The sequence below is a fragment of the Leptonychotes weddellii genome, chromosome 9 (genome assembly GCF_054177405.1).
Source record: "Leptonychotes weddellii isolate Sample4059 chromosome 9, ASM5417740v2, whole genome shotgun sequence".
NCBI classification, from domain to species: Eukaryota; Metazoa; Chordata; class Mammalia; order Carnivora; family Phocidae; genus Leptonychotes; species Leptonychotes weddellii.
This window is the reverse complement of record NC_138377.1, coordinates 85248632-85317148: the sequence shown is the minus strand read 5'-3', so window position 1 is coordinate 85317148 and position 68517 is coordinate 85248632. Positions and strand designations below refer to the sequence as shown.

The following is a 68517-nucleotide window of genomic DNA, read 5'->3' as shown; positions in this document are numbered from 1 at the left end:
TTTTTTTTTTTTTTTGCCATTTGAAAAAATTACTGTGCCAATAAGATGTTCTTAAATGAGGCCCTAGTTTCTTCATGTACTTTTCATTTTGAGAAGTACAAAGTATATCCTTTGGTTTCTTTTTTAAAATGGCACACGTCATCTGATGCATATGCTGACTGTGAGGAGATTCATTACTGTCCGGAATATTTTCATATCTAAGTAGCCTGCCATTGAGAGCTCCTCCCTTATTTCCATAGGACATGTGTTTGGAATTCTCTAGACATGGGGTTAAGATACATGTGATAACTAGGGATTTGTTCTCTGTAAAGTCTCTTAGGCAATCTCATTTGTAGTTTGGCTAAATTCTCAACGTGCAGTAAGTTTGTCTATTTCTAACCTTTTATATTTTGGCTTTTGCTTTCATGGTTCTTTATTTAAAAAAAAATCAAAGTCAGGTACACATTATTTTTGGATAATCCTTATCGCTAGACTCCCTCCATTAGCCTTGACTATCAGGATTTACTCTTTATGTATGGTACTTGTATATAAAAACATACTCAGAAAACATATTATGTTAGAGAAAGAATTCTAACATCTTGTTGTATATTTGATTAACATAGTTTTGCTGTACAAGTTTCTCACTTGAAGAATATTTTTATAAAATCTTTCTGTACAAAAAAAATCTTTCTGTACATTGTTCTACTGATACCTAAATCTTGCAGAAGTGCTGCTGTAAATTTGCCATCATTAACTGGCAAGTGAATTGTTATGTTAGTGTGACAATCAGGCAGACCTGAAAGAGAACATGTAAATTTTAAAATTATAATTTCCACATAAATTTGAAGTAATCAACAGTAATAAATAATAGTACTTTGTAAATATTAAGGTTTTTATTAAGTGTAAAAAATAATTTTCTATAAGCAAATACTGGGACAAAAAGAAAGAAGTTTCCTAAAATCATAAAAGTTTGCAGCAGTGAGTTTGAGGTAAAAATCTAACACTCAGTTTCTGAAGATACTTGAGAAATAAGCATTGAAGAACTCCACTGTTTGTAAACTCATCATTATAGGCTACATTTGGTACATTCGTCCAGATCTCCTATGAAATTGGAAGATTTCCTTTTCTTGCGATATTTCAGGAAATCATCTGCTTCCAAGACGGCACAGAATGGAACTCCACAGTTACCTCGCACTAGTACCTCCCTAGCCGGTGGGAGTGAAGCTGGAAAGAACCTGGGAGGAGCTGGAGAAAATGAAGAATCCTTAATGCCAATGATAATGCCAAACAGCTTCATCGATGCAAAGGTACCCTGAGCTGAGATACTGATTTGCTGTGTAATCCTTCTGTCCGTTCATCTTCCCTTGATGTGTGAAATTGGCTTACTAAAAAATCCTATGTTGGAAGTATTATGTCCATATTCTACTTGATGAAATAGAAAACAGTTTCATCCAGATCCTTCCTTATGTAAAATACATGGGGAGAATATAAGGATGGATAAAAGATAAAGGAATAAAAGATTAAAGAGAGTAAAAAATGAGAAAACAGCATAAATTCAATTAGATGGGGTTATGTGGAGCTAACGTGTTTTAGATAAGGACACAAGGGTCATCAGTCTATATTTACTATAATTTGGATTGCCCTGTATTTACTCTGTGGGCAATTTTTTTATTAATCCATTTTTATACTTAGTTTGGTTGATTTTTTTTTAACTGCCTTGGACATTAGAACATTCCAGGTGTCAACTACAGTTTTAAAAATATGGAGTATCTAAATAGATGTCTCAAGATCCTTCCCTTATGGCTTGAGGAAGTTGGTTATAATAAAGAAGTGTCATTGGAAGATTTTACTTCATGTCCTTTCCACTATATGTAATAATAGTACAGTGATAAGCATTAGGAAGACCAACTGAAAATTATTTTTAGTCACATTGCAACATTAGATAGTGTGCATTATCATAATAGCTCTCATAACCAATGCGGTGTAAATCAGGTATCCATAAACTATAGCCCAGCCCAGACTAGCCCACAGCCTGTTTTTGTATGAGCTAAGAATGTTTTTCACATTTTTAAAGGGTAGTTTGAAAAAAAAAAAAAAGCAGAAAATGAGACAGAGGCCATATGAGGCCTGCAAAATCTAAAATACTTACTATCTGGCCCTTTACAGAGAAGGCTTAACAAATCCTGGTCTAAATTCTTCCCCAACCCTTTTCTAAAATTTAGAATAATAACAGAAATATAACAAAATTTCAGGCAGTTTTGATATTAATTTTTTTTTGAAGACTTTATTTATTTGTCAGAGAGAGAGAGAGCACAAGCAGGGGGAGTGGGAGGCAGAGGGAGAAGCAGGCTCCCTGCTAAGCAGGGAGCCTGATGCGAGATTTGATCCCAGGACCCTGGTATCATGATGTGAGCCGAAGGCAGATGCTTAACTAACTGAGCCACCCAGGCGCCCCTGGTATTAAATTTAATATAATTATATTTAACAGATGCAATCTACTTGAATCTAGTATAGCGCTATATATTATATATATTATGAGTAAATAATAATGACTTGATTTTTGTTACTCCTGTTGTCTTTTTTGTTTGCAGCTTAATTTAGCTTTTATTTTCTGATACAAATGTAAGCCATTCAACTTATTAATCTAGAACACTGGAACCTAAAACTTCTAAATAAGCATAAAAAGTACTAAAGCACATTGAGGTTCTCTTATTACTAACTTGGAGCTAGGCATGAGAAAAGATTAGGAGAAGCGGCATGGGGAAGAGGACATGGAAAAAAAAGAGAGAATCTTAAGTGAAAAGAGGCCTTTTCAGAGTGGGGGTCTGTATGAAGCAGAGAAGCCTGATATCTATGTTCCCTCGGCTTAGGCTAAGAGCTGATCCTCCATTTATTGCCATTTTGTTGAGCACATGCGGGCCCATGGTTTTTTTCTTCCCAACTGCTTTTTAAGTTTCTCAGATATGTGGAAAGGTTGAAAGAGTAATATAATGAATGCACAAATAATTGTCAATATCTTGTCTATACTTCTATATGTATATGTTTTAAAGATTTTATTTATTTGACAGAGAGAGACACAGCGAGATAGGGAACACAAGCAGGGGGAGTAGGAGAGGGAGAAGCAGGCTTCCCACAGAGCAGGGAGCCCGATGCAGGGCTCCATCCCAGGACCCTGGGATCATGACCTGAGCCGACGGCAGACGCTTAACGACTGAGCCACCCAGGCGCCCCATACTTCTATGTTTCTATGTATTTTTGTTTGCTGTAACATTTGGAAATAATTTTTAGAATTATTACACTTCACCCCAAATACTTCAGCATATCTCTCTCTCAAGAATAAACCTATTATATCTTTTTGATCACTAACAAATTTTGCCTTGTATTTGTGGGGTACTGTTTATGTAAAAGAAGAAATAGTGATGTCCCTGACGGTTTTTTCTTTTAACATTTAAAAATTTTGTGTACTACTTGTAATAAACTGAAATCTGTAGTATTTACATTTTCTCCTTTTATATCTCCAGGGAGGAACTGACCTGATAATTAATAGCTATGGCCCTATAATTAAAAACAACTCTAAGAAAAAATGGCTTTTTTTCCAAGATTCTAAGAAGATAAAAGTTGAGCAGGTAACCCACCTAAATGAGAAAAATTTTTGGCAACCCATGGTATCATGAAATGATAATTAAAAAGAGAGGAAAATGTAAATGAAGGCCTTAATTTTCATATTCTGTCTGGATATGATTTTATTAATTTGGGACATAACTCTATGGAAATCCATGGCGCGTGATCATTGAAGTGACAGTTGGAATAGTAACCAGAGCTGTAGTTTTCAGCAGGGAATGGGGGGCAGTGGAGGAAGGGATGTGGCAGGAGTAAGCATCAAAAATCACTGAAGAAGACTTTAGACACTTCACTTGCCCCTGTAATCCTTATGTGTTGCCACTTGGGTGGGGGACTACTGACCTAGATCATCTCTTCATGATGATAGCCTTCCACCCATATCCTTGAACAGATGACTATTTCAGAACATACAGACTACGTAAAGCCATATTTATTATTTTTCAAGAGCACTGTATCATCACTGATGGTGTTTTATGTATTTTTAGCCTCAAAGAAGATTTGCTCAAGCGGTGTGCTTTTACCAGCCAGGCACTACTGTGTTGATCAGTGATGAAGACTCTCCCAGCTCCCCGGGTCAGAGAGCCAGCTTCCCAAGACCCTTTGGTGGTGTTGCAGCTGATACTGAGCACTCAGCCAATAGTGAAGGCAGCCACGAGACGGGGGATTCTGGAAGGTTCTCCCATGAGTCCAATGACGAGATACACCTGTCCTCAGTCATAAGCACCACACCCCCAACTTCCAGTTCCTTCACTGGCAGTGAGTCAGGTGGGGATCCCTCCTTGAGGAAGCGTGAGGACCCAGCAGTGCCGCTGGATGCCGAGCAAACTTCCTCCTCAGTTTTGCAGCCGCCGTCCGCCATGCTGCTCTTTGATAAAAATGATTTTCCAATCTAGAGAGCCATGTTCAGGTATTGCCACCTTTAAGTCTGTTCGAAGGACAATGAACAGGGAGCCAAAGCCTTTTGTGAAAATCTTGGTGTCTTATTGGGTATTTCAGCTTTTTTTTTTTTTTTTGGAATGTATTTTGTTTTTTTATGTTTAAACTCATGTATTTTGAATGTGTCATTGTCAGCAATGTGAAGAGACAGTCAAGATATTTGACTGGATTATAAAATATATCACTGGAGCAAAGGGAAGACTTTGGAAAGCCCCTTTGCTGACTATCTACCTCAGTTTGCCAGGTGGCGAACTCAGAAGAGACAACTTTGTTACCTCATTTATTGTGGTAGTTTATCTCCGCTCCATAACCAATGATACTTCCTAGTAGCATTTTGTTTTCATTGCTGTATGTGTAGTGCGTGTGATCAAGGGAGTCATATAGGTATATGAGTAAGAAGGTTTATCTGAAGCTCTGATTTTTTTTTTTAAAGAAAATTCTGACATCTGCATGGTTTGGAAAATGTCATACCTCCACTGTGAGGACTGTCGAACCACTGAGAAGAGAAGAAGTGGGACTGTTGATTTTAACGAATGACCAAAACAAAAAAAAAAGTGTCTCTCTTTTGAGAACAGAACTGTTCAGTAGCATATGGGAAATCCTGTGGCTTCAAGGGCCTTTCTGATTTGGGCATTAGCGTCCGAGTGCTTTACCTGCTGTACCCTAAACCTCAGCTGCCTAGAGCCGTGCCTTTTCTACCTTCCCCTTTGCCTGATGGTCGGCCAAAGGCCACACTGTCTAGTTTGCAAAGCATCCTCACCGTTTCCAGAGTTAGTTGCAAAACTCCATGCAGAAAACAGATTTTTAAAGAGAATCAATTAGAGTTTTTGTTTTTTAATCCCACCTTGACTTAAAAAGGGTAAAGAAATTTCATAAAATATTAAGAATAAAGATAAATGCAACAGTAGACCATAAAATGAACTAGAGGTCATCATGGTAACAGTGCCTTCCATTATATATTATGAAATTCTTTGCCTTATACCTTTTTAATATTCATGAAGTTGTTCAGGACAGGAGTACAGAAAGTTGCCTTAAGAGTTTCTTGGATTTTATCAATAACTATTTTGATGTATAGTATCTTATCAAAGCATTTTAGTTTGTCTTCATGCAGGTTTGGTTTAGGGATAAGTATTCAGAGCTCTACCACCTTGCTTGTATTTTCTTGAATTCTTAAGAGAATTTGGTACTCTATTTATAATCTTCTTTCCATGTCAATGCTGTGAATGAGGAATGCTAACTCCAGGAGTGAGTTAATCCTCTTGCTGGTTTGAAATCAGCAAACTGTTTACTCAGCCACATAGAATAGGCCTTCTTTCAGTCATGAGACAGTTACCTACTAGGTACCCAGCAGTGTAAGAGGAAAAAGAATTAAACACATGGTGTAGAGAGGGGACCCCATTTTTTTTGGTAAGTATTTCTTCACATTATCTGGAAATGACTTCTGAGCCTCATTTTTTAAAAGGCATCTTAATGGATTTCCCCTTGAAACCTTTGGTTTACGGGGTGGGGGTGGGGAAATGATGCTAAATGGTGTTCTAAAATCAAAAGAATATTACTGGGTGTAACAGTCCCACCTCCATCATCTCCTATCCCAGTGTCTGATGATGCATCTCTTATTGTTTCTTAATCTGCAGTTTTGTGCCAAACTGGATGTGTTCAGAAGCAGACCAACATTAAGTGCCAGCAACCACTTGTGAATAAAGTCAAAGTCCCCATTTAGTTATCTAAGTAGGGGCTTCATGGCAAAACAAAAAAAGCAGAGCTTTAGGTGAACAATCTGAGGCAAGGAAAAATGCTCCTCCTGCCTTTATAGCTCCTGTTTTATACTACCTCCTTTTAAAGTTATTCTAGTGTTATTTTTTTCCTGTACTCAGGGAACATTTTGTTACTTTTAAGCTGCCTCATGCAAGCATGGGCAGATTGACAGGGTATGGTGTCTTTTGGTTCGTAAGTAGTTTTGTGGGGCCAACTTTTATCAGCATCCAAAATTAAGGAATATAAGGAGTTTGCTTTATGTTTTAAACTTTCATTAAAAGGCAGATAAAATCTAAAGTTGAAACATCATCCATCATGGTTATGGAAGATGTGTCCAGGGCTGCATGAATTTGAATCATTTTAAAAGTCTAAAAAGATGATCTGACAGTCCTTGAGGAAAGTATTTTTGTTTGTTTTTTTTTTTTTTTTTTTTTGATGAATAGGCCCATAGTTATTGTAGATCTTTAGGCTATAACTGTTTGCTAATTATTTACCAGTACATTTTTACTTTTTCACCTTTTCATTGTGTTCTTATACAGATTTTTTCATAATAATTCTGTTACCAAAGAATTTTCAGTAGAAAGTAAAAATTTGACTATAATTTCCCCCCAAAATTGAATTAACTAGAAACATCTATAGGTATGAAGCTTATATAAGTTACTAACCCAAAATAATAGGGTTTATATTGATTGTTGTAGTTAAATAGACTAGTAATTTCAACCTACCTTATTGTTACCAGAGCATACTAACCCAAAATAATAGGGTTTATATTGATTGTTGTAGTTAAATAGACTAGTAATTTCAACCTACCTTATTGTTACCAGAGCATTTAAAATAAGTTCTTTACCAGCATATAGTTCCAAAGAATTTCAAGTGTAATTTTTTTTTTCTTCAGCAAGTAAATCTTCATAGACAGTATTAGAGTAAAGTATTTTTAAATTGTTGAAACTACTTGTTGGAGAGAAAAAAAATCTTTTCACCAAAGATAAATATTTTGGTCTCATTGAATAAGATGTTTAGTATACACCAAAGACTTCTTTTTACTTGGCCAAAGCTAGCTTCTTTGAAGTCTTAAGTATAAAATTGTAACTAAAATGTGAAGGTTCTCATTCGTCTCTCATAGTGGTGTTACTTCATGGCATTTCATTCCAACGGGGTTAATATGCAAATGGTAACTATTTTCTTTTCCAAAGACTTATTTGCTGTAAGTACTGATACACGCATGCCATTTTTATGCCAAATATTACAAGATACTGCTCATCAGTATTTTCATACCAAAGACCATTAAAGTATATAGATTAGCCTGTAAGTAAGTAAAGATGAGCAGATTTGAGATAAATTTATTTAGAGGCTGATAGGAATCTAGCTTTAGTAGCAAAAGATATCAAAGGGCTAAGTTTACATAATTAAAAGCAATACAATTATGTTGGTATTTATCAGTGTTTTTATTCAAGTACTTTTTATCAGCAAATTATAAAAAACCAAAGATATTTAAGGTTACCTCCGCATATAGACAAATTTAGTTGTACATTAAACTGTTGTTTCTTGTTTTTATGTCAACCGAACTTGTCTCTCCAGAACCCAGTCTGTATCCAAATAGCATACATAGGGACTTTCCATCAAATCTGCTGATTCAGCCACAGGATGTTTTTGCCAAATGATATGATTACTCTCCTAAGCACCTTGAGTGTGAGATGTCAACAGAAATCTCAGCAAGTTTTCCATTCCAGAGCATATGGCAAACCCTGAATTAGCCTGTGCAGTCTTCTTCCTGCTTAAAGCATTACCTGGTTGACTCAGAAGACTTGAGGCAGTCCCAAAATAATAGGGACATTCTCGTCTCTGGGGAGCAGTGGCATGTAGTGGGCAAAGAAATCATATCACTGTTTAAGGGGGCTATCCTTCGATTGATGTGCTCTTTAAAGTTGTCCATAAGTCGAAATATTTTAATTGCATCAAGGGACCCTAGTGTTTCAAACTTTAGGGGGAACCTTGGGTGAAACCATAATCTTTTTTATGAAATCTGGGGTTTTATATTTTGATTAGCCTAAAAGGAAAGACACAGCTTTATCCACTAAGTAGCATTTAAAAAATCGGCTTTAGCACACCAGGGAAATTCGATCCTCGGTGAAATGCCTTTTATTTGCCTTTGCTTCAAATAAGAGCACTGCCAACATTGGGGACAATGACAGTGATTTGCATTAGTTTGTCTTGACTTTGTTAAGGACTTCTGCCAGAAACTTGCTCATGTTGACTACTCAGGATCACTGGTCAAGTCCATATGGAGACAACTTTGAAGAGTGTCCCGAAAAGATGAAATTGAAAGTATCTTTTTATTTTAATTCAAGAATATCCAGATGTGGTTCCATTTCACTGGTGGTGTAGTGATTCACATATGTTTCTGTTTCATTGAATGTAAATTTTTAATACTGAAGGTAAAAAAAAAAGTTTCAACTATATGGAAAGAGTCATGATCTTTCTAAGACTAAACATGTATTTTGTAAACTCTGTTCTTGACAAGTTGCCACATGGATCTCTGGTAAAATTGCTTCGGTTTAATAGAATAATTTGTGGGCTGTGAGCAGAGTAGAGGGTTCTGGAGATTTCCGTATACAACCAGTTGTCTACTTGTGACTTTTATTGGTGTTTAGAAGAACATATACATAGAATTCTGTGTTAAGTTGATTTATGCTCAGGACATAAGATCACAGGCTAATGCAATGTGTATGTTTGCAGGCTTTAATCTTCTCAGGCAGTTTCCCTTTTTAAGCCTTTCAAAGTGTTTAGGATTATGACAGTCTTGCATTTTTATCAGACAGATGCTGTATTTTCTTAATGCTGCTGTAACAAATTATCACAAACTTGATGGCCTTAGAACAACACAGATTTATTACCTTCCACTGCTGTAGGTCACAAGTCTGATACAGGTCTCACTGGGGTAAAATCAACGTCTGTTTCCTTGGGGGTTTTTTTTCTGGCTTTTAGAGGCTGTGGACTCTTCCCTCCATCTTCACTCTGACCCTGCTTCCATCATTATATCTCTTTTTCTGACCCTAATCAGGAAAGGTTCTCCAGTTTTAAGGACGCATGTGATTACAGTGGGTCCACCTGGATAATCCAGGATAATCTCCCCATCTCAGAATCCTTAACTTAATCACATCTGCAAAGTCCCTTTGCCACGTATGGTAACATATATAGAGTCCAAGGATTTGGGCATGCACTTCTGTGGAGGGCCATTATTTTGCCAACCGTAGATACATTATTACTGTAGAACTGTATAATTCTGATCCCTACAAAATGTCTGTTGCATTACAGAGATTGGAAGTCTGAAGTCATGTGCCCCTTAGGGATCTTCAAAATCTCAAAGCTATGAAAACCTTGGCTTGTAGTTTATCAAGTGTACACATTAAACTTCCTTTCTAGATCACTTGCAAAAACAATTCAGCTTTAAACTTTTTGAATATTTGCTTCATAAATTAACATCTCAGTTCTATGCATTTAACAAAGTTTCCTTGGCTCTAATTTATGGAAGTTCCTCAGAAATTTTTGATAACTGTTCTTATTATAGTTGAACTTTCTGCCTTTCTCTTAAGTAATTGTGTTGCTGGGGAGGGTTAGGGGGAAAAAAACCTCAAACATAGGGACTCAGTAGGTGAACAGAATCATGCTCATACCCATTCTTCATCTTCTAACAGGATATTTGCAACATGCCACCTTTCTACTAAATCAGGTTTATTTCTTCAGCTTCACCAGCTGTTTTATTTTCAGTGTGGTAACCGCTCGATTTCCCATCAACCTCAGCAGGAGCCTCCACTCACCTCATCAGAATGTGCACATCCTAAGCAGTGTTATCTTCCTTGTTATGCTCTTTCTTTGATTTCAGTTGTCCCTCTTCCTGGAAAGTTTAGATTCCACAGCTCAGGTTCGTTCTAATTCCTGGATGGTTCAAGTCAATCCTTCTTTCAGTTTTGAAGGATAGTGTCTAGTTCTAACCCTGATTTTCAGTATGTCTTAACTAAGGAGATAAAGCTATCTCCATTATGGGGTAGAGACCATGGTGATATTCTGAGTAGGGATAATGTGCTGGTTATTTTTCAGCTGCTTTTGACCCCAGTCTCTAGGAAGAGATAATGCGATTTACTGAGCATATGCAGTGTGCCAAACACATGCTTCATTCCTGCAAACTACTACATTCTGCAAAGCAAATATTTCCCCCATTTTAGAGATCAGGAAACCGAGGTTTAAAATGTCTAACTTGGCCAAAGATCACTGCTGGTTAAGTGGCTTAGCCAAGATACAAACCCAAGTTGGTTTAATTCCAAAGTTGATAGGATTTTTACTAGGATACATTTTCTCAGCTAAGAAATTATATTTAATTACTCTGGCTCGTGGTGCCTTCTGCTGTGTCAACACAGCCTGTCCACATAGTAATAGCCGATCAACAGAAGTCTTAGTTGTGTCCATTTATTCACAGGAGGAATTTAGGAGGCTGAGCTGTAACTCACCTCTTGTAATCTCCTAACCTCCTCCTTTTCTCTGTTAAAACCTTCCATTTCTCTTAGCCAATATTGCCTGAAAACTGCTGCTTGTGCCTAGGGTTGCATTAGAAATAAGGTAGTTTTGGTTTCCGGAGTCGTTCAGGCATTTGCCTAATAGATTAGGTGTTCAGAATTGGATTTTATCTTACGTGATTTTTCTATAGTCCCCATATCCAAATAGGAATTTATTAACTGGAAAAAGCCAGGTGTGTAACCGGTCATCCTTCCTTGCTAGATCTGGAGTCAATAGTTTTTACATGAATTACTACCTAACTAATTCTTCACACTAATTTAGGAGGGAGCAAAGTTGAGGGAGAGTCGTATAATAGAACCAAGTATAAGTTTAGTTATTGGAGCACCTAAATTCTAGTCATTTACCATTTTGAGAATTGTGTGGTAGGAAAGTTCTTAACCTATTTCTGTTCCTTCTCTAACCATGAAATGAGGGGATTTCTTGTGCAGAATGAAGCAATAGTACTATGAAGACTTAAAAGGGAAACAAAGTGTAAATAATTATAATCTGCAAGTCATTTCTATGAGGCTGTGAAACATTTCTTAACGGATTTTTTTTTCTTTACAGGTCAGCCTTTTCAATTACGTTTTGCCTGTGCTAAAATGAAAAATGTTTGCATTTCCTGTATATGCACCAAAAACTAACAGAAGAAAGTGGTTGTTAAAAGATAAAGACTAGTATTTAAACGCTAATCTGTAAGGTAGGAAAATCTACAAAAGGATATGGAAATTTGCCTCAATTTAAATCTTTCATTTTTTTAAAGATAATTATTGTTCTACATTTTATTATGGTGCTATTCACATGAGTGTATACAATTACCAAATTTTCTCAAATTTACCCTTTAAACTGATATATTTTGTAATTTAAACTATATATCAAGAAAGCTGGAAAAAAGTATTAAGTATTATCCTACATGATTTTTCATAGTAAAAATAAATTTCATCACAGAGATTATCAAGATTTGTTTAAATGTGCCCCATACCCTCACAGCTACTAAACTTTAAGATCTTTCAAGACTTGCCCAAAATGAAATTTCTTATGAAAAGCATTCTATAAATAGCTAACTAGGGTAACTTGGATAGCCTTTCTAATTATGCAACATCTTGCTTTTTTAAATATCAGTTTAATACGACTTTTAAAAATGTATATTTACATTTTATATTTATATTTGTGTCTAATGCCTATCTATTCCTTTTGGTTTTTAAAGTCCATGAGAACAGGAGTCATGAATTTTTAATTTTAACTTTAGATGCCTAACATCTTTCCTGGAATCTTGGTTATTCAAACAATAGTCAAAACTCAAACCTAAAGCAAGGACCTCCAGGCTTCTCCTTCCTTATAGTTTCCATTTATGGTGGAGGCTTTTTTGGTTAAAAGTTAGACAATATAATAGGGAACTTACTTCAAGACTGCTACACTGAAGGTAGAATACTATGAGATAAGATGTCAATAAGGATCCTACAGCTTCCAAATCTTGACTGCAGAGGAGTCACCATAGAAACAAATCTGGTGTTGACGGGGGGAATGTCATCTAAGAACCTTAGTTCCTATCCACTGTGCTTAACCATGGGGTCTCTCCTGATAGGCTGGTTCAGGCTTCCCCACAGCACAGTGACTGGGTCCCATCGCCATGCATCCTTTAAAAAGACGTGAAGTTTACTTGTGGAGTGGGTGTCAGAAAAGTTGTTACTGTGTTACTGTGAGTTGGCCTTCAGCACCAAAGAGCAGCTTGAGGGCAGCTGTCCTCGGGATCCTCCTTCCCGGGGTCCTCGGCCTCAGGGACTTCCTGGGGTGACCCTGCCCTCCCGGTGGCGTTTTGAGGGGACCCGATGCCTGGAGCCGGGCGGGGGCGACGCGCATGGCCCTTCCTTCGCCAGTCTGGGTGGGGCCCACGAGGACGCCGCGGGTGGCGGGGAGGGCACAGAGCAGGGAGCGGCTGCGGGCCGAGCGCAGTGTGCTGGCTTTGGGACGCTCCGTGGCCCAGCCCTCTCTCCTCTCTCCTGGATCTTCCCTAGATCTTCCCCTACCCCCTTTGTTCCCCTGTTCTTTCTTTTTTTAATATATCTATTTTTGCTTCTAAAGATTTTTAAAGAGTCAAATTTCTTGGGAGGGGTGAGGAGAAAAGTGCATTTTTAGGGTTCTTCTCTACTTATCTACAGTTCTACTTTTTCAAGGTTATGGAACGTCTTAACATTTCTCTAAACTATTTGGAATGAGTTTTATATAGGGCAACACCTACTGGCACCTAATTCTAGCTTACTCAAGTATGCCTTTAAAGCTTCTTGGGAAGCGTTAATGATTATCATGAATCTGAACATCTTTGCAGATTTACTCAAGTTTATGTCTTGTAAGTAGTTCACGGTATATAGACACGGTTCTTTTAAACCATCTTTAAGAATTTGTTACAGAGGGGCGCCTGGGTGGCTCAGACAGTGAAGCGTCTGCCTTCGGCTCGGGTCGTGGTCCCAGGATCCTGGGATCGAGCCCTGCATGGGGCTCCCTGCTCAGCGGGGAGCCTGCTTCTCCCTCTCCCTCTGCCTCTCTCCCTGCTCACGTTCTCTCTCTCTCTGTGTCTCAAATGAATAAATAAAATCTTTAAAAAAAATTTGTTACAGAAGTATATTTCTCTACAGAACTGTCTTAAAAAACAACAAAAATATTTTAAATTTTTACCTAAAACCTTCTTCCTGTTACCACATTCTCTATATTTATTCTGTTTGCAAATGAAAATGGTAACTAATGATTTAGCAGCTTGAGCCTGTTATAAGAATTTGCAAAGCCTGGAATACACACACATTGTCTTAGGCTATCAGTAGAATAGAGGACATATATTACCTAAGTTTGTCTGTTTGTTGCTGTTGTTGGACAAAATTTTATGTCTGTATATGCGTAATTTTTTTTCTATTTTCTTCAAAGATGTGAATTAAATGAAAGTGTGGGAGCCAGCTATATTATTTCATATTATGGGTGTTCTGGATCCTTTCACTCTGTATACCATTTTCTTGTAAGGGCAGCATTTGCAGACTAGCTAATGGACTCTAGGGCTGAGCTATTTTAGTTTTATACTTGACTCAGGGGATCAGCTCTGTGAACTCCATTGCATGAAGAAAGCAAATGTTTGCCTTGATTTTGAATGTACCTTTTTAATGTCTTCTTAAAACATATTTTGTTTAATAATGTGGGTTTTTTTCTTTTTCTAGCATCATAGTAAATATTGCCTAGTATTTCCCCCCTCCCCAGGGTAGTTTACATGCTATCCTACAGGTCATGCCAAAAATGAATAAAAGTTTAAATGCCAAAATGTTTATGAAACTGCTGTCTAAATACTGATTGATTGCACAGTTTAAATAAAACTTTTCCTTAGTTAAAAAAGAAAAAAAAGTGTTTTCTTTTACTCTTGTTTTCTTTCGGGGAATGGAGAATAAAACTTTCACTTTATAGAATGATGACTTTCATATCCTGTATGGGATGGTTATAGAGTCCACTGCAAGCAACAGGAATAGAGCCTATTTAAGGGATCTAAGAATTGTTTTCATCTGGCATTTACTGCATAGCAGCAAGGAAATAACAATTTCCCCTTTCCAGTAGATGGCTGATCACCTCAGGAACTAAATAGTAGGTAGCCTAAAAGCTAAGGGCGCATCCAAATAGACACAGTTCTAATTCAGGTTAAAGTTTTTGTTTTTTAAAAGTAAAACATCTGTACAGTAAAAGACACTGTAAACAAAAGGCAAGTGAGACACAGAAGAAAATAGCATTAATATACAAAAAGCCCCTGTAAATCAATAAGGAAAAGGCCAAAGGAAGATGAAATTTGGCAGTGGATTAGAAATTCACAGAGAAAGAACTAAATTAGCTAATAAACATATGGAAGAAGATGTTCTATCTTGCTAGCAATCAGGGAAATGAAAATGACACAATACCATGTTTGCCCATCAGACTGGGAAAAACTAAAATGATTGATAACAACCAGTGCTGGCAAGGATGTGGGAAATGAGCATGCATAAACCATTGGAGGGAGGGAGAATTGACTGAACCTTTGGGAGAGTGGTTTGGCAGTATTAAATAATGTTTTAAACCCACACACCCTACAACCTAGTAATCCCACTTCTAGGAACTTCTACAGAAATGATAGCACAGGCACTCATAAATATTCAAGGATTCTTACAACAACATTGTTGGTAAGAGTAAAAAAGAAATTGGCCTAAGTGTTTATCAATAATGGAATGTTCCAAATAAAATATAGCACATCCAAAGTATGAAATACTCTGCAGCCATTCAATAGGAGGCACATCTATATATAACAAGATAAAAGATATCAAGCCATACAATGTTATTTCAGAAGGAGCCCATTTTTTTTTTAAGATTTTATTTATTTGAGAGAGAGAATGAAAGAGAGCACAAGAGAGGGGAGGGCAGAGGGAGAAGCAGACCCCCTGCCGAGCAGGGAGCCTGATACAGGACTCGATCCTGGGACTCCAAGATCATGACCTGAGCTGAAGGCAGTCGCTTAACCAACTGAACCACCCAGGCGCCCAGAAGGAGCCCATTTTTATAAACGTTTGTTGGTATATGCCCCAAAAAGCTGGAGGAAAATACCCAGATGTTACAGTCATCGCCTACTAGTAGGAGCATGAGGGAGCTTTCATGATCTCTATTACTCACAAACGTGTTGTTGGATTTTTCTTCTGTAATTAGAAAAAATCAGTGAAGACACGGTGCCTGGGTGGCTCAGTTGGTTAAGTGTCTGCCTTCTGCTCAGGTCATGATCTAGGGGTCCTGGGATCGAGCCCCGTGTTGGGCTCCCTGCTCTGTGGGGAATCTGCTTCTCCCTCTCCCTTGGGCTCCTCTCTCTCTCTCTCTCTTTCTCTCTCTCTCTAATAGATAAAATCTTTAAAAAAAAAGTCAATGAAGAGTTAATGTTTTTTAAATTGTTTTTGTTTTTTAATATTTTAAAAGTGATGAAATACTGAAAACGTTCCCACTAGAAAATCTAGAAATAACACAGAAAATGTGACCTAACAAGCTTTTTTTAAGATAGCTGAATTCTTATTTTGTAAAAAAATTTCCTGATTTGGGAAATAAAAGGGAAACTGAAAAATAGAACAGTAATGTCTTGAAATGATATTGTGCTGACTGTGGAGAACATAAAGAATTAAAGCATAAGAGAACAAGAAACTATTTTTTTAAAAAGTACATTAGAAAAATGAATAGAATTCCTAGAAATAAAAAGGTAGAGTCATCGAACTTTTGAAAATCTGTTAAGTAGCATACCAAATACACTGAAAGAATATTCTAAAATTGAAGATAGATGTAAGGAAATTATCCAGGATGCAGCACAGAGAAATAAACAAAATACAAAACAGAGGTAAACAGAGAAGATTTGACATACTTCTGATAGCCACTCTTAAAATGAAAGATTAAAGAGAATGAAGGATAAGCAATATGCAAAGAGAAAATGACTAATTTATGAAATCATCAGACTCAAGAAGTACAAATCTCAATCTAGAAATATAAAAATAAGTCTGCACCAAGACGTTTTAGTGAAATCACAGAACATTGAAGACAAAGTGAAGAACTTAAAGGCAGGAGGGGGAAAAAGATGATATAGATTGCCATGGGAGGATATCTCGGTGACAATAAAAGAAGCAAGAAGATGGTGCTATAGTATCTTCAAAACATCACAAAGAAAAATAACTATAAGATGGAATTCTATACCCAGAAAAACTATCATTTAAATGTTAGTTAAATAAACATAATTCTAGATTAAGATTGAGAGAATTTACCACTCATACACCCCTGCTAAGTGAACAATAAAGGATGTACTTCAGAAAAAAAGAAATACAACCCACAGGAAGATATTAGAAGAAAGAAGCAATGATGAGCTGAAAATACAAATAAAAAAGGCAATGAGATATCACCCCATATCCACTAAGATGGCTATAATCAAAAAGATAATAACTGTTGGCAAGGATGTGGAGAAATTAGAATATTTATACATTGCTGGTGGGTATGTAAAATGATGCAGCCATCACAGAAAATAGTTTAGCAGTTAAACGCAGAATTATCATTTGACCCAGCAATCTCATTCCTAATTATAAACCCAAGAGAAATGGAAACATAGGTTCACACAAGAGCTTGTGCAGACATTCATAGCAGCATTTTTCGTAACAGCCAAAAAGTGGAAACAACCTAAATGTCTACCAACTGATGAATGGATAAATGGATCATGGTATATCAATTCAATGGAATGTTCCTCAGCAATAAAAAGGAATGAAGTACTGATATATGCTACAACAAGGATGAATTTTGAAAACATGCTAAGTGAAAGAAGCCAGTCAAAACACCCCACATATTGTATGATTCCATTTGTATGGAATGTTCAGAATAGGCAAATCTATAGAGACAAAAAATAGATTAGTGGTTGCATAGGACTGGAAGGTGGCAGGGAATGGGACATACTGATGGTGGGTATAGGGTTTCTTGTTGGGGTGACAAAAATGTTCTAAAATTGATTGTGATGGTGTTTGCACCACTCTGTGAATATACTAAAGACCATTGAATTGTACCCTTCAAATGGGTATATTATATGGTATATGAATTATATCTCAATAAAGCTGTTTTTACCAAAAAGCCATGTTGAGCAAAGACATAGAGAAATGTGGGTAAATCTAAATCAGCACTGACTACATAAGACAAAAATATAAAGACCTTCTAAAATACAACAGGAAAGAGTCCAACAACCCAACTTAAACATGGGCAAAGTAGTTGAATTGACATTTCTCCAAAGGAGTAGGCAAATGGCCGGTGAGCACATGAAAAGATGCTCAACATCCTTAGTCACTGGGGAAATGCAAATCAAAACCACAATAAGAAACTACTTCACACCTACTAAGATGGCTATAATAAAAATTTTAATTTTTTTAAAGGAAAATAAATACTGGCAAGGATGTGGAGAAACTGGCACACTCATACATTGCTAATTAGAACATAAAATGGTGCAGCCACTTTGAAAAATGACTCAGCTTCCTCAGAAAAGCTAACCATAGAATTACCATATGGGCTAGCAATTTCACTGCTAGGTATATGCCCAAAAGAATGAAAACAGGGACTGAGAAGACAGATACTTGTACACCAATTTTTATTGACAGCATTGTTCAATAACTAAAAGTTGGAAACACCTGTGTCCATCCACAGATAAATGGATAAACACAATGTGGTGTATCTATACATCTTATACAATGGAATGTTACTCAGTCATAAAAAAAGGAACGAAGTTCTGGTACATGCTACAACATCGACAAACCTTGAAAACATTACCTCTCCTATTCAACAATGTGCTAGAGGAGCTAGACAGTATCACATAGGTTGGTAGGTAGGATTGCAAAGGAAGAAAGAAAACTTTCATTATGTGCATATGATGTGATCATCTACATAGGAAATCCAAGAAAAATCTATAGACAAACTACTAGTCTAAATAGAGGAATTAAGTAAGACTGATAGGTTGTGAGACCAAAATACAAAGTGCAATCGAGTTTCTAAATATCAACAACAAACCCCCAGAACATGTAGTTTTAAAGAAAAGTATATTTACCATATCAACAAAAACTAAGGATTAAGAATATATCATAGGAGCACCTGGGTGGCTCAGTCGTTAAGCGTCTGCCTTTGGCTCAGGTCATGATCCCAGGGTCCTGGGATCGAGCCCCGCATCGGGCTCCCTGCTCAGTGGGGAGCCTGCTTCTCCCTCTCTCACTCCCCCTGCTTGTGTTCCCTCTCTTGCTCTCTCTCTCTCTGTCAAATAAATAAATAAAATATTTTAAAAAAAAGAATATATCATACCAAATAGGTGTAAAATATAAAACTCTACTGAAGGATATGTTTGAAGACCTATTTAAAGAAGGAGGTAGGACATGTTTATGGAAGAAATATTCACTATCTTAAAAATGTCAATACCCCCAATCCATATATTCAAGGCAACTCAAATGAAAATCCTAATATGGGTTCTCAAAGAAATTTCCATATGAAAAAGATAATACTGGAAGCCTACCTCATGCCATAAATAAATGAAGAAAACATTAAAGACCAGATTGTGGAAAATACAGCTAAATTGTTAAACTCTAGAAGAAGATGATATTTTTATGATATCAAGATAGGCAAAGATATTTTAAAACGTGTAACTAAAAGCAAAAACTACAACTAAGAGATGGACAATACAATTACATTAAAATGTATACCCTCTCCATGACTGAAGAATAACCTAAATGAAATTAAAAGCAAACCACATACTCAAAGGGTTGGTATCCAGACATTATAAAGGATTTCAAAAAAGCAATAAGAAAACTTCAAGCCACACAATAGAAAGATGGGCACGGATTTATATATAGGCAATTCACAGAAAAGGAAATCCGAATGGCTTACAAACCATTTGGTTATCAGAGAAATGCATCTAAAACAAGGAAATAACTCTTCATACCCATGATATTGACACACATGAGAAAAGCCTGACAATAATAACTATTTGCAAAGATTGGAAGTTCTAAGATCCCTTACATTCTCCTAAGAGGGATACAAACTCATGCAATTACTTTGAATAGCAATTCAGCAACTTCTCCCAATAGCATTTCTAGGTACCTATTCTAGAGAAAAACTGTTTCACATGTGCATAAGGAAACCCATACAAAATTGTCCCCGACAGAACTATTTATCATGGTAAAAATGTAAAGATAATCTGTCTCTTAGGAGGACAAGTTAAATAAACTACTGTTTAGTTAAATTGTGGAGTATTATATAGCAGGTAAAAAACAACTACTTATGCCACCATAAACCAAGATTTACTATAAAACCATAATCAGGGGCTCCTGGGTGGCTCAGTCGTTAAGCGTCTGCCTTCGGCTCAGGTCATGATCCCAGGGTCCTGGGATCGAGCCCCACATCGGGCTCCCTGCTCAGCAGGGAGCCTGCTTCTCCTTCTCCCTCTGTCTGCCACTCTGCCTACTTGTGCTCTCTCTCTATCTCTCTCTGTCAAATAAATAAAATCTTAAAAAAAAATCTCTAAAAAAAATAAACCCACAATCAAGACAGTATATTATCCGTACAAAGATACTCAGGCCATAACGGTACAGAACTATACTCATATATATATATAGACACCCAATTTATGCCAGAAGCGCCTAATAAGTTCAATAAAATTTAAAATTTAAGTATATTAAATTTAGTAGCTTCTGATTTTATTAAAAATTATTGATTACGGCAAGAATGTGCTTAAATATATAATGTTTTAATGTTCCAGTTCACAGGGGCAGCAAACAAATATTAAAAACAGACTTTTAAAATGTCCAAAAAAATATGCAAGACCTATGTCAGTGATTTTTGTCTGGAGGCTTTTTCAAATTATCAACCACCTTCTCCTCACAACCCTCAACCCCAAGATTCTCATATAAGCCTTTATTAGGATTCAGTTTCACCAGAAGAAGCCGATAAACTGAAAATAGTGATGACTTGAACAAAATAGAAGTTTATGTCTCTCTTCGTCAGAAGACTGGCAGGGTTCAGTGCAAGGCTGGTCAGGGACGCAACAGTGTCAGGCTCGCAGGCTCTCTTGATCTCTTCACTCCACCTATGCATGGATTCCTTTTTGAGTTAATTTACAATCATATATGGCTGCTGGAGCACCATTATTATATTCACATCCTATTCCAGCTGACATAAAGGAAAGAAGGGAATGGCTTCTACTTTTAAGGACACTTGCATCTCATTGCTCAGAACTTAGTCTCCTGTTCCACCTTTTTGCAAGAAAGCCTAGAAAATATAGTCTTCATTCTAGGCAGACACTTTCCCAGCTAAGCACAGAGTTCTGTTAATCTAGGAAGGAAGGAAGGAGGGAAGAGAGGGAGGGAGGGAGGAAGGAAGGAAGCAAGCAAGGAAGGAAGGGAGAGAGGGAAAGACAGAGGGAGGAAGGCCACTGAGAGACAACTTGCAGTCTCTGCTGTACCATCGAACCACTGTGAATCATTTAGTGCGAGATACTGTGGATTGCAGGACATGCTCTTTGTGGATGTGGATGGGAGGGAAGCAGAAAAAATCATTGAAAAGCACTGACCTCGGGGCGCCTGGGTGGCTCAGTCGTTAAGTGTCTGCCTTCGGCTCAGGTCGTGATCCCGGGGTCCTGGGATCGAGCCCCGCGTCGGGCTCCCTGCTCCGTGGGAAGCCTGCTTCTCCCTCTCACACTCCCCTTGCTTGTGTTCCCTCTCTCGCTGCCTCTCTCTCTGTGAAATAAATAAATAAAATCTTTAAAAAAAAAAAAGAAAAGCACTGACCTCTAAGAGGAAGGAAATTACAACACATTACTGAAGGACATACAAATTAACTCAACTTTTTACAGGGCACTTTGGCAAGAAAATAAAATAATCAAAGTGCACAAATGAGATTTATATACAAGAATGTTTAGCACAGTTTATAATAGGAAAGATGGAAACACCCTGTCTCATCAGCAGGGGTTAAAAATTAAATTAGAGTGCACCCCTATAAATGACTCTTATGATACCATGATAGAATATTAAGGCAGATCTTTTTTTATTGATGGGGAAATAAACATATGGAATATAATCGAGTTAACATAACAGGTATGTATAATTTGCTTCTATCTTCGTAAGAAAATAGAGACTAAATACAATAATAACAGCAAGCATTTACATAGCACTTACTGTGTATCAGGCACTATTCTAAGCATGTTATGTACATTAGCTCATTTTAATCCTCACACCAACCTTATGAAGTATGTATTCTTACTGTCCCTATTTTGCAGATGAGGACAGTGGGGCACAGAAAGGCCAAGTACTTACCCAAGATTACACAGGTAATATACATTGAGTCAGGATTTGAAGTCAGGCAGTCTGGATCCCAGAAAATGAGTGCTTGACCACTATACATACACTGACTCAATATCACTATACGTACCAACTACATACATTTATGCAAATATTCATGCTGAGATCAATACATACATAAAGGAAAATTGATAATTAGAAAATTTTAACTTTGTGTACTATTTGACCCTCCCCTGACTTCCTTCAATCCTTACTTCTCTCTGTCTCCAACTTCTTCACCTCCAAGTCCCTCCAACTCAACCTTACAAGAGCTATCTACTAATTTCTGTGTAAGGTGTTAACTAATTATAAAGCTGTAATTTACATTTTAATAGATAACTCTTCAAAATCAAAGCAACTTTACAATCCAAAAGAATGAAGCTATAATAGTAGAGTGATAAGTGGTGAGGTTTGCATTTTGGGGAAAGAGGACCTGACTAAAATTCATTAAAATGAATGACCATATACTCTCAAATTGTCTGTATATGTATACATGAGTGTATACATGAGTGTTTGTAATTTGTGCGTGTTGTTAATATGATTTTGAAATTAGAAATGAAAACTGTGCTTTCACATTTTGTTTATTTAGTAACAAAAGCCCTAATAAAAATGGGAACTTGGGGAACCAGGGTCCTCACTGTAGGGGAAGAAAGATACAAAAAGGGAAGGGGTAAAGGCAAAGAAGAACCATGTGAAATTGGCTCAGAATTAGAGATATCCCTATGTATTGATATGAATTCGTGATTTAATATATATAATTGAACTATAAGAATTGCATCCCCTCCCTCTCCCCCCCCCAAAAAAAAGCCTATAAGCAGTGACACTTTAGTGGCAATAGCAAACCAAGCACTCAGAATTTGTTTTCTAAATGTCATTGCTCCCACTGGGGCACCTGGGTGGCTCAGTTGTTAAGCGTCTGCCTTTGGCTCAGGTCATGATCCCAGGGTCCTGGGATGGAGCCCCGCATCGGGCTCCCTGCTCAGCAGGGAGTCTGCTTCTCCCTCTCCCTCTGCTGCTCCCCCCTGCTCTATCAAATGAATAAATAAAAATCATTAAAAAAAATCTCATTCCCCACTAAAAAGGAACTGAGGCTCATTGGGGGAAATTGCTAATTCTAAGGCTGGAGCAGAGACAGTACTGGATCCTGGAATATCTTGTTATGTCAGAAAGTAAGGAAGAGCTCAAGGAATTGATATGGGATATGTTCAAAAGATCACAGCCCTCACCGGAGGGGCTTTTCATAGCCAAATCTGGGACAAACTGAGTATAAAAAATGAAAAATGAATAATATTATAACCTATTGAATAAAATAAATTTATTCTGATAGGAAAGAAGGAAGGAAGGAAGGAAGGAAGGGAGGGAGGGAGGGAAAGGAAAAAGAAGTTAGGCATGATCTTTTTTACAGTAGAATGCCAAGTAAATATAGAATGAATGACAGTTAGAAATGACTGTTTTTGCAACTAGGATGGTAATAGCTGATTCAGTTAGGAATCATCAATGGATGCAAAAACTCGGGAATGAAAGTTTCATGAGGAAAAGAACACAATCTCAAAGTATTTTCCCAGAGAGTACTTATTAAATTTACGGCAATGATGACTTTATAGTCGAGAAATGTAGTGGAAACCATGTTAACCAAGTGATCAAAGTTAACAACACCAGTAATAAAGCATTGGTATCATGTGCCTCTCTATCAGCGTGATGCACTGAGGAGGACACAGCCTCACCGATCCATTATTTCTGCCAGGAAAGCAAAAATCTTAATCCAATCCTGAGAAAACACCAGACAAGTCCAAACTGAGCATCATTCCATAGAACAACTGGCCATACTCTAAAAATGTCAGCATCATGAACGGTGAGGGAAGACTGAGGCACTGTCCCAGATAAAGGAAGACCAGAGGGACATACGTGATGGTTAAATGCAGTATGGATCTTTGATCACAAAGACTGGTATGAAGGACATTACTGGGAATATTGGTGATGTTTAAATATGGACAGTGTATTAGATACAAGTATTTTACCAGTGTTAAAGTTCCTTAATTTAGGGTGCCTGGGTGGCTCAGTTGGTTAAGCAACTGCCTTCGGCTCAGGTCATGATCCTGGAGTCCCTGGATAGAGTCCCGCATTGGGCTCGCTGCTCAGCGGGGAGTCTACTTCTCCCTCTGCCCCTCCCCCCTCTCATGTGCTCTCTCTCATTCTCTCTCTCAAATAAATAAATAAAATCTTTAAAAAAAAAAGTTCCTTAATTTAATCATTGTTCTGTGATTGTAAGAGGCTATCTCATTCTTAGGAAATACACACCAAATGTACAAGGGTAGAGGGGCATGATGGTTTAGAAAATAAGGAGAGTAACAAGGATAGTAATGTGTGTGTACAGAGAGAAAAAAAGCCTGAAACAAAGCAAATAAGCAAATGAGGCTAAATGTTAGTTTATTTACCCAGGTGAAGGATATATGAGTACTCTTTGGATTTTTCTTTTACCTCTTCTGTAATTTTGAAGATAATTCAAATTTTAAAAATTTAAGAAGGGAATGTTCTGTATAACCTTACAGCGGAATATTGTTTAGCCATAAGAAGGAACGAAATACTGATACATAGGCTGAATGAACCTTGAAAACATTACGCAAAGGGAAGGAAGCCCATCACAAAAGGCAATATATTGTATGATTCCAGTTCTATAAAATGAAATGTCCAGAGAGGACAAATGCACAGAGACAGAAAGTAGATTAGTAGTGTCCAGGGTCAGGGGGTGGGGAGAGGGGGAAAAAGGGAAGTTCATGATACAGAGTGGCTGCTAACCACTATAGGGTTTCTCTTTGGGGTGATAAAAATGTTCTGGATTTAGATATGGTGATGGTTGCACAACTCTGAATATATGAAAATATACTAAAAATTGAATAAAATACTATACACTGAATTGTACACATTATAACGGTGAATTTTGGGATATGTAAGTTGTATCTCCATAAGAAAATGTGGATGTACAAAGAAATGGGGGGACTAAAAGGAAGGTTAATGCACAAAGTTGTCATTCCCTTGCCTTCCTTTTCCCTGCTCTTTCCCTCCCAATACATATACAAACCGAAAAGGCTTAAAATTGGCACACTTTCTGTCTCTTAAAAGAGATTTCATAAAATGCCAATTGTTCCATATTTACAGTTTGTTGTTTTAACACCAAGATTTGTCATGTTTCTTAGGTAGTCCTGCTTTGCTGTGTTTCATTCACGAGTATGCACATATCTTGCTCATTCCCACATGCTCTTAAAAAATTTCTCAGGCGCCCACAGTGTTGCAGTCGGCCTATGTTGGCAGTACTTACATCCTGAAAAAAATCTGCCTCTTTTCCCATTGCTGTAAGAAACAGAGCAAAACAAGGCAAAACTCCCACATTACTTTGCCATGTTGGTTTCATCAGCTGTCACACAAGAAGCATGTGATTCACCATCTTTAAAATCAAAGATCAGGGGCGCCTGGGTGGCTCAGTTGTTAAACGTCGGCCTTCCTCTGAGGTCATGATCCCGGGGTCCTGTGATTGAGCCCCATGTGGGGGTCCTGCTATTGAGCCCCAGGTGGGGCTCCTTGCTCAGCGGGAAGCCTGCTTCTCCCTCTCCAGCTCCCCTGCTTGTGTTCCCTCTCTCGCTGTCAATAAATAAATAAATAAATAAATAAATAATAAAATCAAAGCCCAAAAACAGGTGCCTCGCTGGAGGTACCTCTACTTAACTTGAACGTTTTTAACCACACTGCCCCAGGAAAGGTAGCATGGACCTTCTTAATGACGGTTATATTAAACTAAAGTCTTGGAGTGTTGATTGCAAAAGATTTGTCAGGTTCATAGGACAATGATCAAGCCAGAGAGCTCCCTGGATGTTAGTTCCTTTCTTGGTTTCCAAGCCTCCTTAATACTTTCAAAGAATTACAAATGCCCTTTTAATCCTTTTCTTATTTATTTATTTGTTCATTTATTTATTTATTTTAAAGATTAACTGGTTGATTGAGAGCGAGCACAGAGGCAGAGGGAGAAGCAGACTCTCTGCCAAGCAGAGCCCGACACGGGGCTTGATCCCAGGACCCAGGACCTGAGCAGAAGGCAGACGCTCAACCAACTAAGCCACCCAGGCACCCCTCCTTTTTATTTTTCAATAATATTCCTCTGATAGAAATATTTAGAAAATAAATCTTAGCTGAAATAATATATATTTCAGAATGTACTAATGTAAATTATGTATGGATCTGAGATTCGGCTAAAAGAATCTATTGCTTAGCAGACTACCCTGAACAAGAGTAGCTAATTATCTCTTTTTTTTCACCAGCTTTAGAGTAGTTAATACATCTTAAATAAATAATGGACAAACACAATTACGGAATGTTAAGGCTTTGACGTTGAATTCTTTGCAAGTAGGTAATTCATTCATTCGCTCAAAAATTAGTTTTTTTGGTTTGTTTTTAGATTTATTTATTTATTTTGAGAGAGGGAGAGATAGTGGGGTGGGGGAGCAGAGGGAGAGGGAGAGAGAATCTCAAGCACACTCCCAGCTGAGCGCAGAGCCTGATCTCGTGACCCTGAGATCAGGACCTGAGCTGAAACCAAGAGTTGAGCACTTAACTGACTGCGCCACACAGACGCCCCACCAAAAAATAGTGTTTATTGAGCACCTGATATATGCTAGACAAAAACAAGCAAAAATCAACACAACCCTTGCTCGGAATTTTAGAGTCTGGAGGTGAAGGCAAAATTTGACCAGATATTCACAGAAATTAATATGTAATTTCAAACTGAGAGAAGGAAAGGAACATGAAAACATGGAGCCTGAGGCAGACTAGAAGGAGGCTTCCCTGAGGAGATGCATACTTGAGATAAATACTTCAAGAAAAAAAAGTAGAATTTGAATTAATTGGACTAGGACCAGAGAGAAGAGCACTCCCCAAAGAGGAAACATTTGCAAATCCCCCATGGCAGGAAAGTGTTGGAGGAAATTTTTAAAAGGCTAGTGAGCTTCAAGAGCAAGGGAAGTGGTAGAGGATGAGGCTGGAGAAGTCAGTGGAAATCATATTACATAAGCTTTATAGTCTATCTTAAAAAAAAAAATCTAGTCTTAATTATAATAGCAGTGGGAAGCCATTGAGGAGTTTAATGTAAAGTGATGACAGGATGATTTCTGTGTTTTAAAAAGAGCACTCCACACTCTGGAAAATAGTTTGGCAGTTACTTTCAAACTAAAAATGGACTTACCATACGACCCAGCAATTGCATTCTTGGGCATTTATCCCAGAAAATGAAGACTTATTTTCACACAGGAATTTGTACATTAATGTTCATAAGGGTTCTATTCATACTAGCCAAAAATTAGAAACTACCATGTAGTCTTTCAGTGAGTGAATGCTTTAACTGTGGTACATCCATACCATGGAATATCACTAAGTAGTTAAAAGGAACAACACATTGACACACACAGTAACTTGGATGAAATGCAAGGGAATTATGTTGTGTGGAGAAAAAAAAAAACCTCAAAAGAATACATACTGCATGATTTCATGTGTGTAACCTTCATGAAATAACATAATTATAAAAATGCAGAAGAGATTAGTGGCTGCCCCTGATGGGTTAGGGATGAAGGAGCAGGTGGATGTGGCCATGAAAAGACAATACAAGAGAGTCTTGCTATCAGGGAGTCTTGTGGGGATGATACAGTTGTGTTATCTTGATTGTGGTGGTGGTTATACAAGGTGACACGTGTGATAAAATTACATAAAGCTCTATACACGCACACAAACGTACATACACACACCAGTGCCTGCATAACTGGTAAATATGAATAAGCTCCATGGATTGTACCAATGTCAGTTTCTGGGTTTTGATATTATACTGTAGTTGTACATGATGTTGACATTGGGGGAGGCCAAGGTAAGAACGCACAGGCCTTCCCTGTTCCTCTTGTGCATCTAAAATTATTTCAAAATAAAAAGGAGCATTCTGGCTACCGAGTGGAAAATGGATTTGAATGGAGGTTAGGGTGAATGCGGGGGGGAAACTATTGTGTGATTAGTGTATTAGTCTAGAAAAGAGAGAAATGATTGTGGCTGGAATTGGGTGGTAGCCGCAAGAATAGAGAATGAACACATCTGAGAAATATTTAGGATTTTGGAATTTATAAATTTTTGGAACTTATAAATTTATGGAATTTATAAAATTAATGGATGGGATGTAAGAGGTTAAAGAGAATGACTTCAAGGGTATTTTGAAGTTAAACTTTGCCCCGTATTTCATTGCCTTGAAAATAAATATACATTTAGGACAAGATAGCAAAAATTTGGAAAACACCTTTTTTTTTTTTTTTTTTTTTTTAATAGAGCCTATTCCAGAACCAGAGGTGCTGTTGATAGGAGGTCACTTAGGGAGCTTTCCTAGGTTAAAGTGCACGCGAGCATTGTGTGAATAATCAGTCTGTTGCCTCTCAACCCCGCTTTAGCCTTCACTGCCTGCTCTGCAAAAATTAAGATAGACCCCTTAAATATTCTTCCTTTGTCAGCTAGCATGATGTTATACTTTGTCATAGTGGGTGCAGGAGGAAGGGGTTTTCCTTCCTGTTACAGTTGCTCCTCTTGGTGCCCTCCTGCAGCACCCACATCTTCTCCAGCGTCCAGCTTCTGTAGTGCTGGCAACTCATTCAGGGCCAGGCTCCTGCAGTACACGCAGGACCCGAGTCCACAGCTTCCTCTGGCACTCTCCGCTAAGGTCAGAATCTCAGCCTGGAGAGGGAGGGCCCTCTTCTTTGGGTGCTCCATCTCAGCCTTAAGGGGAGTGGCTCCTCCTCAGACCTGCTTTTCCCACTTTTTTTTTAAATTATGTATTTATTTAAGTAATCTCTGCACCCAACGTGAGGCTCGAACTCAGCACCCCGAGATCAAGAGTCACATGCTCTCCCGTTGGAGCCAGCCAGGTGCCCCTGCTTTTCCCAGATTCTTTAGCCTTCTTTTGACTTCTTACTCTCCAATCCCTCCCTACGGTAGTCTCCTGCTGTAGTTAATAGTTCTTTATATTAAACTTAACCCTATTCAAATTACTGTGTGGTTTTGTGTCTGGATTGAATCCTGACTCATTAAGACATCCCCCAAATTTTGCTGTTGTGATTCTCTCAATTTTGAGCTTTTAATGGCCCATCCATATTTGTCAACAAAGGGCTCCTGGTGGTTGACCAATGTATAGAGGTTGCTAAACTGACCACGTTTGTAACTATATCGTGGAAGGATTCAAACCAATGTTGCAAAACTCCCAAACACCTAGAATTGGGTTTTCTATTTCTATTCAATTTTAAACACATTTATGATTTTAAATGTTTGAAAATAAAACAGGATTTTTTTTTCTGAAAAAAAAGTTTACATGTAAATCTACACCAACTTGTATCAGTCTTTATACTTAAACACACCACTGTTACCCTCCACAACACAAACAGGCAAAGTTTGAGATGTAATATATTTAAGGCAAAAACTATAAATTCAATACTTCAAAATATATGAAACAGGCGTTTAGTAGATTCCAGGCCACGGATGGCTGCTGACAGAAATGAGTACTTCTCTCTGCGGCATGTCATAATGTCGATCGTTTCTCTCTCTCTCTTTTTTTTTCGATTGCCCTAACACTCCCGTTTTTTCATTTTTCATTCGTTCTCCATTTCCTTTACAGGTTCCTCTATCTCTACCCATCCTTTAAAATGTCAGTGTTGGTGTGACTGGGTGGCTCAGTCGGTTAAGCATATGACTTTGGCTCAGGTAATGATCTCAGAGTCCTGGGATAGAGCCACTCCCCACCCCACTGCACGCCTGCCTGAGGCAGTCGGGCTCAATGGGAAGTCTGCTTGTCCTTCTCTCTCTGCCCCTCCTCCGCCCCACTCGCTTGTGCTGTCTCTCTCAAATAAATAAAACCCAATAAAATAAAAATAAAATATCAGTATTTCCCTGTATTCCGTCCTTGGCTCTCATTTCTCATTGATCCTGGGTAGCTTATCCATTTTTAGGTAATGCCTCCTTCATTTATATCTGCAGCCTAGGCCTGTCCCGAGCTCAAAAGTCAATTATGTGATCCAACCTCTAGTCTAGGAGTCAGCAGATTAATCTCTGGGCCAAATTCAGTACACTGCCTGTTTTTATAAATAAAGTTTTATTGGAACACAGCCATACTCACTTGTTTACACATTGCCTATGATTGATTTCCTACTACAATGGCAGAGTTGAGTAGTTGTGACAGAGAACACAGGGCCTGTGAAATCTATAATATTTATTATCTGGCCCTCCATAGAAAAAGTTTGCTGACCCTAAGCTGTGCTTTCTACTGAGTTTTAGGCATGACCAGGCATGTATTTTTAAACAGTGGGGTAAGCCCACCAACAATAGATTTCCCTGAATTTCTCTGTATGAAAGAGGGAGTAAAGATGAATTCTGGAATTCATAACCAAGCATAATGGATAAAGACTACAACAGCAAAGTGAAGGGATATTTTTGTTAGGATTCCGTCATACTGGAGGCATAAGGAATTATCATGCACAATTCTCATTGCTGTAGAATCACATAGAGAGCATTTAAAGACAGATTTCCGGACCTCATTCTCAACAATCCTGACTCAGTAAATCTGGGGAGGGGTTTGGGAATCTGAAATTTTAGAATGCCCTCCAAGTCTGGCATGTAACAAGTAAGTAGTCAGAATTTGGAAGTCAAATTGATCTAAAAATCCATCACCGGGTAAGATGGTCTTTTTATTCTTGATGAATCATTAAAAAGAGGCCAATTTGTTTCTCTTGATTTACATATTATGTGAGTCTCTAGCTTTAGGGAATTACAATAAAGAATTCAAAATCTCTTAGCAATGATTTTGCTCAACCACTCTCCTTGCACTAAGGTTTATATAAAGAAAACTCTACATTTCCGTAATGACTGATATTTCCAAAGTACATCTCTCAACAACCCTGTAAGGTATATGTGTAAGACCCAATTTGCTTTATCACAGAATTAGCTTAGGCTTTATCACACTCTAACAAAACCCTGTCAATCCTGTCATCCCAGGGCCCCTTCCAGTCTGTTTATTCATGCATTCATTCAACAACAACAACAAAATGTGAACACTTGCCAGTCATTGTTAGGTACCAGAGGATACAGCAGTGAACTGGATAAAATTCCTGCCTGCATGGAGCTTACATTCTAGCTGCTGGGGGGTGGGGTGGGGAGGAGGATGGGCTTCTCTTTCGATGTGCCTGCTGTACAAAATTTTCCCCAGCCTATCCTAGTCTGGATCTTCTAATGAGAAATTTTCTCAAAACTTACTAGAGAAAGGGTAAAATTTGTCCCCCGGACATACCCTATCCTTTTAAAGCGGATTCTGAGGCTATGGTGCTTGGCTATTATGTAGTTGCTAAGACTATACATTGGCTTCATGTTTACTTCTGTTTTTTTCTGATACTGTATGTGCAGTTGAGTGAGTTTTGAGTCTTGTCTCCGCAGGGATGAGACTCCTTTTGTTTGTGGTTAGTCCTCATATGAATGAGTGCTTTTCAGTGATTCTAACATCAAAATAAGCCCAGTGTCTCACCTGATTGAATATTAGAGCCTGCACCTACAGATTCTCTTTCGTAGGATTACTGGAAAACCTAACAACAAACAGGGACAACAGTTTTGTAAAAGTAAGTCAAAGAATGTCAGAACTAGAAGAGACCTCAGAGATGCAGCTCCACTGCCTTTTAAAGATCATAACTCAGAGAGGTTACCTAGGTTGCTTCAGGTCACACAGCCCAACTGATGGGTGTGAATCAGTGACCAAATCCAATGTACTATCACACTGGGGTTCCTTCTCCTAAAATGTAACGTCTAAATCAGGTCCAGTCTTCTCACCGCTCCTACCCACCCTCCTCTCTTGTATTAAAGTCCTCATCGCTCTTTCCTGAAGAGTCGTCATTAAAACTTGAAGTTGGGGCATTCAACAAACAGGTGTCCAGACCACGGACACCGAGTCGGGGAACGTGGATCTCCACAAGCCGGCCGAGAACTCTCCAGCTCCCGCTTACAAAGTTTTCTCGGATCCTACGTTCCTCTTTCAGATCCCTGGCTGCGAGGCCAAGATGCCTGCTGTGGCCTCCGACGAAGTTCGCAGATGCCATTTCCTCGCAGGAGCGCGGCCAGGAAGAGCCGCCCGCAGAGCCGGGCGTCCTCAGGCCTGGCGGGCGGCGGGGGAGGCCGGGCGCGGGGCTGGGCGGGGCGGCCCCTCGGCGCGCGACTGCCTGCCCCGGCTACGAGGGCCGCGGGCCCGCGAGTCCCGGCGCGGAGCGAGAGGCGCGCGCGGGCCGTGGGGGCTGGGCCGAGGCGGAGCGCGAGGCGGCGGCGGCGGCGGCGGCAGGCGCCGCGGGACCAGGCAGCGGCCCCCGCCCCCCGAAGTCCGTCCCCGCGCGGGGCTGGGGAGCTCAGGGCGGGGAAGCCGCGGGGCCGCGCCACGTCCCTCGCCCGCCCCAGAGCGCGTTTTGCAGGCGGCTCCAGGCTGGGGGCTTTTGTGTCTGCGACTCGGGAGCGGCGAGAGCGCAGACCTCCTCCTCAGAGGGCGCTGTGAGTGCGCCGCCTGGGCCCGGTCGCCCGCCTCCTGCCTCCCCTGTCAGCGGCTCCCGAGGCGGCGGCGGCGGCGGCGGCGAAGAAGAAGAAGAAGAAGAAGAAGGAGTGGGAGGAGGCGGCGGCGGCGGCGCACTCGTCCTCCGCACATGCCGGCCCCGGGCGGGGGGCCGCCCCCAGGCCGCGCTCCCGGCCGCCGCCGCTGAGCCCGGCCAGCCACCGCTCGCCGCCCGGCCGCCCCGAGGCCTCGTCTTCCTCCCAAACTTTGCAAAGTCGGCCCGCGTCCCCGCCGCCCTCGGCCGCGCCTCGGCTCGGAGGCTCGCCTCGCAGCCGCAGCGGCCCCGCGAGGAGGAGGAGCCGCCGCCGCAGCATCAAAGAGACCGAATTCCCGCGGCCTGGGGGGGAGTCATGCTTTGCGGTCTGTAATGTCAGCAGAACAGGAGAAGGATCCCATTTCGCTGAAGAGAGTTCGAGGTAACCGGGAAGGGCACGGGATGGGGGGGATCGGGGTGAGTGGGGTGCGCGGGGGCCGCGTGCCCGGCCGCTGGGAGGCCACGGGGCTCTGTCCGGGCCTAACTCCGCGCAGCCCGCGCGTCCCGCCTGCGCCCCGGGGCCGAGGCTGCGGTTCGAGGCGCGCGGCCCCGGCGCCCGCTCGCCCCAGACAACTGCGCGGAGCCCTCGCCTCCTCGACTTTGTGTTAGTCGGCAGTTGAAGCCGCGCTCAGCATCCCTCGGTACCCCGCTCCTCTCCCACCTTAGCTCATTCGCGAGACAGCACAATAGGCACCTCGAAGGGTGAGAAAGAAGCAGCCCCCGGCAGAGACCACGAACGATGCCCACCCCCCAAAAAGTAAGTTGGACTGCTCAAGAGTTGACGCTTTGAGGAAGGTGTACCGGGCCTTCGCGTCTCTCCCAGCCCCCTTCCCACCTCAAAGGCAACAAATATACAGCTTATTTTGCTCGGGTTTACGAGGAGACACTATATAAATTCAAAAGGCATTTTCTTTATTGCCTCGTGGGTAAGAATCAAATCACCTAAAATCAATTTTATACGTGATTGGTTTGCTTCTTCCTTGCACACTAGTTAGGAAATTTCCTGCTGCCTTACTATCTAAGAAAAATCGGAGGGAACGCTGTACCAGACAAAAGATAATGCATGTAAGTTCACAGATGCCAAATACGGCTGGAAATTTGGGGGATATCCTCCAGTTTTTATTTTCAGCTCTAAATAGGGTTAAGGCTGAAAGTCCCAAAGTTGAAATAACACTGTTTGTTCATTAAGCAAATATTTATTGAACATGTACTGTGTGCTATGCAATGTTCTTGGCACTGGGGTACAACAGTGAACAAAGCAGAAAGAGTCTTCACCTGGCAGGAGTTCACACTCTAAACAGATAATGAACAAAAGGTATAGAATATCAAATAGTAAGTGCTCTGGAGATAAACAAAGCAGGTAAAGTGGTTAAGAAATACATCAGAGGTGGAGAGGTGTGGATTATGTGTAAGAGGACTCATGTGGAAGATGATGTTTGAGCCAGGACCAAAGGAAGTGATAGACCAGAGCCATATAGATATGTGTGGGAAGAGCAGTCTCAGCAAAAGGAACAGCAAGTGCAAAGGCCCTGGGTCTGGAATTTGCCTAGTGTATTCAAGCAACAGCAAAGAAGTTATGGTAACCAGCAGAGAATGAGCAAAGGGAGAGTAGTATGAGCTGAAGAGAAAGATAGGGTGAGAAGAGGTGTGTGTGTGTTTGTGTGTGTGTATGTATGTGTATATATATTTAGGATTTTATTGATTTCAGAGAAAGAGTGCACATGCATGAGGGGAGGAGGGGCAGAAAGAGAGGGAGAAGCAGACTCCCTGCTGAGCAGGGGCTCAGTCCCAGGACCCCAAGATCATGACCTGAGCCCAAGGCAGCCGCTTAACTGACTGAGCCACCCAGGCGGCCCAAGAATTATATTTTTAACAGGGTTTTTTTGGCTGCTCTGTGGAGAGTAGACTATAGGGAACAAGGGCTGAGGCACGGAAGCTAGTTAGGAGGCTATTGCAATAATCCTTTCATCCAAACAGGATAAAGTGCTTTATAAATCAGTAAGTAGTAAGGTAAATTTCCAATTGACTTAAGTGATGTAGAGATCAAGAACCACGGTCATTCATCTATGTTTTTGTTCCACGTGACTAGAGATTAAACCTAGAGAACTGGATTATAACACAGTGACAATGTGGTACCCAAAAAACATCACTTGAGTATTTAGGTAGAGATTGATTTTCTTAGCCATTTAAGCAAAAACATAATTTAGAGCAGAATATTGTTTTTAAGGCTTAATATCAGCATAGGTTTTCTATTTTGGCTTTCTTTTCTATTTGTGGTTTTGAGTTGCCAAACCCTTTAAGGAATAGACTTTCCTGAGATACAGTTACTCCTTTGATATTCTTGCCGTATTATTTTGCCTATTATTATAAATTACTTTGGGGTTGAAGGAAAAAGAAAGAGGGCTCTCAAGTTTATACCTTTGAACTCAATTATCAGTCTTAATCAAATGTAATTTTGAATAAAATGGATGGGTATTTTATTGTAGGTCAAGAGCACAGATCTATCTATATTTTGTTCCAGCTACTGCTTTTAAGTTTGGTGGCTTAGCTGTTTGTCGTTGGCTCAGGTGTCAGCTCAAGAATATTCTGCGAGTTAAGTACCAGAATAAAAGGCAAAGAAAGCACTTTTTAAAATAAAAAGTCAATATGAGGAAGAGTTTTTACAATAAGTCACTGTGTTGTGGCTATAACAATTTTTTTCCATTTTATTTATTTATTTATTTTTTAATTTAATTTTATTATATTGTGTTAATCACCATACATTACATCATTAGTTTTTGATGTAGTGTTCCATGATTCATTGTTTGCATGCTCCATGCAGTATGTGCCCTCTTTAATACCCATCACCAGGCTATAACAATTTTTAAAACATTTTTGGATTATTTTATAAAAGGTACCAGAATATCTGCATGAGTTCTTCTGAAGCACAGTTCTGCTGAACTTGACTGCTCTGCAACTTTTTGTTGTAATTTATATGCTAAGACTGCATGCAGGATGTGGTCTTTGCAGAACATAAACTGTGAGCAGTGCTTCTTAAACTGTTTCCCATCCACCCATGTATACAGACAGATTTAAATAGTTATGTATTTATTTCATATGTATTATAAAAAATATAAGTCATCAAACCTCTTGTTTAGGATAAGGCCAATATACACACACACAGTTTCAATTTAAAGAAATTATTAAGCAAATAGTATTATAGATGGAACTCAGACATGGCAAAATTATGACAACATGAATGACGAAGGACTTTATCAGTAGTATACTGTGTAGATAAGTATCATATTCCCTGGGATATTTTTAAAAATGTAGGTTTCTGGGCCCACAGAATCAGGATTTCTGGGAGATTTCTCTACATCTTTAACAAGATCCCCCATGTTCCTTATACTTACTAAGGTTTGAGAACTGCTGATGGTAGACCTAGATTGAAAAGGTGAGTGGACAAGAGGAAGCTGATTTGTGGTCTTCTAAACTTGTCCTGATATTTTAATATTAGATTCAGAATTGCTATTTAGTGGCAAAGTATCTTACTCTTATTTTCTATCAGTTGTTACCATCCCCAGTCCCTCAGCCCTTGATTATAAGAAGGATCCATGAAGATAGGTACAATATCTTGGTTATCTTTCTATTTCTCCCCTCATTGCTTTGCCTGCAGTAAATGCCAAATGAATGAATGAGTGAATACATGAAGTAACTCATTCATATGTTTATGCTGATTTTTGATTGTCTGTTCTCTTAGAATGTTACCTGTCATCCTTATTTTAACCAACATTCTCATTATCCAGTATTCTTAGAACTCTTAGGTGTTGATATGATCACAATATCCATTCATTTATTCAGCAAATATTTATTGAGCAGTCATAGCACCAGACAGTGGAAATATTGATTAAGAAGGCATAATTCTGTCTTCAAGAAATCTTTAGGATGCAGACAAATAAGTAGTTACAAACAGCATGAGAAGTGCTGTGATCATCTACAGGAAATAATGGAACATATAACCTATCTTTAAGGGAATCAAGGAATGCCTCCTGGAGAAGTGTTCTAAGAAGCAGTGAGGGTTCCTTTGTGGAAATGATGTAGAAAGAGTAGCAATGAGGATGGGGGATGAGAAAAAGGTCTAGTAAGTCAGCAGTGGTTTTAAGAAGGCACTTCTGGGAGAAAACCACATTTTCAAGTAGTGAAATTGAAGTGATAAAGATGTGATGTAAAGAAGCTTGGTGGTAGAAAGACATAGCCAATAGCTTGGAAAGATAGAGTTAAGAGAAAGTGTCTTTGTATTTCCTTTGAAAAAAGATAAACATACTGGTAGACTTACAGAAGAACTGTAAGGGGGAGAAACTGAGAGGGGAGAAACTGAAAAGCAGCAGAAGAGAGGATAATTCATTAATAAAGCATTCATACATGTTTTTAAATAAGTACCATGTGCTAGGCACTCGATGTGGGAAGCTAGAGATGAGACAGAAAAGGCTTCTTTCTCAAAAGTCAGGTCTCTGTAGGTGAGAGAAGGGAAATAGCATCAAGGTTTGAATGAAATGAAGAGGTAGTCTTGGAGGAAAAAAAAGAGAGTGAAGAAAGACAGAAATTTAGAGATGAAGAAGGAAGTTGAGAATTCATTCCAGATGAAGTGTTTTTAACCAGAGTTAGCTGGTTAAACACTGGAGAGATTGGGATGTGTTTTAGAATGGGATAATAGCATAGAGATACCATAAAAGTAGTAAAAGTAGACTTTACTAAAAAATGTAGGCCATCTAGAGTGAGTGTATGGAGGATTTGGATTAAGGTTGGAGAAGAAACGTAATTTACGTAGTCATAAAGTGGAGAGGAAGAGCCAGTGGAAGTCTAAAGGAAAGATTTTAGGGGGTTTTGTTGTTTTATTTTTTAATTGGTACATTTAAGGGCTGGGCAGATTATCAGGAAAGTAGTTTGTTTTTCAACACATTACATGAATATCCCCCTGAGATGTTTCAGTGTGCACAATGGATATACATGGTTTGGAAGTGAGGAAAGTGGGCTGAGCCAGAAGTAGAGACCTGGAAGTTATCAGTAAACAAGTCAGTACTAATTGATGCCTTGGGAGTAGATAGCTCACCTGTGAGAGTGAAAAGTGAGAAGAGAAAAGCATTGAGAAAAGCAACTTTAGGAACGCTAATACTTAGAAGACAAAAGGGAAAAGAGGACCCTGAAGAGCAGAATGTGAAGGAGTAGCCTGAGAGGTAGAAGAGAAGAACCAACAGAGAATAGTGTCACAGAAATATAAAAGGAAGAGCAGATTTATGAGGGGAAGATAAATGAATTTTGTTTTTAGCCTGTTGACTGAAATGTATCTATCTGTGAGATGTCCAGTGTGCTCTTTCTCCCACATTCCCTATCTTGGTGAACATCATTTATCCAGTGACCCAAACCCATCTCCCATTCCCACCCAACACTTGCCCAGAGTCCTAGAATATTTGTCTCCTTACTATGTTTTGAACCCACCATCTCCTTGGCCTTTCTATAACCACTACTTTAGTTCAGACTTTATCTTTTTGATTATTATCATAGGCCTCTCACTGGTTTCCTGGCCTCCTGTTTTGTCCCTCTTAATCTATTTTCCACATTGCTACTGCTGGTGATAAATAACTACTATCTATTGAGTACTTACCAAGCAGTTTGTTAATTGTTTTAAATGGATGTCTTGTTTAATCCTATCAAGAACCCTTTGAGTTAGTTGTTATTATTATCATTCTAGATTTACAGTTGACGAACTGATACTCAGAGAGGTCAAGTACTACGTGGTTAAATAACATTCAAGTTTACCCAGCTAGTAAGTGACAAAGCTAGAACTAAACTCTAGGGCTGAAAGTCTTAGTTACTGTGTTCCATGGCCAGTGTGCTCCAAAACACAATTCAGTCATGTTACTCTTTTTTTTTCTGTAAAATTCTTTAGTGGTTCCCCATTATCTTTGGATAAAAATCCAACCTTCTTATATTGGTTCTTTTTGGTCCAGGCCTACCCCTTAGTTCTCCATCCTTCATATTCCATGAAACGCTCTCCTGTGTCCAGGTCTGAGATAATCACATTTCCTTTCTAGATGTTGTCATGGTTTCTCTTGCCTTTGAACCTTTCTTTGCACATTCTGTTCCTTCTGTTAGGCTTGCCCTCTTTTTTCCCTACCTTTGGTAGGATACTCAATCTCACGGCATCAACTTTGTTGAAACCTCCCAGGATGTGTTTCCTGATACTCCCTCCCTCAGTCAGAATTAGATGGGACATCCTTATGTTCCCTCAACATCCTGTGCTCATGTCTATCATGATATTTATCACATTCAATTTAAGAGTTTCAAAAAAAGAAAGACAAAATTTTTCTCTAGATTATGGGATCCTTATAGGGAGGAATTATTATTTTTATTTGTGTACTTAAATAAGCTCAACAGATGTTTCTGAAATCTAATTTGATGAGTGTTAACAAAGAGGTTTCAATAACTTAGGTAATTTAGTCTTCCTAGTTTGCTTTCCCCAGAAGTGGGGAGGAGTTATCTCTTGGGAAGATTACACAATTCTCTCTTCTAACAGTCTTATTCCAGGCAATTAAGGAGTCTAAGTCATCTTTACCTTCAAGGCATCCCTAATGTATGGTCAAGAGTGATATCAGGTCTCCTTTCCTATTCCCAGTCTCTATAGACATGTTAATAGCAATGTTGAGAAATAATACGGCATTTGTCTCTGGAGCCTCGCTGCTGGGATCGTATCCCATTTCTACTGTTTACTATCTGTGTGGTCTTTGGCAAGTTACTTAACCTCTCTGTACATCAATTTCCTCATGCAAAACGAGAATAATACTTGTATTTATCTCATAGAGTTCTTTAAAGGATTAAATGTGTTAATATATATAAAGCACTTAAAGCAGTGCCTGGTACATTCTAAGTTATCTGTTTACTTTTAAAATCAGAAATAGAATATACATTCTAAAATACACAGTCTAAAATACAAGTAATATGATCGACATTCACTTTTAGGTATTTGATCAATTAATAAGTAAAAGACAGCATATTTTTTCTTGTTTTGATTGGGAGTGGATACAAACTGAACGGAAATAAAGGTTCTCTCCCTTTATGGAAAAGACAATGAACCAAAAAAATTATAAAAGCAGAAGCCCCTCATATTTCACAATTTTGCTGAAACAGACAGGTACAAGTTGTTTATTACACGATTTTTATGAATATTTGCAGTTTTGTTCTCCTTTATTTCTGAAGTTTTTTGTTTAAAAATTTGGTTGACTTTGTTATAAAATAAGTTTATTATTAGAGGCATTATTATATAGAGTCAGCTTCACACATGAATGCCATCCACCCACCCCCCTATAAGCTTTACATTTGTTAGCAACTTTAAACCTCATGCACCTCAGTAATAAAAAGATCATTAGCCTGGGGGAGAACAGCTGGTATAAGAATCACAAATATTTGAAACCTTAAATCACAGATGTTGAGGGTTTTCAGAATTTAATATTTATTACATGCCCAGATTGATATAGGTTCTGGGCATCACATGGCAGACACTTTCTGCCTTGCATTCTAAAAAGAGTATAATGGCATTTTCATTTCAGTCATATAAGGCCATTTCTTATAATACTGTATTGACAATTCATAATATTGCCATTCAGTGGTAGAGACCAGTGTTAACAGAAGTACATGTTTCAGGTGAAGGCAAAGCTGTTAGCTAAGATGTTCACATCCATAGTAAATGATAGAATAAACTGACATTATATCCCAGACTTCTGTGCTATTATGAAAAACTGATATTTGTCCACTGAATGTGTTGACAGTGCTTGATACTAGATCTTTTGATAGGGTGTTAAATACTATAGAAACTGAAATGAAGTGAAATTATGGTATAGTTTAGTCTAAAGGAAAGCAAAATGAAAACTAATATTTGAGTGTCCACTGTGTGCCAGGCAGTTTGTTTAAGCACTGCCCTAGTCAGTTCAGGCTGCTGTAACAGAATACCATAGACTGGGTGGCTTATAAACAATAGCAATTTATTTGGCACAATTCTGGAGGCTAGGAAGTCCAATTCAAGGTGTCAGCAGATTTTGTATCTGATGAGGGCCTGCTTCCTGGGCAGTCTTCTTATTGTGTTATAACATGTGGAAGGGCCAAAGGAGCCCTCCCAGGTCTGTTTTATAGGGACACTAATTCCTTTCATGAGGGCACGGTCTGATCACCTCCCACAGCCCCTCCTCCAAAGTACCATCAAACTGGGGATTAGGATTTCAACAAGTAAATTTTGGGAGGGACACAGACTCTGTTTGTGTCATTGAATCAGCATAGTAATTAGAATGCATACTTATTTGAACTACTCTTGAAGCAAAGCTGTTTTTGAAGGAAACAAAATGTAAAATATTATTAAAAATTTTATTGAAGTAGAGTTGACACACAGTGTTAACGTTAGTTTCAGGTGTACAACATAGTAATTTGACAACTCTGTGTTACACTAGGCTCACCACAAGTGTAGCTACCATCTGTCACCGTATAGTGCTATTGCAGTACTCTTGTTGACTGTATTCCCTATGCTGGACCTTTTATCCCCCTGACTTATTCATTCCATAACTGGAAGCCTGAATCTCCCACTCCCCTTCGCCCACTTTTCCCTTCCTCTCTTCCCCTCCCCTCTGCCAGCCACCAGTTTGTTCTCTGTATTTATGGGTCTGTTTCTGCTTTTCTTGTTTGTTTTGTTTTTTAGATTCCACATAAAAGTGAAATCACATGGTATTTGCTTTTTTCTGTCTGGCTTATTTTACTTAGTATAATGCCCTCTAGGTCCACACATGCTGTCCTAAATGGCAGGATCTCATTCTTTTTTATGGCTGAGTGCTATTCCAGTGTAGGGTGTGTGTGTGTGTGTGTGTGCGCGTGTGTGTGTGTGTGTGTCCCCGTGTGTCCCGTGTGTGTGTGGCTGTGTGTGTGTGTGTCCGTGTGTGTGTGCGTGTGTGTGTGTGTGTGTGGCCGTGTGTCCCATCTTCTTTATGCATTCACCCAGCAGTGGACACTTAGGTTGCTTCTGTATCTTGGCTATTGTAAATAATGCTGCAATAAGCGTAGGGGCGCATATGTTTTCTATGTGGTCTCTTATATTGTGCAGAAGCTGTTCAGTCAGTCCTCAGTTGTTCTTCAAAAGGAATTGCTCAATAAATAGGTGTAATTTGGTGTGTCCATGAAGGAGCTGAGTTCAAGGTCTTCCTACATCCCCATCTTGGATTGGAACCCCATTATAAAATATGTTAAAATAATACAGTCACATTATTTATGAGAACAGTCAATATCACAAACCAAACCATTATTGCAAATAAAGTGAAGTTAAAAAATGAAAATTTAAATGACATAAGAGGCATGCCGCTATCTAGTGTACAGAACAATGCCCTCACTTCCTTTTTAAGGACTTGGAGGCTGAAGTAGATTCTTTAACAGAAGAAATAAAAAGGTGGAATATATATAATATATAATGTAATTAGAACAAAAAAATACATAGAAGTCCTAGAGCAAATAATCCACAGTTTACAAAAATAAAAAGTACTTACAGATAGAAAAAATAATTTTATACTTACAAATAGATTTCATATTAAAAAATCTTTAATTTGTAGATTCTTTAGATGAGAAAAAATTGCCTTGTTTAATAGATGAGACTCTCCAATAAGACTGTGAAGAGACACATACTTCAACTTCCAGCTCCAGATAAGGGTTAAAGGGTAAAGGAGAGATAAGAGAATTATTTTTTTTAATTGAGATTGAGTGGCATGATGTAGGGTGATAATATCTAGAGAGAGAAAATTTCTTTGCTTTCTTAAGATGAGCGAGGCTTTGGGCACCTGGGTGGCTCAGTTGGTTAAGCGACTGCCTTCGGCTCCGGTCATGATCCTGGAGTCCCTGGATCGAGTCCCGCATCGGGCTCCCTGCTCAGCGAGGAGCCTGCTTCTCCCTCTAACCCTCCCCCCTCTCATGTACTCTCTCTCTCTCTCTCATTCTCGCTCTCTCAAATAAATAAATAAATCTTTAAAAAAAAAAAAAGATGAGCGAGGCTTCTTGTTCCATTTTTGTCATCACCCTTTCCCACACCTGTTCCCCTTGTGCATTCAGAGGTCACTGGGCAGGTAGGAGTGCAGAGATGAGATAATCGGAGGGGGAGACAACCAGGAGAGACTATGGACTCTGAGAAACAAACTGAGGGTTCTAGAGGGGAGGGGGGTGGGGGGATGGGTCAGCCTGGTGATGGGTATTAAAGAGGGCACGTATTGAATGGAGCACTGGGTGTTATGCGCAAACAATGAATCATGGAACACTACATCAAAAACTAATGATGTAATGTATGATGACTAACATAACGTAATAAAAAAAAGGTTTAAAAAATAAATAAATAAAACTTACAAGGAAAAAAAAAGAAAGAAATTCAAGTATTAACAGATTAAAAGTATCACAGTGGCCAGTGTTAACAATGAGCTTTGACAATTTCCTTTTTCTTGGTTCTCTGCCCCACAGCTCTCAGCTCCTGACTGAATAGTCATGGTTTACCTTGCAGAGCTAACGGCAGGTATATAGAGCAGCTGGAGAGAAGCTTTGGTACCAGAAGTTCTTAGGGTAACCTAAACAACTAGCTCTGTAACCACTGCTTTCCCGTTCCCTGGATTCTGACCTTTTACTTTATTTTTAAAGAGTGAGAATCATGGAAATTCTTGGTAGCTTGTATTCTAATTAGCCCTGATGTCTGTGATTCTGATCTAACATTATGATTACCTCACAGAGAAGAACCACCAGTGTTACAGGTAGCAGCAGGAAGGACCCAGGTAAGGCCAAGAGTCAGAACCATTGAAGATGTTATGTAGTTAACTCTTTAGATGAACAACAAATGGAGCAATAGACACCAGTGGAACTTGAAGATTTGCTTTATGGAGGGAAATGTTAGACTCTTAAATAAAAAATTAATACCATGAAAGTCAGTTTCTAAAAAGAATTTAAGGTGGTTTTACTCACAGATTACTTGAAAATAATGTTTACTTAAATAGCTGCAAATGTCAGAGCCTTGCCTTATAGTGAATACAAGCAATTGTTATTAAATTTTTGGAAAGTGAACAGAGATGTACATACCATTAATTAAGAGTACTTTATGTCCATCTTTAAATTACAGCATTTTAATTGTAAAATTATAATTATATTCTTAATGCTATGAGTGGGAATTTATATCTTCTAGATTGGAGACTAGAGATTAATTTATTACTAATTGTTTTTATTTTTAGGAATTACATTTTTCTTTTTATATTTTTGTTATAGTGAAATATCCATGACAGATGTTAGGAAATACAGGACTTTGTTGTTTGGTACCTTTGTTTATTTATATAACCACTTTATTATTTGACCTCTAAAATCATTGCTAATTCTTTTTCCCTACCACACTCATCAAAATTTCTAGGTATTCATATTTGAGAACAACACATTTCTCTGCTCAGCATGTCAGTATATACTGTTAAGGAAAAGTGAATACGATTTGTTAATATGGAATCATCAGTTCATTTTATATGGGCTACTGGGTAGTTATAAATTAGTAATAGATTCAATCATTCCTGAACCATCAGATTTTGAATCAATGGCTGTGAGGGGTGGACTGGATCTCACTATTAGTTCTTTACTTACCATCTACTGAAATGGGATTACTACCACATCAAAGAATTTAAAAATAGGAGTTCCTTTAGTTTGAACCAGAAGTTTTCATTTTTGTCTTTTGTGGTCCACTGAAGAAGACAGTATGTGTATAAGATTTTAGGGAGGCAAACTAGTATCTTAGAAGTATATAAATCTAGTTTTACCCAAACAATCAAAAGAAAAATAGATAAATTGGAGTTCATCAAAATTAAAAACATGTGTCAAAGGACACTATCAAAGTGAAAAGACATCCCACAGACTAGAAGAAAATATTTGAAAATCTTATTACTGGTAACAGTCTAGTATCCAGAATATATATAGAATTCTTACAACTTGGGCGCCTGGGTGACTCAGATGGTTAAGCGTCTGCCTTCGGCTCAGGTCATGATCCCAGGGTCCTAGGATCGAGTCCCACATCGGGCTCCCCGCTCAGCGGGGAGCCTGCTTCTCCCTCTGACCCTCTCCCCTCTCATGCTGTTTCTCTCTCACTCGCTCTCTAAAAAATAAATAAAATCTTTAAAAAAAAAAAAAAGAATTCTTACAACTTAACAAAAAAGATAAACAACAAAAAAATAGACAAATGACTGGAATAGGCATTTCGTCAAAGAAAAAATATATATAGATCAATAAGTATATGAAAAGGTGTTCAACATCATTAGTAATTTTGAATATGCTGATTAAAACCACAATGAGATACCAGTTTATACTTTCTAGAATTCTAGGCTACATTGAAAATACAAACAGAGGAGAGTCAGTCAGTTGAGCGTCTGACTCTTGGTTTCCACTCAGGTCATGATCTCAGAGTTGTGAGATTCTGCCCTGTGTCAGGCTCCACACTTAATGGGGAGTCTTCTTTGGATTCTCTCCCTCTCTCTCTGCCCATACCCCTGCTCTCTTTCTCTCTAAAAAAAATCTTTAAAAAAATTAAATTAAAAAGAAACAAAATAAGTGTTGGGGAGGATGTGAAGAAACTGGAACCCTCAGACTTAGCAGGTGGGAATGTAGAATAGTGCAGCCACTATGTAGAGCAGTTGGGCAGTTCCTCAAAACGTTAAACTTAAGAGATACCATATCACCCAGTGATTCTGTTACCAGGTATATACCCAAGAGAATTGAAAACATATGTTTATATAAAAACTGGTACATAAATACTCATAGCAGCATTATTCTTAGTAGCCAAAAAGTAGAAAAACTCAAGTTGTTCACCAACTGATCAATGGATAATATAATGTGGTATATCTCTACAATGGAATATTATTCGGCTATAAAAAGGAAATAATACATAATATAACATGAATAAACCTTGAAAACATTACTCTAGTGTAAGTGAAACAAGACACAAAAAGCCGCCACATATTGTATGATTCCATTTATATAACATATCCAGAATACATAAATATGTATAAGTAGATTCATGACTGCTAGGGCCTGGGGGACTGGGAAATGACTGCTAATGAGTATATGATGGGGTGATGATAATGTTCTGGCATTAAATAGTGGTAATGGTTATACAACCTTATGAATATCCTCAAAAACTTAAAAGCAAAAAGAAACAAAACCCTGGTTTTAGATTTCTGTGCTGCTTTTTATCAGTGGTATGACTCCTTTGCATTCTGTTTCTTTTTCTTCCTTTAAAAAGTGGGGATGACTTACCTACCTCTTAGGTTGTTAATGAAGATTGAGTTAAAGAACATAGATACAGTCAGATATAGACTTCTAAGTTAAGATGGTAGAACAAAACTACAGAATCTCTTTTTAAATTCCAAGTGAAATGAACCAAAGCCATTTTTGAAAAAGAGCAAAAATGTGCAGCAACAGCGGCAAACAAAGGAAGTGGCACAGCCCAATAACGTAATTCTGAAACAGTGCAAAATGCACTGTCTTAGGTTCTAAGACAACCTCTGCCCTTGAAAGCTATTAGTGATTTATAGAATTTTGAGAATTCTTATTAATAACCCCAAGTCTGGAGAGAAGGAAATTAAATGACTATTCTTTATATTCTCATTCTTTTGAGTAAGAAAAAAATGAATGAAACAAAAAGTTAAAAAAAAAAAAAAAAAAGAGGACTGTCTGTGACAGAAAAGTCTCCAGGGATACAAACTGAATCAGGGAACACAGGAAACCTCCCATATGAGTGGGTTACCACACCCCCTGACTAGGTAGACGTGCCTTTAACAAAATGTCAGAATTAAAAACCTGGATGTTCCACGGAAACACAAGAGGTTAATCTTACTAATATAGGCAAGTGTTCAAAAGAGATAATAGCATATCCAGTCACATGAAAATGATAACATTTGTATAAAAGTGAGTAAGTTGGCTTTACTTCACGAATGTCAGTTTTGAGTTGAATATTAAAATAATTTAAAGGGGAAAAATCACATGATTATCTCAGTAGATAAAGCATATTACCTAAACCAAGTAATCTTAGATGTGAAAAAAAGAGAGTCAGAAAGTCACCCATGTTAAATCAGAGCAAATAAAAGATCTAGACAGAATTGCAAGATGATAAAAGCATAACTATGCAAACATAGTATTGCAAACTAATGAATTAACAAAAAAAAAGAAGGAAAAGAAATAGCATGCAGAAGATGAAGACCCATAACCTAAAAGACAGAAGGAAAGATTTCACATGTACGTCAAGTGGTAGACCTTAATGAAAAAACAAAACAAAAATAAAAGCAAGAGTTCAAAGACAGGATGATTAATACAACAAAAGCTTACTCATAGATATGGTGCTAAAAATTTCTCTAGCATAATGATAACTAATGCCCCCAAAATAGAGCACTCAACAAAGAGCAGAAAAAGTATTCAAAGATGTGATAAAAGAAAATTTAGCTGAAATAAAGAATTGAATCAGAGATAGAAAAAGTAGATGGATGGAAACGGGGTGGAAAAAGTAGAATAAGATATGATACCATATTATCTTAAACATTCAAAGTTCCATGAATGCTATCTAAAATTAAGAAAATTAAGAAAAGAAAAGACATACATTTTTCAAACTTAGTGTTTTCCTTGATGTCTTTTCTTAGAGGATTCTTTCCAAAAACTTCTCTTATGGTAAAGAAATATTTAACATATTCTATAGTTTAATTCATTTCTTTTTTCCTTTATTGCATTATAATAAAGTTAAAATTTAATGTTTTTATTTAAAAATAGTATCCCATCTTTGTAAAGGTATTACTATTGCTCTGTATTCGCGGAAGTAGGTAGGTAGGTAATAAGCTAAATGTGTGGAATGACGTTAACTTAGTAGTAATGACAGTTTCTGGCTGGTGGCACTTGAGATATGTATCAGTCAGGGTCTAGTCGGAGATAGAAACCATACCAGTTATTTTTAATAGAATTTAATATAAGGTATTGTTAACAGACGTTAAACTGGTGACAAAATAGGATACTAAAGTTTTCACAGAGGTATCGACTGTGGGAAGCAGCTACCATTCCTGACGCCACAGGAGAGAAGTTGGAATTATTAGAATATATAAATTCACAGGAGGGGCCCTGTGGAGTTTAAACTCAGATCTCTGAGAAGGAGGTGCTGCTTATTCTAGTATTAATGCCTCTGGACTCTGAGGGTGGGCCCCGTGGGCCTGGGATTCAAATACCTGGTGCTAATGTGTCTGAGGAAGGCACAAAAAAGGCTGTTTGGGATAATAAGTGAGGTAAAAAACAATGTAATTTTGTTCTAGTTGTCTAGCCAGAACAGGGACTACCTTTCCAATTATTAGAAGTATTCCTCCATGTCTCTCAATATAGAACTTTTGAAGGTTTTTATTCATACTGATCTTGTGCATTTTTTAAATTTATTGCTATTTTAGTTTAGTTTTGTTCCTATAAATGAAAACTTTTCTTCTACTCTATCTTTTGACTGGTTTAGTTTGTGTATAAAAAAGCTGCTTATGTTTAAATATTAATTTAACATCCAGAATCCTTACTGAATTTTGTTACCGTTTGTCAGTTTTTCACCTTCATAGTATATAGGCTTCTCTAAATAGCTCTTAGAGATATCTGCTTTGCATTTTGTTAGGTGGGGGTCTTTGTCCAACACACTGATTTCTCTTTATTGTCAAGTACCATTTCTTTTCCTGAACTATTACTGTAAAAGACTGATCTCCCTGCTTCTACCCCTGTCCCACCATCAATTAATTCTCAACACAACTGCTAATATAATACTTCTAAAACTTAAATCATACCACTTTCCTGCTCAAAACCCTTAAATGATCATCCGCTGTTCTTCAGATAAAATTCACATTCCTTAGCATAAACTACAAGGCGTTGTGTCTTAGTCTGCTTGGGCTGCAAGAACAAAGTATCATAGACGGGGTGGCTTCAACAACAGAAATTTATTTTCCCACAGTTTGGAGGCTGGGAAGTCCAAGATTAAGGTGCTAGCCAATTCACTTCCTGGTGAGTGCTCTCTTTCTGGTTTGCAGATGCCCACCTTCTCGCCCGTATCCTCACATGGCCTTTCCTGTGTTTGTACTCGGAGGGGAGCGGTGGAGAACAGACTCTTCTTTCTCCTAAGGCCACTAATCACATCTTAAGGGCCTGACCCTCATGACCTGATGTAATCTTCATTACCTCCCAAGGGCACTACATTCAAATACCATCATACTGTGGGGTAGGGCTTCAAAATAAGAATTTTGAGGGGCGCCTGGGTGGCTCAGTTGGTTAAGCAGCTGCCTTCGGCTCAGGTCATGATCCCAGGGTCCTAGGATCAAGCCCCGCGTCGGGCTCCCTGCTCAGCAGAGAGCCTGCTTCTCCCTTTCCCTCTGCCTGACACTCTGCCTACTTGTGCTCTCTATCTCTCTGTCAAGTAAATAAATAAATAAATCTTAAAAAAAAAAAAAAAAAGAATTTTGAGGGGACACATTCTGTCCATACTGCTCTAAATGATCTGGTCCCTACCTATCTCTTTAACCTCTTCTAGTGGCACTCTCCAGAGTCCCTTAACACACTGGCGTCTTTTAAATTTCTCAAACACATTGGGCTTCTTTCTACTTAAGAATCTTTACACATGCTGTTCTCTGCCTAGAGGCTCTTCCTTATGCTGTTTACATGAGAGATTTGTTATCCTCCTGTAAGCTCAGTTTATTTATTTTATTTTATTTTTATTTTATTTTTTTATCCTGTAGGTCTCAGTTTAAATACCCCTTTTCTCAGAATCCACATGTGTGAGTAGGTCTCCTCTAATTGTCAACTCACTGAACTTATTAATCTATTACAAATGTGTATCTATATATGCATACAAAATTTTATTCTGTCTACTCTTGTAATAATCAGAATCCTCCATAATAAAAAGTGTTTTTGTAATGGAAAAAAATTCTACTGATAAACTTTCAAGCTTTTGCTTTTGTTTGATCGTATACTGTTGAGAAAATAATACATACATTGTTGTACTTTGACCATACCTTTAAGAATTTAAAGGCTACATACCTTTAATGCCATAATTCCAGTTCTAAGAATGATTTGTACATGTATTTAAGACACTTGTACATAGATTTTCATTGCAGACAGCAAAATTTTGGAAACAACCTAAATATCCATCAATAGGGAGGGAGCTAGTTTAATGAATTATGGTATAATCATACCATGAAATACTACTCAGTTATTAGGTGATAGAGCAGTTCTGTATGTAATTATGTGGAATGATTTTCAAGAAGAAAGCAAGGTGTAGAGAACATTGTGTATAGTATGCATGCCATGGTTTGTGTACTCCCCGCAAAAGATGCCATGCTGGAATTTATCTAGATTATCTTCTGAAAGATAGAGCAAAAACTAGTGGTTGCCTCCAGGATAAGAAACCAGATGACTAAAGCTTCAAGTGTAGGATGGAGACTTTCTCACTGAAAGAATAATAAAAAATACTATGGAAGTAGAGATGAATGTTTCTGGCTGAAATTATGGGGAAGACTTTTTGAAGAACAAAGATTTTTTTTAAAAAAGCTTAGTATTGCTTTTACCTAACAAAAATAGAACACATATTAACAGGTAATTATGATAGTGCTGTGAAAGATGTAAAATGATTTCAGTTACAAGTGGAAATGTTATCTGGAATTTTTTTTTTTTTTTTTAGGTGGTGATAGTGGACTGGATGGGTTAGGAGGACCAGGTGTACAACTAGGAAGCCCAGACAAGAAAAAACGCAAGACAAATACACAGGTAAATTGACATTTTCTTTAATAACAGTTTTTGTTCACTGATAAGATCAAGCTGATGAGGTAAATTTAAATTTGGTCATGAGTTTATTTCCTGTCCTCATTCATAACCTAATCGTGAATTCTGCAGTGATTTTTTTTTTTTTTTTTTTTTTACTCTGCAACCAGTGGCTATTGTTGGCCTATAGGCCTAAAGTGGGTATTGCAAGAAGGAAGTGTAGGCAGACAAATTAAAATGCTTATCCTTAAATCTAACTTAAAAAGCATAGATACCTGTACTTCCGCTAAAAGATTGTAAAATCTGGGGACACAGGTTTAACCTGAAGCAGTGTTCAGCTGCTATAGTAATTCAGTAGTACATATGTATCATTAAGCGGTCATGGTGGAAGTATCTTTTATGTATAACCTGTGCTTGGATAATCGTTATAAAAACAGGCCTCTGTGCTTTTATCCCCTGTGAATTTGAAGCACTCTTTTTCTTTTAAAGACTGAGAGGAAGTATGATGTGTATACAGATTACTTTTTTCCATTTTGGCCACCATCTGTTAAACTTGCAGTGTGACTAAAACTGGAAGTTTATTTTTCCATTCTGAGGCCAAGAGCATAGTACTTGGGGAATACTTTAATAGCTACTCCCTGAAGTTAAGCTAGTAAAAAAACTTAGATCCTGTTTATTGTTACTTAATTTTATGGTTTAAGTGAAGGATTCTAGAATTATAGTTAAGCATATTAAACGAAAGTTATATAATGAAGCTTCTTTTGAAGCTTAAATACCTTTGGAATTTGAAGTAACAATGAGTTGAGCTCAGAAAAGCATACCTTCTTTCCTTTCCTAAAGGAAGAAATCTACACATTTTAATCATTAAATAGAATTAAATATGAAAACTATTTGGAATTGAAAGGTCAAATGAAGAATTAGATTTTCTTAACACATAGCAAGAGAAATTTGATTAAAGCTAGGTTGTTACGTGTTAAGATAACAGTTTTAATGACTTCTTTGATCGAAACATGTACTTTATTCTACATTCTCATTTCAGGGGCCTTCTTTTCCTCCATTGTCTGAGTATGCTCCACCACCAAATCCAAACTCTGACCATCTAGTGGCTGCTAATCCATTTGATGACAACTATAATACTATTTCCTATAAACCACTGCCTTCATCAAATCCATATCTTGGCCCTGGTTATCCTGGCTTTGGAGGCTATAGCACGTTCAGAATGCCACCTCACGTTCCTCCAAGAATGTCTTCCCCATACTGTGGTCCTTACTCACTCAGGAATCAGCCACACCCATTTCCGCAGAATCCTTTGGGCATGGGTTTTAATCGACCTCATGCTTTTAACTTTGGGCCACATGATAATTCAAGCTTTGGAAATCCATCTTATAATAATGCACTAAGTCAGAATGTTAACATGCCTAATCAACATTTTCGACAAAATCCTGCTGAAAACTTCAATCAGATTCCTCCACAGAATGCTAACCAAGTGTCTAACCCTGACTTGGCGTCTAACTTTGTCCCTGGAAATAACTCAAATTTTACTTCTCCATTAGAATCTAATCATTCTTTTATTCCTCCCCCAAACACTTTCAGTCAAGCAAAAGCACCACCCCAAAAACAAGACTTTAGTCAAGGAGCAACCAAAAACACTAATCAAAATTCCTCTGCTCATCCACCTCACTTAAATATGGATGACACAGTGAATCAGAGTAATATTGAGTTAAAAAATGTTAATCGAAACAATGCAGTAAATCAAGAGACTAGCCGTTCGAGTACCGCAGAAGCTACAAATAACAGCCATGCAAATGGGACACAGAGTAAGCCACGACAACCTAGAGCTGCCCCAGATACATGCACCACTGAAAAAAGCAATAAATCCTCTCTCCACCCAAGCCGTCATGGCCATTCTTCTTCTGACCCAGTGTATCCTTGTGGAATTTGTACAAACGAAGTGAATGATGATCAGGATGCCATCTTGTGTGAAGCCTCTTGTCAGAAGTGGTTTCATCGGATCTGCACTGGAATGACTGAAACCGCTTATGGTCTCCTGACTGCAGAGGCATCAGCAGTATGGGGCTGTGATACCTGTATGGCTGACAAGGATGTCCAGTTGATGCGTACTCGGGAAACTTTTGGTCCACCTGCAGTGGGCAGTGATGCTTAATCACCGGCATTAACTAAAGGGTTTTTTGGTTTGTTTTTTTTCCTGTGTCTTACAGAGGTTCAGTGACACAGGATTTTAATGTTTTACATTATTTTTTTAAATGCACACACAAAAAGATTATTTACCTTTTAGTTTTTATTAATATTCTACTTCATTACCAGTGCAAATTTTGTGTTGTCTTTGTTTGCTATCTTAAATGAGAATAATGTATATGGGGGTGCTTTAGAAAGTACTATACAAATAAATGTTAGTTGTTGTTGTTAATCATAAAAAAGCCTCTTGAAGCTTCAAAATAATATATAGCAAATATAGGCAAATTTTGACTTTTAAAAGTTAGAATCATTGAAAAATGTACATTGCAGAGCTGAACTTTGGCAATATTACATTAAATGGTTCAAAAAATTTTTCAAGGATCTATTTGACATGTTTTCAGAAAAAACTATGTGTAGTTATAACATGGAAGAAAGCATACATTTTAATGGATGTTTTAAACAATAATAGATATGTTACCAGATTTCTTCCCACTAGGGTCCTTGAAATTAGTGACGTTCCTATTTTCAAGTCAGTCTTTTCAAGATATGTTTGTACAGATATGAGACAGATGTTAGTATATAGTAGATGCTCAGTAAGTATTTGTTGATTAACTTGTGGATTGTACCACATGAAATTGCTAATATTATTAGATCAGTTGAAAAATGACTGCAGTTGGTAGAGTTGAAGTGAAGTATGTTTCTAGTTGTGCTGTTTAGAATTATAATAGTATTAAGCTCTTCATTCCGTTTCCTTTGATTATTGAGTTGTTTTGTTATTGTTTTCCAGAGAAATAACATAGTATCCTCGGAAGAATTGCAAATACTCCTTTTAATATGATTTCAAGCCAGGACATAACTGCAAATGACATAGGTGGAAACATCAAGTTGGCCTTAGGAGGCTCAGCTGGTGAAAGAACTGCTCAGTGGTGGTTTGGAAAGTCTTTTTCTGGGGATCTGGATTCAAAGACAAGCCTCAGGGGAGATCAGAATCCATTTTGAGCAAAGACCAATTAAGAGCCAGGGTGAAAGCTAACTTACAAACGACAATTTCAAGGCCTTGAAGTAGACAGAGTTTCTGTTGTGACTGGGGAAAGTGTAAAGACGGACCCAAGAACATCCTCCTGGGAGATGATCAAGAACAGAGACAGAGGTGTACTGTTAAGATTCAAAACTTCAGTGGAAACCTGTTTTTAGAGCGGATCATGACCTGTGACCAAAAAAACCCCCCAAAAACAAAACAAAACCCACAAAAAACAACCCCCCCACAAGATACTGTATAACAATTGATAGTAGTTCATACGATGGTTGGATGTTGGTGAAGCTCCCACACTTGCACCATCATTATCATTGTGACCAAAAAAGTTCTGAAGTCCATGTGGTGATCTGCGAAAGAAGAATTAATCACTACTGTTTAAACCCTAGTGAAACAGCAGCGGCAGCATATCACCAAGAAACTAAAATTGTGCGTGAAAATTTTGATTAAAAAAACATCCTTTGGTTAATAAACATGAGCCCACACTTTTACATGACAGCACTTGACCTCACATGTCACAAGCCACTAAAGCAAAGTTAATTGAATTGGGACATTAAATTTTGTCATGTCCATTATAATCACCAGACCTTTACCCAGCGAACTACCATCTTTTTCATCATTTGAAGCTTTTTTTAAGAAACATGTTCTCCAATTAAGAAGCAGTAATTGGAGGGATATGAACAATTTATATAGCTGAAGAAATGACAAATTTTATAAAAATGAAATATTTAATATCCTACTAGAAGAAAATTATTAATGCTCATGATGCATATTTTGATTGAATAAAACTTATTTTTTTAAATACAGTGTTTTAATTTTGACCTACAAAAACAGCAATTTCATATGGTACAAGGTAGTAGAAGGTTTTCTCCATTTACCTGTGACTAGTTAGAGGTGAGTACAAAATATTTTCAATATAGTTGTAAATTATATATCTTTACAATTTTAGGAAATGAAGTGATATGAACTCTAATACTAGGTACTCCTTGGTGTGACAACTTTACCAATTGAAGCAGGTTAAAATGCAGTATTTTTGGTTGACTCTAACATTTGATGTGTTCAGTAGCATACTTGAAGATCCCATTTTGCTTACTTTATATTAGAAATACACAATTTTCTAAATGTTTAAGAACCTAGTTATGTTATTCCTGAAATCCTAGTGAGTGCTGATTTTGAAGAAATGATGCACTGCATGCTGTAAGCCCAGTTCTAGCATCAGATCATGGTTTTTATGACAATATAGTTTAGATAGATATTGAGTAGAACCTTCCAGTGTCCTCAGGAGTTAACATTTTACATGGTAGTACTTGAGTTGTACTTAAGGTTAAAATTGATTATGCAGTTTCTTAAGCCATCTGTTGCTTACAGTTTCAGTGGTTGTTTTGTGAAAGTGAAGTAACCGCTCCCAAGCTAGTCTAAAGGTACTTGATTTGTAATGTGATTCTTTTCCATTTCCAAATAGTTGTTTTTAAAAACTTACAAGTGAATTTTTATTCAAGTATTTAGATCTTCAGAGCACCTTATTTAATTAAGAGTCTGTAAATATTCAAAGAAAAACCCGTGGTTGACTGACAGCGAGTCATAGGCAAACTATAATCATAGTTTGTGAATGTTTTCATGTATTCAAATTACTTTTCTTAACTAGTTCCACATTTGTCTCTGTGTGACACTAAGTCAAAAATTAGATGGTTTTTGATAGGAAAAGTGATGAAATATAAGAATGTCCAATTTGACCCAAAGAAGGCTATTAATACAAATTGATACAGCTTTGTTAGGACAAGTGATGAGCTGCCCTAAACATTTTCAAATATCCAGTAATGGAAAGAAATGTACATAGGTGGAATAATCTTCCAGTAGCATTGCACCTTTTCTTATGTAATCCTTTTCCTTCACTGAAAGACCTCATCCCACATGCACACATACACACAAAGACACACACACACACACACAACTGAGCAGGAAATCGTGGTTTCTCCTATATTCTCAAGTTTTGTCTAAGTTCAGACTGGCTAACTCTCAGCAGCTAGGCTCTCTCACGACAGCTAGGTTGCTGATAGTTTTAAAGCATCAGTTCCTTTCCCAGAACGTGCTTTATTCATTTCACGAGAGAATTCCTAGTCTACTTACTTCTGGATGCTACTGGACTCAGTAATGCTGAAACAGTTAAGCTTGTAAAAGAAAAATTATTCTTCAGATAGAGTGCTTAGAATTAGTTTTGTGATCGGTGTTTTCCTTTGGTGTGAAATACTTCTAGAGAATTGCTATCATGATTCTGGTTATCCAAATTAGAAGATTATGTACATAAAGCAAGATTTCTCTTGCAGTAGGGCTTATTCTTCGTAGATTAACACAAGATAAAGATTTTTTTAAGACTTCCAACTCTGCCTACTGGTAGGAAAAAACCTCAGTAGTGTGGGTCACCATGAATTCTGCTGACTTCAATCATCTTAATAAGGATCAGGAGTCTTCATCTAGTATTCTTTCAAACTTGTTTGTCTTGAACATATTAAAAGTGTTAGTGGTTATTGTCCAGTATACTATAGTAATTGTATTTAATAGTAAAAAGAAAAATATAAGTAATGATTTTCTTTAAGGGAGCTCTAAAGAATTTTTGGATTTTGTTTTTTAACAGTGTACAGAGGTTTCATATGCATGAACATTTGTGCTATTTTAGATTTTTTTTTTAATTAAAAAGTTCAATTAAGAGCATCCAGGCTCCCAAAGGTCATTTGTAAATAGTGGTTTGGAACATTATATAAAATGATTAGATTGTTAGGAAAGCTCATAAGGCTTATTTAAACCATAATGTAGTTAACCAATAGTATCATGCTGAGCACTCAGTTTTCTTTAGGGAACCAGTCAGTGTAGGAGGTAGAAAGAAATAGAGGTCTTTCCTTTTTCCTGATGGGATTCAGGAAAGTTAAGTTTCTTGGTGTTAGTGTTTCCTAGTTGTCCTCTTACCATCCTAAACCCTCCGGTGGAATACTATATAAGCCAACTTGCCTTTTCCCTTACTGGATGCTCTATGCTTCAAGATTTTATCTTTCCTCTATTCAGAATTCCCATTTTTTCTGTGCTTATGGCTGGCTAGATTTTAAGGGAAAAATGTTTTCCACCAAGATGCGAATGAAGATAGTGAAGAAAGTGGGATTAAACCTTTTTTTTTTTTTTTTTAAGACTGCTTATTAGTTCAGGATGAATTTTTATCTAATAAGATTTCAGAAAATATGACCACATTTCAGGCACTATGGGAAGCAGTATTTTTATCAAATTGATGGATGCTGTCTTGAGAGTATTTCCCAATTTCCTTTAGATTGTTGGGACTTTTTACAGTTTTCTTTCCTCAACTTTTGAACTCAGAGGTTTCTTCTCATTTCCAAAATGAGTAACTTCCCCTTTTCCCCTATCCTGTTTATCCAGTAGAACAGTATAGAAGTCACATCTGCATTTTTCTAACTCTTGGTACCGAGGTGGAAGTTTAGAGGTACTCCTGGAGTAGGGCTGGCATTAACATCTCCCAAGACATATGGTCTAGGGGAAATGAAAAGTGGCTATCTCTAAGCCAGATGTGAGGACATCAGAGGCTGCCTGTATTTCTTTGAAAATTTTTAATGAAACCCAATGGATAAGCTTCATCTTTGTCAGTTTGTCAAAATACATTACTTGCAATTATATTAAAACTAATTCTAAAGACGTACTTTTCTTGTTCTGTAGGTGATATAGATGATGTTGCTTGTTAGTTAAAATATCTTTTATAAAAGAAAGTCCTGCTTCTTATCATGATGTATGTGACTTAAATGACTGTTTCATATTAAAACTATTTCTTCCTTATGTACTGTTTACATATACCTCTTTTTGGGATATTAGTTCAGTACTTTTATACAAATCTGAGTGTGTTCCACATTGGTGACATGTATTTTTGCAGTAATTTTTTGTTTTGTTCTTAGAGCATGTCTAAAGTAACACATGCACTAGTGCTGTGGTCTGTGGCAAAATTACTGTAATTCAAATTGGAAAATAAAATGTTTCCAGACTTTGTCCAACATTTATTCCTATGGCAAAGGAAATTACTATGTAATACTAATTATTTCTTATGCTGGTATGTTTAAGCTACTCTATGAAGTATGTGAAACATCAATATTTATGGATTAGTAGATGGCCTGATGTTTTGAAGTGGGAGAGGGGGTAAAATTTGGTGTTAGCAATTCATAATACAATAAATACTTCTTAAAAATTTTATTTTCCTCTCACAGTTATAACTTACCAAGGAATTAGTGTCTTCATTGATTGTGCATATTAGGATTTTTTTTTTTTAGCCCTTACCATTAAAATTATATACTAGACTTTGAACCTACTCTGATATCTTCCAACCAAAAAAGATACCATTCACTTCACTGTAACCACAATAAGTAGAAATGCTAATCTTTTCTTAATCATTTATTAAGACGCTATTACAATACCATAAAAGTCCTCTAATTTACTTAGAATTTGTAAACATTGATACAAGGCCTTGAGTGGTGTTTACTTTGTATTATCTGATGAAAGGTTTATTAATAAAAGGCATAATCAAGATTTTAAAGAAAAATGTTTAATCTTGGGAAAATATTAAGCTTTATAGAGCATTTATTTGAGAATACTATTTTAAAAGCATTCTTTTGTCTTTAAAACAAGTACCCAAAAGAATTGTAATAGGTAATACTTGGCCAATGCAAATTTGTACATTTGAAATTGTATACTTGAAAGCAAAAAAAAAGAATGCTTATGAGTGCTTAAACTGCATAACTTTTTAAAGTATTCAAATTTTTAGACTTTTATCAATTCTTACTATCCTGAATAAGGTTTTACTATATTAGTGATGTATATTACAAGATAAATGTTTACCTGTGTTATGTTAATGATATCTCTATACAACATCATTTTTGGCATGGTTGTGGTGTATTTTGTATGTTTGATTGTCAGCTATTGATAAGACTGACATAGCAATAAATCTGATTCAGTTCTTGATATTTAAAAAAAAATGCCATATTCCATACTGTGGCACAATTCCATTATATTTGATTTGAATGCCCATGTTTACATGGGCCTATTTTTGGGGTTAAAAATTTAGAATTACATATTAGGGATTTATTTTTTTCCTGGTATCTTCACATACAATCTCTTAGAAATGAGTCTGTTTCTATTTAAGTCATAGAGGTTTAAAGAAGTATTAGTATTAAATGATTCATGAATTGCTTTGTGGAAAGATTTAAAGTATGAAATGACTAGGTTACCCCCAAATTGTTTATTTTCTTTGTATGGTTTTGTACAGGTTACAGTTTTCAGAGAAATAAAATTGGCTCGGTAACTGATTGAATATAGTGGATAATGGATAATTTGTCTAAGGGCTTCCAAGTATTAAACCAAAAATTCTCAATTCTGAATTACTTTTTAATAATTACTATTAATAGTGGTAAGCCAATTTTCCTTTTTCTTTAAGATCTTTAATTCTTATATTTTCCTCCTTTTGATCCCTTTCTTTCTTCCTTAAACACCATGGTAGAATTTAAGAGGAGTTTAACTTATCTTCCACGTTTTACTTTTTTATTCTAAGATAAGTAGTAAGACAAGTAGAGGTTCTACTATCAAAACAGTCCATGTTATTGTTGGCCATTCTTTTCCAAGGTTCATACTAAATGTCATTTGTGCATTGTATAAAGAATGTTATTTATCAGTATTTAGACCTACTATTAGTAGAAATTATGTATGGCAGGCTTTCTTGAACAATATGTATTGTAAGTTTGTTCCTATAGTGTTATGCTTCAGATTCTTTTAAATAAAGCTAGTTTTTAAAGAGAAAAATAACTGTTTTATTAAGTGCTTGATTTTCAAAAGGACAATCTTAGGTTATAGGTATGACAGTTTCGGCTTTGGGTAGGAAATGTTCCAGGAAACATTTACCAGGGCAATAGCCTACGATTTACCAGGAATTTAATTTTATACTGAGGATCAAACCAGTATTTTTGAACAGGTCTTGTTATATGTATTCTTTTTTTTTTTTTTTTTTTACCCCTGTGAAGTTTATACATAACACTGAGTCCTGAGTTCCCCTTTAAAAATCTGAGCTTAACCTATCTCTGTCTTGGTTTTAACAGATTAGGACTTCAGTTCTGTTAACAGAAAATTAATTGGAAAGGAGTTCTACAACCTCAGCAGCTTAACAATCCCTGAAACGGAGACACCACTGTAACAATATTAAGAACAAACTTGCCTGAATGATAAGATCACGTTTACAAAAGACCTCCAAAATTTGTTGGAAATAAACATTAGCTGTCTAGAGTCTTACATGGAAAGATGCTTGTGAATGTGTTGATGCAACTTGGCATAAGAGGTAATATAAATGACAAGATAAAATTACATCAAGATAAAATTTGAATGCATGAAAGTTCTATTTAAATATATGGAAGAGGGTGCCTGGATGTCTCAGTAGGTTAAGTGTCCAACTCAATCTCAGCTCAGGTCTTTTTGTTTGGTTGGTTTTTTGGTCTTGTTTTTAAGTAGGTTCCATGCCCAGCGTGGAGCCCAATGAGGGGCCTGAATTCACGACCCCGAAATCAGGACCTGAGCTGAGATCAAGAGTTTGATGCTTAACTGACTGAACCACCAGGTGCCCCTCAGCTCAGGTCTTGATCTCAGGGTTGTGAGTTCTAGTCCTGTTTTGAGCTCCAGGCTGGGAGTGGAGCCTATTTTAAAAATCAGTCAATTAGTTAATTAAGAATTAATTAATGGAAGGATGAGGCACCTGGCTGGCTCAGTTAGAAGAAATGTGGGGCTCTTGATCTTGGGGTAGTGAGTTTGAGCCCCATGTTGGGTATAGAGATTATTTAAATAAAACCTTTAAAAATTTTTTAAAAATAAATACATGGAAGGAAAAATAAACATAAAATATATGGAAGGAAAAAAATCAATAAAAATGTGTTTATTTTACCTGCTGTAAGAGAGAGAAAGATGTCCCGAGACTTCTGATCAAATAACATATTGAGTGGATGCTCTAAAGCACCCCCTCTGTTCCAAACTTAGTACGATAAAGATGAAAAGAGAAAATTGGGTTCAAAACCAAAAAATATATCCAAGGACAAGAAATAATGGAGGAAACCATGAACCATGCTGAAGCAGCAGCCTACCTGACTCCAGGTCCAGAGTAGAAGTTCTAATTTGGCAGGGGTAATGGGATCTAAAAATAATACTACATTTCAAAATTGTGAGAGGTGATAATAGTACTAGAAGAGAAATGTCTAGCTTTATATAATTTTTAAGCCCCAAATATAATGAATTAAGCATTGATCTCAAGAGGATAAGAAAATAAAAAATCCTAAGGAAAGTAGAAGAAAATAATAAAGCCACAAGCAGGTTATTTAAAAGATTAATAAAATCGATGATCCTCTGATGAAATGGATTTTTTTTTTTAATAGCAAAAATAACAGGAATGAAAAAGGGGACCAAACAGCACTGTTTTGGGCAAAGGGCTGAGCTGGGATTCCTCTCCCCTGCTGTACCACGTGTGAAAGGAGACTAAGCAGCAAAACCTACCTTCAAATGATATGTGGGGCTCCAGCTCATATAGGAAGATAGGAGCCCAAGGTGGGCAGAAGTGCGCAGTTTGCAATTTGCTCAGTTGCAGTTTACTCAGTTTGTCACCAAAGAATTGGTGATACAGTATCACCAAAGAATTGAAGCAGTGAATCAGCATGTAACACTTGGCTGAATTGGGGTTTCTAGGACACAACTTGGAGGCAACTTAAAACTGCCAGAAAGGATGAGCCCAGAGGAAAGAAAGAAAAATAAAATGAAAGAAAAAAGCCCACTGTATATCAAAATTTCAAATTTGAGAAGAAACCTATTGATAAGACAAATGGTTAACCAACACCTTTTGAAATTTCAACCCACTCAAAATGAAAATAATAGAATAGCCTGAAAAGGACTTTAAGGTAAGTATGTTTGGGGCTCCTGAAAGGCAAACTAAAGAATAAAAATTGAAGTTATGAAATTTGATAAGTAAACATTCATTCATTTATTCAACATTTGTTGTTTTTTATGTCTCAGGAAATGTTCTAGATGCTAAAATACAGCATAAATCAAACAGACAAAAATTACCACTCTCAGGAGAGTGTTATTCTAGAGAGAATAAGTGCTATGCACAAATAAAAAAGAGAATGAGATAGGGAATGCTGAACCTGGCAAGGAAGTGCAAATTCTTAATTTTTAATAGCTCAATGAAAAGATACTTAAGTAATGACTTGAAGAAGTAAGGGATACTGTCATACAGATAACTGGGGAAGAAACTTCCAGGCATAGGTAATAGCAGGTACAATGACCCTGTGAAAAGAGCATGCTTGGCACATTTCATAGATTTCAAGGAGGCCAGTGTGTCTGGAATGGAGTGAACAACCCATGGATCGGTCTCTGAGCTCAGCCAGGAGTCTGCTTGAAGATTCTCTCTCTCTGCCCCTCTCCTACTTGCATACATGTGTGTGCACTCTCTCTCAAATAAATAATCTTTAAAAAAAGTTACTGAAGAGTTTCAGGAGGGAAGGATCATTCTGACTGCTGTGTCGAAATAGATTGAAGAGGTAGGGATTTGGGGTGTCTGGGTGGCTCAGTTGGTTAAGCATCTGCCTTCGGCTCGGGTCATGATCCCAAGGTCCTTGCTCAGCGAGGACTCTGCTTCTCCTTCTCCCTCTGCCTGCTACTCCCCCTGCTTATGCTCTCTCTCTCTCTGTCAAATAAATAAAAATAAAATCTTAAAGAAGAGGTAGGGAGCTGAAGGAAGAAGACTAGTTAGGAAGCTATTGTAATTCGTGTGAGAGATGATGTGACTAGAGCCACAGAAATAACAGTGGAAGGAGTGAAATGTGGATTTTATTTGGTCTTGATTCAGACAAAATAACAGTAAAAGCACACAACTGGGGAAATGTGACTATGAACTTGGGTTATAGGACTCTGGTTATTATTTAGTTCTGTTACAATAATGACATTGTGTTTATGTAATAAAACACCTATTTTTAAAAAGATGAAATCTGAAATACTTATAATTCTTCAATTTGTTTTAAAATAGTCCAGAGGGGAGAAACGGAGCCCCCCAAATCAGTAAAGTATAAGACTTAACCTGATTTTCAGATGTGGCCTAGTGATCATATATAGAAAAATGTTTAAGGAGTAGTGAAGGCATATTAGTTCCGTATATCATTCAAGACATATATAAAGGTACTGGATAATTTCACATTTTTTAAGAAAAAAAATTTAGTGAACTCCGTATTTAAAAAGTCACAATTTAAGTCACAATCGAGCCCTGCATCAGGCTCCCTGCTCAGTGAGGAGCCTGCTTCTCCCTTTCCCATTCCCCCTGCTTGTGCTCTCTCTCTGTCAGATAAATAAATAAAATCTTAAAAAAATAAAAATAATAAAAGAATTAAATACACTATAACTTCTAACAGAGGGCAAAGCAGAATACAGAAAATTTTATCAAGCCAATGGAAGATAGGAAAGCAGATAAAAAGAATAACAAAAATGGAAATAAAACCAAATTATCAGTAGTTACATATATGTAAATGGATTAAATTCACCTATCTGACACTGTCAGATCAGACCAAGGAATTTTTTTTTGTCCGAATGCTGTTAACAAGAGATACAGGTGGCAATTTCAAAAGCAAAGGAATAGTTTATGTACAATGATATTAAGAAGTGGAAAACATAATAAAAAAATAAATGATAAAAATTAAAAAACAAGTGGAAAAGCCAAATTCTAAATGACTGTATACTTAAAAAAAAGTAAGGCCATCTATATAATGGAAAATTATGAAGAATTAAAACTTCATGCTTTATAAAAAATAAAATGGAAGAAATGACAATTGTTAAGGAAAAAAATAGTTTAAAAAAGTTATATACAGAATGATCACAATTAGTTTTTAAAATAAGCAATTTAGGGGCGCCTGGGTGGCTCAGTCGGTTAAGCGTCTGCCTTCGGCTCAGGTCATGATCCCAGAGTCCTGGGATCGAGCCCTGCATCGGGCTCCCTGCTCGGCAGGAAGCCTGCTTCTCCCTCTCCCACTCCCCCTGCTTGTGTTCCCTCTCTCGCTGTGTCTCTCTCTGTCAAATAAATAAATAAAATCTTTAAAAAAAAAAAATAAGCAATTTATATATCTATGTATACCTACCTAGAGATAATTGGAATGATTACATGCCAAAATGTTACTGTGATTATCTCTGGATAATGGAAGTATGTGTGATTTTTCTTCTTGGTATTGTCAACAATAAACATGTATTCCTTTGGTTATCAGAAAACATAATTTTAAAAAAAGTAAAGAGATAGCAAAAGGTATAACAGGAAAATGCAAAGGAAGCTACTATAATAATGTTAGTAAAAGACAAAATAGAATTTAAGGCTATTATCAAAAAGATAGGAGATAAGTGTTGGTGAGGATGTGGAAAAGGGAATTCTGGGATGCTTGGGTGGCTCAGTTGGTTAAGCATCTGCCTTCACCTTACGTCATGATCCTGGAGTCTTGGGATCGAGTCCTTGATTGGGCTCCTTGTTAGGCAGAGAGCCTGCTTCTCCCTCTGTCTGCTGTTCCGCCTGCTTATGCGCACTCTCTCTCTCTGACAAATGAGTAAAATCTTAAAAAACAAACAGAGGGAATCCTTTTGCACTATTGGTGGGAGTGCAAACTGGTGCAGCCACTACGGTAAACAGTATGGAGTTTCATCAAAAAATTACAAATAGAACTATCATATGATTCAACAGTTCCAATTCTGGTTATCTATCCAAAAGAAATGAAATCACTATGTCAAAGAGACAACTGCACCCCTATGTTCATTGCAGCATTATTTACAGTAGCCAAGACATGGAAACAACCAAAGTGTCCCATCAGTGGATGAATGGTTAAAAAAAAAAGTGAATATATATATTTATATATATATATGTATTCTATATATACATATATATACATACACATATGTATGTATATATATATAGAGAGAAATTATTCAGCCATAAAAAGGAAATTCTGCCATTTGCAACATGGATGGATCTTGAGGGCATTATGCTAAGTGAAATAAGAGAAGGACAATTATTACCTGATCTCACTTTTATGTGGAATCTAAAAAAACTGATGTCACAGATACAGAAAATGGATTAGTGATTGCCAGAGGCAGAAGGGTGGGGATCAGAATGGGTAAAGGGAGTCAAAATGTATGAACTTCAGTTATAAATAAGTTCAGGGGATGTATTCAGCATGGTGAATAAAGTTAACAATACTGGTATATATTTGAAAGTTGCTAATAGAATAGATTTTAAAAGTTCTCATCATAAGAAAAATTGTAACTATGTGAGGTGATGAATGTTAACTAAACTTACTGTGATGATCATTTCATAATATATATATCAAATCATGTTGTACACCTGAAACTAATACAATGTTATATGTCAATCGTATCTCAATAGAACTGGGAAAAGTATTTCTGGTTACACATTTAAAAATATATAAGGACAAAAAGTATAAATAGGGAGGAAACAACCCACCAAAATGATAAAATAACCATGAATACGTATTTTTACAACAGAGCCTCAACATACATAAAGCAAAAGACGGAATTACAGGAAGAAAAAAGTAGCAATTTGTGAGATTTTTAAAAAACTTGTATCTGATGGGCGCCTGGGTGGCTCAGTTGGTTAAGCGACTGCTTTCGGCTCAGGTCCTGATCCTGGAGTCCCGGGATCGAGTCCCACATCGGGCTCCCTGCTTGGCAGGGAGCCTGCTTCTCCCTCTGACCCTCCTCCCTCTCATGTGCTCTCTCTCTCTCATTCTCTCTGTCTCAAATAAATAAATAAAATCTTTAAAAAAAAAATGGAACTCAAATTTAAGACCTTTAAAACTATAAAACTTATAGATGAAAACAGAAAAACCTTGTGAATTTAGGTTAGGGAACCATTTCTTGGATAGAAGTCAAAAGGGACAAATATTTTAAAAGTTGATAAATTAAGCTTCATCTAAACCACAGAATGTGAGGAAATATTTGAAAAACACATATCTGACAGAGGACTTGTATCCAGATATACAAAACATGCTCACAAATCAATATAAACATAGACCATTTTTAAAAAAATGATTAAAAGATTTTAACAGACAATTCATGGAAGAGTGAAATGCAAAAAAGCACATGAAAAGATGCTCAATATCATTTGTCTCGAGGGAAATGCAAATCAAAAGCATAAGAGATACCAGTACACCTATTAGATTTGCTAAAAAATTCTTCTTTAAAATAGTGCTACTATCAAGTGTTGGTGAATAGCAAAATAGCTGAGACTTCCATACATCGCTGGTAGGAATGCAACATCTGTACTTTTGAAATAGTTCGGCAGTTTCTCATAAAATTAAACATACATCCACCATATGACCCCGCAATTGAATTTTTCTGTTGTTTACTTTTAACCCCTTACTAACCTGCTAAGCTGAAGCTGTAAGATTCTTATGTTTTGGGGCATCCACAAATGAAAAAAGCCTTAACCTCTGCTTGTGTCTGTGAGATATAATCCTACGTCTGGAATGTATTAATAAATTAAATGATAAAGCTCTTAAAATAAAGGTGCACTATTCTGATTGGTTTGCAGCCATTGTCCCCTTCTCCCCTTGAGTACATTTGATAATGTCTAGAGATATTTCAGTTGTCACAACTTGGAGGTGTTTCTGGCATCTGGTGAGTAGGGGTCTGGGATGCTGCCGAACACCTTACAATGCCCCGGATAGCCCTGCATAGCAAAGAATCATCGGCCCTACGTGTCAGTAGTGGCAAGGGTGAGAAACCTTAGCTTATAGAAATTAAAAAGCACTTACGTAAATCTAGTAATTTCAAAATTTCCCTCAAACTATACAACTAATACTTTAAATGTGGTAATCTTTTAAAGAAAAAAATATTCTCACGGAAGATGCTAACTTAGAAGCATTTTTTTAAAAAAAATAAATCAAGTTCATGCAATCAAATCAGACTTACTTGATAATACAGGTTTAAAAAAGTACTAAACCTTCCTCCTGATGATATCAGTGTGAAGTAAAATACAAATGTACGTTTTATTCTTTTTAAAGATTTGGATTTGCTTTCTCTTAAAGAGAATCATTGGGGCGCCTGGGTGGCTCAGTTGGTTGAGCGACTGCCTTCGGCTCAGGTCATGATCCTGGAGTCCCTGGATGGAGTCCCGCATTGGGCTCCCTGCTCGGCAGGGAGTCTGCTTCTCCCTCTGACCCTCCTCCCTCTCATGCTCTCTGTCTCTCATTCTCTCTGTCTCAAATAAATAAATAAAATCTTTAAAAAAAAAAAAGAATCATTGAACTTCCTACATTTTCTATATAGAATTGATCTCATAAACTAATATGACTCCTACATATTTAGGATAAGGAACAATGAAGAATTTTGTTCAGGCCACCTGGGTGGCACAGTTCGTTGAGTGACCGACTCTTGGTTTCGGCTCAGGTGGTGATTTCAGAGATTGAGTCCCTGCATTGGGCTCCAGGTTCGGGTGTGTGGGGGGGTGTCTGCTTGAGATTCTCTCTCTCTTTCTCCCTCTGCCCCTCCCACTCATGCTCTCTCTCTCTCTTTCTCTAAAATAAATAAGGCTGAATTTTTTTTTGTTTAGCTAATTGCTTTATAATTCTAACAAATTTTTTAAACATCAAGAATTTATTATGTTCTATAGTGTGTCAATTTAAATGTTAACTTTAAGACCTTGAACTATCTTAAATTGAGTTAATAATCTTTGGATGCTTTGATAATTTCTAAGTAATATAGAATATTACTCTCTGTGCATAATTTTCATCATACAGTTTTGGATTGTATTCCTTTGATTATAGAGTGGTTCTATCTTTGGGTCCTTTTAGTGAAGCTTAAAGCATGAAAGAGATGACTGTGCATCCATATTTCATGTACTTATGAGCTGTAGTGGTCCACTAAATGTTCTTTGTATATGACAGACAGGTAATTCTCAACGGCCTCTTCCCAGTAGTTTCTGTGAAGTATAAATAGTTTCTTTGGTTAAATGTGGGTGATCGAGACTATCCTAGGTGTAATAGTGGCAAAGAAGCGTGAAGAGAGTAGTTTTATTCTATAGTAAAGTATTTGATGCCAAATTTTAAAGGAGATAAAAATGTGAAAGGATGAGGAAAATTATAGAAGTTATACAGAAAATACAGAATACTTTATTTGCCTTGGTTCCTAATAGGCACAGATAATGGGTCTAAATGGAAGCAATGAGATGTGTTAAATGTTTGGCAAATTTTGCTTAGTTTTTATTAATAATTTTTAAAAATTTGAGATAATTTTTATTTATTTTTTTAAAAGATTTTATTTATTTATTTGATAGAGCGAGAGAGCACAAGCAGGGGGAACAGTAGAGGGAGAGGGAGAAGCAGGCTCCCCGCCAAGCAGGGAGCCCTATGTGGGGCTCGATCCTAGGACCCTGGGATCATGACCTGAGCTGAAGGCAGACACTTAACCATCTGAGCCACCCAGGCGCCCCGAGATGATTTTTAAAAATTTAAGATAAATTTATTGCCAACTATCCTATCAATGCAAATCTAGAATCTGTTTTTTCCCTTATGTTAAAATGATAAATTGATTTTAGAGTCTTTAGTCTGTTGTTAATGAAAAGTAGTAAAAAGTTATTCTTTACGGTCTGTATCATCCACCCAGATAACTAAAATTTTGTATCTCACCAGAAAAGTTTTCAAGTTTCCTTTGCTTTGTGGTGATTTTGTCATGCTCTTGATTACTAACATGAAAACAAACACGGAAGTCCTCAGGTCTGAAAAAGCTAAAGTTCCTTACAATGGTGTTACCTTCTATGGTTTTTGTCACCTTCTATGTACCTTGGTTAATAGGTAGCCAAGTTCAAGTCATTCATTGTTCTTTGACTTTTTTCTTAATCGAGTGACAAAATCCCATGATAACTGTTTTGATTATGCTTTCTAAGATCAGACCCTAAAGATAAATATAAACATATTTTTATTCCATATTTTAATATATTGAATATATACATAATACATTTCCAAAATGTCTTTTA

General features: G+C 37.4%; 2 protein-coding genes across 2 annotated transcripts in view; both read left to right on the top strand.

The window, feature by feature from the left end:
* The window catches only part of PRTG (protogenin), a 124557-nt gene extending 110347 nt beyond the window's left edge, over positions 1-14210 (top strand). Inside the window, exons 15-18 of the mRNA XM_081831867.1 lie at positions 904-961; positions 1052-1286; positions 3501-3605; positions 4086-14210. Of these exons, the coding sequence (XP_081687993.1) occupies positions 904-961; positions 1052-1286; positions 3501-3605; positions 4086-4493 (806 nt within the window). The 3' untranslated portion in view covers positions 4494-14210. The remainder of the gene's footprint in view (positions 1-903; positions 962-1051; positions 1287-3500; positions 3606-4085) is intronic.
* An 18366-nt stretch (positions 14211-32576) lies between these two features.
* Positions 32577-54234, top strand: PYGO1 (pygopus family PHD finger 1). The gene is made up of 3 exons (XM_006732033.3): positions 32577-32765; positions 50124-50209; positions 51243-54234. Exons 1-3 carry the CDS (start codon positions 32717-32719, stop codon positions 52365-52367), a joined length of 1260 nt encoding a protein of 419 aa, XP_006732096.1. The 5' UTR covers positions 32577-32716; the 3' UTR covers positions 52368-54234.
* Positions 54235-68517: the final 14283 nt, after the last annotated feature.

Coding starts and splice junctions, on each gene's coding strand:
- PYGO1 (XM_006732033.3), top strand. CDS start 32,717: ATGTCAGCAGAACAGGAGAAGGATCCCATTTCGCTGAAGAGAGTTCGA. Junction 32,766..50,123: donor TTCGCTGAAGAGAGTTCGAG/GTAACCGGGAAG, acceptor TTTTTTTTTTAG/GTGGTGATAGTGGACTGGAT. Junction 50,210..51,242: donor AACGCAAGACAAATACACAG/GTAAATTGACAT, acceptor TTCTCATTTCAG/GGGCCTTCTTTTCCTCCATT.